Source organism: Chrysochloris asiatica, unplaced genomic scaffold (assembly GCF_000296735.1).
Source record: "Chrysochloris asiatica unplaced genomic scaffold, ChrAsi1.0 scaffold00042, whole genome shotgun sequence".
NCBI lineage: Eukaryota > Metazoa > Chordata > Mammalia > Afrosoricida > Chrysochloridae > Chrysochloris > Chrysochloris asiatica.
This window is the reverse complement of record NW_006408560.1, coordinates 12884300-12944468: the sequence shown is the minus strand read 5'-3', so window position 1 is coordinate 12944468 and position 60169 is coordinate 12884300. Positions and strand designations below refer to the sequence as shown.

Genomic DNA, 60169 nt, shown 5'->3' with positions numbered 1-60169 from the left:
AGTGTATAGACCTAGATAGAGGATATGTCAAGAAACATTAATTTCACAGTTTGATATTTTTGTTTCATAAAGGTTTCTGTGACATTCTAGCAATACTTTCTGATGTACCCTCATAACTCCCACATTTAGAAATAAAACAAAAACTAGGAATACTCTTTGGCAGCATGAATGTATCATGAATTTTCAACTCACTCCTCTTCTTTTGATGGACATTCAAGTGTTTCCAGGTTTTGGTCAAGTGTTGTTGTTAGGTGCCATCAAGTCAGTACCAACTCATAGCAACCCTGTGCACAACAGAATGAAACACTGCCCAGTCCTGGGCCAACCTCACAATCATTGCTATACCTGAGCCCATCGCTGATGCCAGTGTGCCAATCCCTCTCGTTGGGGGTCTTCCACTTTTTCTCCAACCTTCCACTTTACCAAACATGAAATCCTTCTCCATGGACTGGTCTCTCCTGACAATATGTCTGAAGTATGAGAGATAGTGTAGCCATCTTGGCTTCCACGGAACACTCTGGCTATACTTCTTCCAACACAGATTGGTTTGTTCTTTTGGCATTCCATGGTGCTTTTAATATTCTCCGCCAACACCGTAACTCAAATGCATCAGTTCTTCTATGATCTTCCTCATTCAGTATCCAATTTTTGCATGATTTTGAGGTTATTAAAAATACCATGGTTTGGGTTGGACTCACCTTACTCCTCAAAGTGACATCTTTGCTTTTGAACACTTTAAAGAGGTCTTGTGCAGAAGATTTGCCCAGTGCAATACATTGTTTGATACCTTGACTGCTGATTCCATGAGTGTTGTTGATTGATGATCCGAGCAAAATGAAGTCTTGGATAACTTCATTCTTTTCTCCATTTATCTTGGTGTTCTTTACTGGTCCAGTGGTGAGGATTTTTGTTTTCTTTACATTGAGCTGCAACCCATAGCGAAGGTTGTGATCTTTGATCTTTATCAGTAAGTATTTTAAGTTCTCTTTGCTTACAACAAGCAAGGTTATATCATCTGCATATCGCAGATTGTTAATGAATCTTTCTTCAATCCTGACGCCACGTTTTTCTTCATATAATCCAATTTCTCAAATTATTTGCTCAGCATACAGATTGAATAAGTATAGTGAAAGAATACAACCCTGGCACACAGCTTTCCTAATCTTAAAGCATTTGGTGTTCCCATGTTCTGTTTGAACGACTATCTCCTGGTCTATGTACAGGTTCTTCATGAGCATAATGAAATGTTTCGGAATGCTCATTCTTTGCAATATTGCCCATAACTTGTCACGATCCACACAATCGAAGGCCTTTGTGTAGTCAATAAAGCACAGATAAACATCTTTCTGATATTCTTTGCTTTCAGCCAAGATTTATCTGACATCAGCATTGATATCCCTTGTTTTACATCCTCTTCTGAATCTGGCTTAAACCTCTGGAAGTTCTCTGTCAATGTATGGTTGCAGCCGTTTTTGCATTTTCTTCAGGAAAACTTTACTCACATGAGATATCAATGATATTGTCTGATGATTTTCGCATTCCATTGATTCATGTCTCTTTGGAATGGGCACAAATACAGATCTCTTCCAGTCAGTTGGCTAGGTAGTTGTCTTCCAAATATCTTGGCATAGATGAGTGAGTGTCTCCAGCGCTGCATTGGTTTGTTGAAAAATTGCAATTTGTATTCCATCAATACCTGGTGCCTTGTTCTTTGCCAGTGACTTCAGTGTACCTTGGATTTCTTCCTTCCAGATAACTGGCTGTTGATCATATGCTACTTCTTGAAATGGTTGAACATCAACCATTTCTTTTAGGTAAAGTGACTCTGTGTATTTCTTCTATCTTCTTTTGATGCTTTCTGCATCATTATTTTGCCCGCAGAATCCTTCAATACTTCAAGGTTTGAATTTTTTCTTCAGTTCCCTCACAACTCAAAATGAAGAGAAAGAGCTGTAAATATCCATTAATAATTGGAACATGGAATGTACAAAGTATGAATCTAGGAAAATTGGAAATTGTCGAAAATGAAATGAAACGTATAAACATCAATATCCTAGGCGTTAGTGAGCTGAAATGGACAGGAATGGGCCATTTTGAATCTAGCAATCACATGGTTTACTATGCCGGAAATGACAAATTAAAGAGGAATGGCATCACATTCATCATTAAAAGGACAATATCAAGATCTGTCAAAGAAGTACAATACTGTCTGAGGTAGGATAATATCCATATACCTACAAGGAAGACAATTTAATACCACTATTATTTAATTTATGTGCCAACCACTAAAGCCAGTGATGATGAAATTGCAGAATTCTACCAACTTCTTCAGTCTGAAATTTATCAAACATGCAATCAATGTATATTGATAATTACTGGTGATTGGAATACAGAAGTTGGAAAAAAGAGGAAGGATCAGTAGTTGGAAATTATGTCCTTGGTGGTAGAAATGATGCTGGAGATCGCGTAATAGTATTTTGTAAGACCAATAACTTCTTCATTGCAAATACCATTTTTTAAACAACATAAAAGATGACTATACACATGGGCCTCACCACATGGAATACACAAAAGTCAAATTGACTACATCTGTGAAAAGAGATGGTGGAAAAGCTCCATATCATCAGCCAAACCAAGGTCAGGGGCAGACTGTGGAACAGACAGACCATCAATTGCTTATATGCAAAATTCAGGCTGAAGCTGAAGAAAACGAAAACAAGTCCACAAGAGCCTAAATATGACCTTGAATATATCCCACCTGAATTTAGAGATCATCTGAAGGACAGATTTGATGCATTAGACACTAAAGAAGGAAGACCAGAAGAGTTGTGGGGTGACATCAAGAACATTATACAAGAAGGTCATTAAGAAGACAAGAAAGAAGGAAAAGACCAGAATGGATGTCAGAAGAAACTCTGCAAGCTGCTCTCCAGATATAAAGCAAATGGAAGAAGTGAGGAGGTACAACAGCTGAACAGAAATTTTCAAAGATCAGCTCAAGAAGACAAAGTCCAATATAACGAAATGTGCAAAGACCTGCAGTTAGAAAACTAAAAAGCTCAGTATTTCTCAAGCTGAAGGAACTGAAGAAAAATTGGCCAAGTAGTATCAGTTTAAATCCAGGAAGAATTTAACTAGAAACTGGTTTTGTTGTTGGGTCCATTTTCTACTTATAGCGATCCCATGTGTTACAGAGTAGAACGGTCCCACAGAGTTTTCTAGATTGTAATATTCCGCGGAAGAAAAATGAGGCTTTCTGTGTCCGTAAAGATTTACAGCCTCGGAAACCCTGTGCAGGGTCATTATGAGTTGAAACTGACTCCACAGTACTGAACAACAACGTTTATAGTAGCAGATTAGATTGCAGGTGGTTCTCCTGTGTAGCTGCTGGTGGGTTCCAAACACTAACCTATCAGTTCATGGTCATTGTGCCACAAGGGCCTCTCATAAACTGATGATAGACACTTTTGAAACAAAATTATTTTTCCCAAGGTCACTCAAAGAGCTAATCAGAAAACCCCTTCAGCCCCATCAATTCAGCTGTGTGAGCTGGGCACTCTGTGTATGCTCACAGCTCTGACCCTTGCAACATGGAGGCGGGGAGTAAGACAGGAGCAAGGAAAGATGGGATGCCTTCTTCATGCTGTTGCTATTTCAACAAATGTTAGTTCACGATCAACTTTGTGATAGGTGATGGGGATGCAAAGGTGATGGGCTAATTACTGGCGATTGGAATACAGAGGTTGGAAGGGAGTTGACTGTGGAGGCAATTGCCGCCCCCGCCAGTACTGCATGCATTGGAGTGGAGAGCTGAGTATAATTCATCACCTTTCAGATAGACTGCAATCTGTGTGTGTGTACCATAACTTCAAATTTAATGGAGATGATATGCTTTCAGCACTATTGCTTAAGAAGCCTGATTTATACAAGGGAAGTGTATGAAATCAACCTTAGCCTAAACCTTGGGGTCTGACTGTATGGAAGTGGTACAGAAAGTGGCAGAGGCAGACAAAAGTAAAAATAGATAAGACCTTTGGAGCTGTGTCACCATACTCACAAAGAGAGCTTAATCCACAGTGTTCCAGTGAATGTTTATTGGACTGAGTTGATCACCAAATGGTAATGTAGATTCAGGTCAGGTCAAGAAGAGGCATTTGTATGGGCCCTCTTAACATAAATCAGCGTCCTTCTCCAGCACCATGTAGAAATTTGGGGACAAGAAACGAAGATGGTGGGCCTTGGGTGGAAGAAGGAAGCTGACCATGAAATCTAGACTGGGTGAGAAGATGCATAAAGCTAGAGTGGGAAATTAGGAGTGGCTGGCCAGCAGCTACAGTGGGGTCATGTGAAGAGCAGGTTCTACAAGAGTAAGGAGAAGAAGTCGAAACAGGGAAGTTGCAATCAGAAAAGGGTAGGAGTCTGCCAATAATAGCCCACTGGCTAAACCCAGCCTCCCACTTGTTTCTTAGCGTTTTATCAAACAGCCAAGGTTTCTCAGGAGTGGCTTGAATAACTGGCCTCGCAGTTAGCATCCAGTGATTATCCAAGAGCAGATTACTAGATCTTTCTAGCGATCTGCTGAGTGAATTTGAACTGTCAACCTTTTGGTTAGCACCTGAGCATTTAATCATTGCACCACCAGGACTCCCAGTAATGGCCTGTTGTTGTTAAGTGCCGTTGAGTACAACCAATAGTGACCCTGTATAGGGTTTCTGAGGAGCAGCCGGTGAGCTTGTACCATCAACCTTGCAGTTCAAATGACTTTGCAGGCTTCCATATTAACCCACTGCGCCACACCAGGACTCCAGTAATGGCCTGGTGGTGGTGGTGGTTATGTGCTATGGAATCGGTTTCGACTCATAGTGACCCTGTATAGGGTTTCCGAGGCTGTAAATCTTTATGGGAGCAGAAAGCTTCATTCTTCTCCCTGCAGAACAGCTGGTAGTTTCAAACTGCTGACCTTGAGATTAGCAGCCCAATTCGTAACCACTACACTACCAGAGCTCCTTAGTAATGGCCTAGGTTAGGGTAGTATTGAGACTGAAGGAGTAGCTTCACCAGCCAAGTGTGTGGCTAAAGGGCATTGGCATTGAATTTGTTGTTGTTAAGTGCCATCGAGTCATTTCTGACCCATAGCAACTCATAGCAGCCCTGTATAGGGTTTCCAAGGAGCAACTGGTGAGCTTGAACCGCCAATCTTGCAGTTCAAACGGCTTTGCAGTCTGGCGCATTAACTCACAGTGCCAACACCATGCATGACTCCAGCATTTGAGTTTAAGGAACCCTATATTAGAGACCCTATAAAGGCTTGCTGTGGGTTGGAATAGACTCAACAGCACTTAACAACAACAACAGTATTAGAGTTCTGGGCTCCTGGTGTGGCACTATAGGATCAGCACTGAGGTTCAAACCAAGGTCGGCAGTTCAAACCCACCAGCTGCTCCTCAGAAACCCTATACAGGGTCACTATGAGTTAGAACTGGCTCGATGGCACTTAACAACAGCAATATATTGGAGTTCTGGTGTGGTATTGTTGGATAAACACTAGACTGTTAACCATAAGGTTTGCAATTCAAGCTCACCAGCAGCTCCTTGGAAACTCTATACTGTGTCGCTGTGAATCAAAGCCTTCTGGACAGCACTTAACAACAACAACATAGTTGGAATAGCTGTGAAAATCCCTAGTTACCACAGGTGGTAGGGGCAGGGAAGGTTGGGGAGTGATGCTGAAGCCTTTGAAGTTAGGGATACAGTTGCCTGCTGGTCCCTGTAGGTTTCAGGAGAACCAGATGACAAACCAAAAGCAAACTTATTGCTGTTGCTCAGAGCAACCATATAGGACAGAGGAGAAGTCCTTAGGATTTCCAAGACTAAACCTTTACAAGGAGTGACTGGTGGCTTCAAGCTACAGCTTTGCAGTTAGCAGTCCCATGCTTAGCCTACTATGCCACCAGGAATCCTTGAGGGGGCATGTTTGTTGTTAAGTGCCATTGAGTTGGTTCTGACCCATTGCAACCCTGTACTGGGTTTTCTTGGAGCAGCTGGTGTGTTTGAACCACCAACCTTGTTATTAGCAGTCAAGTGGTTATCCTACAGCACCACACCAAGATAAACATGAGGAAATGTTGTTACCCATCTAGATATTACCATCTCCCAAATCTGAAAGCCACAGAGGAAAGGAAGCAAGGTGTTGATTGAATCCCCTACCCCACCTCTGCCACCCTCCATGAATGGCACCTAAGAGAGGGTGAGCACCCATATTTATTTCTATGTGGGGGGAAGGAGAAGAGTCACACGTGTCCAATGATTCAGTCAATGTGAGGCAGCCTGTGAGAATACAGGGTAACTTGGAAGAGCATGTAGTGAAAAAAGAGCAATTTGTTGAAGCTGAGGAGGCCAGGAGTGGACCTTCCCAACTGCACACATCCATGCAAGCCTAGATTGTTTGAGTTTGTAAAAGTACCAGGTGTTTCCCCTCAAACTTGAACATCAAATTGAATAGTGAGGACAAGTGCCTTTTTTATAAGGAACACCACCACCACCACCACCACCCAGCTCCACTAAAACCAAATACTGCTCCTCAAGGGATGGCAGTGGTGAGCCGAGGGATCTGGGACATGCCTTCATCCCTCCCCATGTGGAGATTCTTCCTCTGTCCCAACTTTGGAGGCTGGGGTTTGATTTCTTCAAGTCAAATCCATGTTTTCTTTTTTGTCATAGTCATCCAGGTGATAGATCTTAGAGACAAGGGGATTGTGTGCTGTGAGTCTGACTCACAAAGGGAGGGGGCAGTTTGTCCATTCTGTGATCCCTTAATGTCCGTGGGGTAGCCAGGCTGTCCTGGTTTTGTTGGTTCATTTCAATAAAATACCATTTATTTGTTTGTTTTTCTGGCCTTATAGGGGTAAATGTTTGATGAGTGTAAAGGCTCATTCTCACCTCCCTAAAATTTTGTCGAAGGGATAAGTTTAAGTGGCGGGAGAGGCTGTGCTGAGGTATCAGAACCCCTGTGTCCTGCTGGATTCTCTTTGTTGGGGGAGGCTTTTTCACATGAGTACCTATGTTCCATTTATATTTTTCCCGCCCTTGTCCCCGACTCCACTAGCTGTTTTCCCTTTGGCAGTCCCCCCACGCCAGGCAGTATGGATGTGGGTAAGTGCTCTAGCTTGTCATTCATGCTCCAGCCAGGGAAGGGAGAGGCTCACTATTGTAGGCCTAATTCCCTTTCTTTTCCACTTCTTGTTCTGCAGGGGGGCTCCTTCAATAGATACCGGCCACCTCCAGTTCCAGACTATGAACATAGCAAGCTCAGACACCAGCAGCCAGGCCCAGGATCTTATCCAAACAGTATCCAACACCGGCAAATAGAGTTTCTTAAGGGGCGGCTCTTAGAAGTGCCCCTGGTTGAAACGCAGACGCCATCATTACCACTGTTCTACCCTGGACTCCAGCCAAGGCTTCCAAGACCACCTGTCAGACACAGGCAACTAGAGAACTGGAATATCCACAGGGGCTTTTCGCCTAGAAGTCAGGGGCTCCAGAGAAGGTTCCCGCATCCTTCACCATGGAATCAGCCAGGGAGAGATGTTGATAGTCTTGCCATATATTTCCAGAAACTGAGAATTAGCCAGAATCAGGAACAAACGATCTTAAAGTTCTTGGAGGGACTTGGGGAAGGGAAGGGGATCACAGCGAATAATCTAGCAAAAACACTTAGGACCCCAAAGAAGGAAATCAATCAAGCTTTATACTCGCTGGCAAGGAAAGGTAAGCTACATAAAGAGGGGGCACATACACCCCCTTTGTGGAGGGTACCAGTCTCACTTCAGTCGCAGAACCAGCAGAGCAAAGTCGTGAGACTGAACAAACATAGCCAGGCAGCTCCAAATTCATACTCCCATTGGAAAACTGAAGCTAGAAACCCCACATTTGACTTAGAAGTGGAAGACAGATATCACACATCTGGCTTAGAAGACAGAATTCCCATATCTGGCTTGGAAGTGGAAGACAGAAACCTCACATCTGACTTAAAAGCAGAAGACAGAAACCCCATATTGGTCTTAGAAACTGAAACTAGAAACCCCACATCTGGCTTAGAAACAGAAGATAGTAAGTCCACATCTGACTCAGAAGCAGAAGACAGAAACCCCATATCTTGCTTGGAAGCGGAAAACAGAAACCCCACATCTGGCTTGGAAGCTAAAGACAGAAACCCCACATCTGGCTTAGAAACTGAAGCTAGAAACCCCACATTTGGCTTGGAAACAGATTACAGAAACCCCACATCTGGCTTGGAAACAGATTACAGAAACCCCACATCTGGCTTGGAAACAGAAGACTGTAACTCCACATCTGACTTAGAAGCAGAAGGTAGAAACTCCATATATAACTTGGAATATCTTATTGATCTTTTTAGCATGGCTGAGATCAAGGAGAAAATCTGCGACCACCTATTTACTGTGTTCAACTCCTCTGCCCTTAATCTGGCAAAAAATATCGGCCTCACCAAGGCTCGGGATGTAACTGCCATACTGCTTGACTTAGAAAGGCAGGGGGATGTGTACAGGCATTGGGCAACCCCTCCCATATGGTTTTTGACTGATAAGAAGCGGGAAAGAATGCAAATCAAGAAGAATGTGAATAGCTTTCCTGAACCCACTCCTGCTGCTACCCCTGAGACCAAAAGAAATGTAGAGCTCCCCACCTGTAACTTACCTGCTTCATGTGCCTCAAACAACACGATCACCACAGGAAAAGTGACAAATGGGCAGGAACCTGTCCTAAAGTTAGAAAATCAGCAAGAGGCCACACCGGAACCAATCAGACTGAAACCACCTGCTCATGACAATGGCCCCTCAAAAACAGGGTATGTTGACATTGAAAATGGCCAGTGGGCCACAGATGACATCCCAGATGACTTGAATAGTATCCGTGCAGCACCAGGTGAGTTTCGAGCCATCATGGAGATGCCCTCCTTCTACAGTCATGGCTTACCACGGTGTTCACCCTACAAGAAACTGACTGAGTGCCAGCTGAAGAACCCCATCAGTGGGCTGTTAGAATATGCTCAGTTCGCTAGTCAGACCTGTGAGTTCAACCTGCTAGAACAGAGTGGACCACCCCATGAACCTCGGTAAGAGACCACCCAGGAATTGTCCCTAGGGTTGGGGTCTGGTGCCCTTGCTCCTGACACAGTTTCAGCTGACTGGTGAGCTGTGCTATTTTTTTCCCTCTTCCTTTCTGCCTTTTGGCTAAATCACCCTTGGTTGACCTTTTCTCCAAATATTGAGCCCAGGCTGTAGACCTCAGACCACCTGAAATCTTGGCTGAACCAAGAGGGAGGTTGGCCCTAATGGCTAAAGTGGAGCTTCTTTCAAAATTACTAGCTTTCTGGCCTCAATGTCATACCTGCTTCCTAAGGTCAAAGGTAGTGAAGACTGATTCCTTACTTCTCCTTTCCTATGAGCAATTCTTCCCCAATCCCCAAGGTAAGTACATTCTCCAGAGGTTCAGGAGCAGGTGATTGGGGCAGGCTGTGCATGAGGAATGAGGATGGGTTGTGCTGCTAGGCAGCAGCAGGTCCACAGCCTCCCCACCCCACCTCAGCTCCTGTAGGAAAGATCAGTCGGGTAAAGCGAGCACAGCTGCATGCCTGTTGCAGGTGACGGTTCTAATTTTATACACCTCCTCTGCGCAGATGGGCGGGCGGCATTTACTGCCACTCTTGAGCTGGGGAATCAGATCACCTCTCTCAGACAACTGCACCACAGGGCTTTACAGGCTGGTTGGACAGATTGAGGAAGACAGGTGTGCCCAAAAGGGAGGTCCTGAGTAGAATAGCAGAGAGAGCTGAAAGCACAGAAGCTGTGTGACTGCAAGTAGCTGCTGAAGAGAGAGCCAGGAGGACAGGAGAGAATCCTTCCAACCTCTTATAATACCCTGCGCTGGTTTGGGAGTCCTGGTGTGGTGCTGTGGGTTAGTGTGCTGGACTGCAAAGTCTGTTTGAACTACAAGGTCAGTGGTTCAAGCTCACCAGCTGCTCCTCAGAAACCCTATATAGAGTCGCTATGGGTCAGACTCGACTTAACAGCAGCAATAACAGGCTGGTTTTAGGCTCCCTGGTGGTGCTGTAGGATATGCACAGTCAGTTTGAACCACAAGGTCGGCAGTTCAAGCCCACCAGCTGCTCCTCAGAAACCCTATACTGGGTTGCTATGAGTCAGAACTGACTTGACAGCACTTAACAACAACAACGAAGGCTTGTTTTAGGAGCCTTAGTGGTGCTTCAAGATTAGTACTGGACTGCTAGCTTCAAGATCTTCAGTTCTTGCCCATCGGGTGCTCCCCAGAAGAAAGATGAGGTTTCTGTAAAGATTGACAACCTTGGAAACCTTTACAGGGTCAGAGTCAACTTGATGGCCATGGGCTTGGTTTTTGTTTTTGTTGTTAAGTACTGTCGAGTCGGTTCCGACCCATAGCGACCCTGTACAGGGTTTCCAAGGGTGTAAATCTTTACGGGAGTAGAAAGCCTCATCTGTCTCCTGCGGAGCGGCTGGTAGTTTCAAACCGCTGACCTTAAGGTTCGCAGGTTTGGTTTTAGGGGTAAGGATTTCTAAGGTAAGGATTCCTTATCTTGATCATCTTTGTAACATGAGATGGTGTTGCCATAGAGCTGTTGGCGAGGTGGTGTATCTGTCCAAAAGTTGACCGGGGCCCAACGGACTTGTTTCTGATTGAGCCAGAGAAACTGGTGGGCCATCATTCCTTTTCTTGACCTCCATCTCCCTCCTCAGAACTGGAGGAAAGCATTGGAGTTTGTGGCTAATGGATCCCAGCTGTAAGAAACATTGGTGCCATGCTAAAGTCTTTCAGAAGACGTAGAAAATAAAGGGTTTGCCCTACTTTTCTTAATGAAATCCCAGATTGAGCTAGGAGTTGAACAAATTTGAAAGCTTGAATCAAATCAAGAGACGTTTTCTAAATAATATGAGAAAATTTCTTTCATCTCTAGCATGGGACAGAGAGCGCTATGGAATAACCCAAAACAAACAATGATAGTGTTCTATATCTGAGGGTAGATTGGGGACAAAAACAGATCCCTGATAAGCAGTATCTGAGTATCTGAGCCCTGTAGGTATCTGGGGAATGTGAGACTGGCTGTAGGCACTTCTCCTGAGGTGACTACAATTGCGTAAAGATGAAGGCCTTTTGGTTGCTAGTATTTTTTGTATTTTTTATATGCAAACTTTATTTCTTGCTAAGAGTTCCTGGGTTCCCTGAGCTGCCTTATCACCTCAAATATGTTTGTTCTAATGGAGTCCTGTTGGCACTGTAGGATAAACATTGGGCTGCTAACTGTATGATCGGTGGTTCAAACCTACCAGACACCCTAGGAAACCCTATACAGGATCGATATGAGTGGGAACCAACTCAACAACTCTTAACAACAGTGAACTACAGGGAGAGAGTCACTTGCTTTTTTTCCCAAAAGAAGAGACATGCTGAGCCTCCAAAGAGACAGGAGTTCCTTGACCCTATCCTTCATCTCCTCAGCTAATCAGAAGTCCCTTAGCATAACAAAGGAAAAGTCTAGGGTGGGCCTGTCTTTGGAGAAGAGGAGAGAGGGTTGGCCCAGACTAGTTTGCACACATCTAATCACCTTCCATCAAGATTTAAATTCCAGGTTGTTATCAGTGGCAGAGAGTTCCCCCCAGCTGAAGCTGGCAGCAAGAAAGTGGCCAAACAGGATGCAGCTATGAAGGCCATGGCCATACTGCTTGAGGAAGCTAAAGCCAAGGACAGTGGGAAGTCAGAGGAATCTTACTACTATTCCCCTGAGAAAGGATCCGAGAAGGTAGGTATCCTGCCCTCTGGGAGGTTATCAGTTCATTTTCAATGACTGAAATAATCAGGATTGTTTAACTGGGGTCAGCTTCTTATCTTCTCTTTAGCCCACCTCACCAGCCCACCTTTACTCCTCTCATACCCAGCCTTCCCTTCCTACACCCATCCCCAACCTAGCTGCAATTCAAGAAGGTCAGAGTTAAAAGGAACCTTAAAGCTCAGTCTTCTTTATTAGATAAGAAGTGAGATAGGGAAAATCTAGATAACGTTTCCTGCAATTAGAAAATACTCAGCAGCCCGTCTTCCTTTGGAAAGTCTACTCTTATCGTTTAGTTGGCCAAAAGCATTCTCTCATCATGTTGTCTTCGCTAGAGCTCTGGTATGGCACTGAAGGATAAGCACTGCACTGTTAACCATAAGGTTGACTGTTCAAACCCACCAGTTGCTCCTCTGAAACCCTACGCAGGGTCGCTGTAAGTCAGAACTGACTCTACAGCATTTGACAACAACAGTCCTCTCTGTGGTGGACTAACCCATGTTTTCTAAGGGTTTATTTTTGTTTTTTGGTTTCTCATTTTCTCCAGACTGCTGAGTCCCAGCTTACCACCCCTTCAGCAACATCCTTTTTTTCTGGGAAAAACCCTGTCACTACATTGCTTGAGTGCGTGCACAAATTGGGAAGTTCCTGTGAATTCCGCCTCCTGTCCAGAGAGGGCCCTGCCCATGATCCCAAGTATGTCTCCTGTTTCATCTTTCTCTGTTGTGGTTTTCTCAAAAGAGAGAGACAGAGAAGCACACTTTCGTCCCTGCTTCCTCAGAGATGGCAGATTACTTTGCTGTTTTCAATTTGGGAAAAGCAGGGCCCCGTGAGGCAGAGAATCTGGAACTGGGAATTTAAAGGGTGAATCAGGGACTAGAGGGAGACATATTGTGTGGAGAGTACAAAGACCTGGGCGTACCTGAGCAACTCTGCTGTGAGGCTCTGCAGACTTACATGTTTGAGGGAAGAAAGGGTTCTGGAGGGGGTGAAGCGAGGCTGATACTTACATGCTGAATTGGGGTTAGCCCGGCTAAGAAGATGGGGGCTGGGCTAGAGGTGGGTGGAGGGTGCCATTCAACTCACAGAAGTGAGTTCATGAAGCAGGGCACGGAGGTGAGGTGTGCAAGGAAATGACAAGCAGGGAAGCGGGACATGCTGACTAAGGCTGTATTAACCTCTTATCAAACCATTGCTCTTCACCTCCTGTTAGGTTTCAGTACTGTGTTGCCATGGGACCACATACTTTCCCCACTGCAAGTGCCCCCAGCAAGAAAGTGGCAAAGCAGATGGCAGCAGAAGAAGCCATGAAGGCCCTTCATGGAGAGGCAACCAATTCGACATCTTCTGATGACCAGGTGGGGTGATTTTCCTACTCAGAAGATGCAGGTTGTTTTTAGCAACTGAGAGGCTTAGGTTTTGTCATGAATGCCAAGGTTGAATCCCCTCAGAGTTTCCTTGAGTATTTATGGTTCCTCTTTGTTTGGTTAATTCTCCTTCAGCCTGGAAGTACGAACACAGACTCTTTTGACAACTTGGAATCTCTAATGCCCAACAAGGTCAGGAGGATTGGCGAGCTCGTCAGATACCTGAACACCAACCCTGTGGGCGGCCTGTTAGAGTACGCCCGCTCCCACGGCTTTGCTGCTGAGTTCAAGTTGGTTGACCAGTCTGGACCTCCTCATGAGCCCAAGTGAGTGCACTGGCTACAGCCCTATGTCATAGGGTGGGCATGTCTTTTTCACCCAGGGAAAGAACAGATGTGCCTTATCTGTGAGTTCAAGGAAACAAGCTTATCCCTTTCTCTGTGGCCGCCCTGAAGACATGAGATCAGTCATTTTGATAATATAGTCTGTCTTCAGTGCCCCAGGATCCTGTGTACTTTAAAAAATTTTTTTTATTTAAAAGGAATATATACAAGGGAGTTTCAAAACATTCACAGGAAATAGAATTAAAGGAATTTTCCCATAAACTTTATAAAGCCCTTTCTTATATGTAGAAAATCATTCAAATTGATTGAAAAGGTACACAATGAAAAGTCTCATTTCTACCCCAGACTTCTATTTTCCCTCTCTAGACCTGTCTGTATTACCAGCTTCTTGAGTCCTTCTAGAAATTTCCATGCATATACTCGTACATTTTCATTTCTTTGTTGTCTTTTGTTGTTTGTTTTTAACAAAAATAAGTATATGCGAGGGGACTTCAAAAGTTCTTGGGAAAATGAAATTGAAAGATAATGGAAATGTTTTGTGAACATATTGAAGTCCCTCATGTCTCTAGTTTATACCTTGACTCCTGTGTGTACCAATGTGTCTTAAAGATCATTACACATAAGCACATCGGTATTGACTAGATTCTTTGGCACAGCTGCATTTTACATTGAGTACTTGCTTACAATTTTAGAATTGTTTTTATTAAACAAGATATAAAAGATCTATGCTAAAATGGGGACATTCATATACCCACCACCCAGTTTAAGAAATAGAATGTTACCATTTCCTTTTAAGGTCCCCACTTGGCCTAATGTATTAAAGTACTTGCAATTCCATGGAGGCTGTTTTTGGTCCTTCAGTGACTCTCCTTGTATTGTACATCTTTGCTTACACGTGCAACATAGTCTACAGCATACATTTTCAGAGTGAAATTTCGGGGCTATTGGTTATGTACTTTTCCAAAGGTTTTAAGTTTTTTTCATATAGGTAATAGACTAGCAGTTTTAAATATAAAAAATATAAACAGGTCATATTTAATCTTCCTTTTACCTGGCTCTCAGCTACACAGACATACGCACACACACACAAACTAGCTTGTAAATAGCAGTACATCATTTATTATATATCCTTCCAGAGTATCTTTATATAAATAACAACCAAGTGTATCCCCCCCCCTTTTTTTTACACAGACAGTACATAATAAATACACTTATCAATAGCTTGTGTTTTTTACTTAGCAGTATTATCTTAGAGAGCATTCTCTATCACTTTATATTCTTTTTGTATAGCTGTATAATACAAGGGGGTTTCAGAAAGTTTGTGGAACTTTTCTATTATCTCTTAATTCCATTTTTCCACAAACTTTTGCTATTATGAACAGTGTCGCAATGAATAAGACATTTAAAATTATGGTAAATTTTGCCTAGTTTCTGCCACTGGAATTACAGAAGTTTATGTTTCCACAAGAATGATTGTTACCCTACACCCTATCAAAGTGTTTATCTTTACCATTCTCAACAGTGCAGTGCAAAAATACTTACCTATATTTGTTATTTACCATATTAAAAGGTCAAAGGGGGAAATCACGTGATCATGTCTAGAAATCCCAGAATGCCATTTAGTAAAATTTGATATCCATTCAGACTACAAAACCAAACTGTTAATAAAATAAAAATCGTTGACTGCCTCTTACCCACTCAAACACCAAAGCCACTACTGCCCAGTCAATTCTAACTCACAGCAAGTCTTTCTAGGCTTCCTAAGACTGCATACCATACTAGGAGCACACAGCCATCTACACTGATGCAGCCTTGTTAACACAGCAAAGAAATTGTATTCCCAAATGGGATTGTATCCATAGATATAGGGGTTAGGATGCACAACATTTTGGGGTGTCACAAAGTCATAACAGTCATAAAAGAGAAAAACTGGGAAGTTTGACCATGTGAAAAAGTTTGACTATGTGGTAAAATGACTACCGGAGGGAGGAAAAAATTGTAATTTAAACAGCCCAAGGGCTAATTTCTTTAATATAAAAAGAGTTATTTACTAATTAAAGAAAAGTTCTCAAACTCACTTTGTAAGTTAAATTTGCAGTCTGGCAATGTATTTAGAACAACAGTGATATAATTTATCATCTACAGTATAGCCAAGGGTAGAGAGCAATGCCCTCAACCTAACAACAACCTCTAGAAATTCACACACATCCCATGGGCATGACACATGTTCTCAGATGTTACTGCTGCATTGTTTAGAATAGCATAAGCCTGGAATGACCAAAAACGTCATCCTTCGCAGACTAATTAATAAATTGTACATCCACATGAAGGAACACTATGTAGATATTAGAAAAAAGTAAGCTACATCTGTATGAAATGAAGTCTAAGAGACACGGCGAAGTAGAGTGAAGTGAAAAGTGGAAGGAGGGGCAGTGGTGGCTCAGGGGGAACGCGTTCCCTCCATGCAGGAGACCTGGGTTCAATTTTTGACCCGTGCATCTCAGGAGCAACCACCACTTGTCTGTTAATGGAGACTTGCTTGTTGCTGTGTTGCTGAACAGGTTTCAGCAGTGCTGTAGATGAAGGCAAACTGAGAAAACTGGCCAAGGAAAACTCTCTGGGTCATAAATGTCTGATCCACAGTAGGCCACCGGAATGGTTGGGCAGCATTTCACTATGTTAGGTATGAGGTCGCCACGAGTCAGTGACTGGCTCAACTGCAGCTAATAACAAAGACCGGGGAGAGAGTCTAAGTAATATGCTCATGTATGCACAGAATATTTTCTTAAAGGTAAAAAAGAAATATACAGTGTTTGCTTCTGAGGGAGGGGGCACGCATTTAAAACAATAACCATGTGTATGCAGAATGAACACTCTACTCAGCTGCACTTGGTAATCCACACAGGACTCAGACACCACACTCACAGTCATGGACCAGAAAATGCTCAGGGCAACAGCTGTTTCAGTCACGGCAGCCTGTCAGCCCAGGCAGAGCCCTTTCAGGGCTACTGATAAAAATGCTCACAGGACACACCACTCCACCATAAGCCTCAGCCAAAAAGGTGACTGGCTGTAGTTCCATGGGTCCCCCCCAGTTAAGTACCTGGAGGCACTCCACTCTGTAAGTGAGCCTCCTGCCCAAAGTTCTTCACCTTTCTTGCTCCAAGGGCTAGGAGGGTCACTGCTCCGGCTCATGCTCTGGCTCTTGGTTCTGCTTCTGTTCGTCTGGCACTCCTCTAGTGTCACAGATTTCTGTCCCTGGGTTGAGGAGGTCCAAAGGACTTGTTCCACTCCTGCCTCTTCTTTGATGGTGATAAGATTCCCTCCACCTGCTTCTGAGATGGCTCATTTTATACACGTTACAGAGTCCCAATACGGTGCTGTGGGTTAATGCACTGGACTGCAAACTTGGTTTGAACCCCAAGGTTGGTGATTCAAACTCACCAGCTGCTCCTCAGAAATCCTATACAGGGTCACTATAGGTCGGAACCGAGTCAACAGTACTTAAAAATAACAGCATACACACATTAGAGTTCCAAGTTTTTACAGCCATAATTAACTGTTAACTACTCAATACCGAATCATATAAGCCTATCAGCATCTTTCCCCACATGCTCTTACCCAAATCCAGCAGGAAAGTCTTTTGGTGGCAGTTACAAAGACTATGGCTAAAAGAGACACAGGAAGTAGTTCACTGTACAGAATTGTGTTGTCAATGAAGGTTTGCTCAGCAGTTTAGGTTCACATGCAACAATTTCTACACAAGTGTGGACATTTGCATTACTTCTATTCTGGTTGCTCCATTTCCAGTAATTTAGTGTCCCTGTCCCCTTAGATTCTCATTTTTGTTTTTAAGTAATTGTTCATTGTTTGGTTTCATATATGTGTGTGTTTTTTTTTGTTTTGTTTTTTAAGAAGTACAGTATTTACAGGTGATATTATAAATTTGTTATGTAGCTAGAAGATGAACTCAGGTTAATTTTTGTTCAAGGTTTGAAACTTATGTCAGGGCAGTGTCTCAGGGGGAGTCTAGGGGAGTCTTCCTGTTTCAACCACTCCAGTTGTTGTTGTTAAGTGCCATCAAGTTGATTCCTACCCATAGCGACCCTGTATCGGGTTTCCAATGAGCAGCTGAGTGAGCTTGAACCACCAACTCTTCAGTTCAAGTGACTTTACTGTCTGACGCATTAGCCCACAGTGCCACACCAGGACTCCAGCCAGTCCAGCAGTCCTTGCGTTTTGTTTTGTTTTCTTATGAATCTGAAGTTGGTTCTGTTCCATATCTGTCTCCTGTTGTGTCAGGGTCCATCTCTTGTGGTCCTGATTAGACTGGTGGGCAGTGGTAGCCAGGCATCATTTTTTTCTGTTCTCAGGGTAGATGAGGCCAGGATTTGTGTAGACTTATTTGTCCTTCTTTCTCTTTTGCTTCAGACACGTAGAGTACAATAGTTGTTTGTACCTTAGAATGACTGCTTGCAAGCTCTTAAGACCCCAAACACTACTCACCAAACAAACTAAGCTGTAGAACATAACTTTATAGTTATGTTGACTGAGATGACCCACGAAACTATGATCTTAATCCTTCAAAGTCAGAAATCCAGTCCCACAAGGTGTTTGGTTATGTCTAAGAAGTGTCCGTAACTGTGCCCCCTTATACTTTATTTGTTGTTGTCATTAAGTGCCATCGAATCTGTTCCAACTGATAGCGACCTTGTATAGTGTTTCCGAGGAGTGGCTGGTGAGCTTAACCCACAGGGCCATACCAGGACTCCTACCTACTGTATTACTCATGTATGTAAATGAATATATGTGCATCATGTTACATAGGTGCATGTACATATATTATATATTCATTTACATACATGAATAATAAAGATACCCTTTGTGTATCTGCACATATATTTCTTGTTTTGGTGGGATGCTTACCTTTTTTTTTCTTTTTTGATTAAAAGAGTAAACGTTTATTATTTCACAGTTTCTGTGATTCAAGAATCTGACCTCACTAGGTACCTCTGGCTCATGGTCCCTCATGAGGCTACATTCAAGCTGCCAGGGTACAGTCATCGAGGCTTGACTAGCCCGAGGGATCTGCTTCCAGGCTCACTCACATATGGTTTCTTTCTGGCTGCCTCAGTTGCTTATGATGTGGGCCTACCAATAGGCTGTCTGAGTAGGACATTTGCTTTCCATTGTATATTCTTAACTATTAGGATTTTACTTGTATGTATCCATCTAACTTTCCATTTTAAAAAGTCATTAAGGAAGAAAGTGTATTAAAAATGGTGTCTCCTTATTTTAAATTGCCTTTCTTTATTAGTAAGTAATGTTATTCATTAATGTTAGTCCTGGTGTGGTGCTGTTGGATAAGCACTGGACTGCTAACCACAAGGTCGGTGGTTCAAACCACTCCATGGAAACCCTATATAGGGTTGCTATGAGTCAGAATCAACTCAATGGCACTTAACAACAACAACTTTATTCATAGGCTCCCTGGTGATTCTGTGATTAAATACTCAATTGCTAGCCAATCGATAAGCAGTTCTAACCTATCTGCTGCTCCTCAAAAGAAAGCTGTGGCAGTCTGCTTGTAAAGATTTATAGCCTTGGAAACTTGGGCAGGTCTCCTCTATCTTAGAGGGTCGCTATTAGTCAATAAGGACTGGATAATTTGCATTTCCTTTCTTGGCCTTATAGATTCTATTTTTCTTTTGGATCCTTATTCTTTATTGATATCCATGAACTTTTAATATATTTAAAAATTAGCCCTTTCACTAGCATGATCCCATTTTAAACACTCAGAGTAGAGGGCTCCAGAAAAGACCTTCACATCCTCTCCCATTTGACAGGATACATTTAGAAAATGTTGGGCCACTAGGTATTTGCCCCTTGTTTAAGTTCCTCTAAGAAAGGAGTCCAAGTACAGCCCTGTAGGCTAAACATTGGACTTCTAATCTTCAAGGTTGGTGCTTCAAACCCATAGCCTCTCTTTGGAAACTCTGTATACAGTTGCTATGAGTTGGAACTGACTCAATGGCACTTAAAAAAGGAGAGGCACAATCTCCCCCTAGCTGCTCTCCTACTAGTCCATATCTTCCACTTTCTCCCCTTCCTTTTCTCTATCCTCAGTCTTTCATGTGGTAGGTTCAGTTCATTTCCTCTTTCTCTTCTATAAAATCCTTTCTAGGACTTCAAGCCAGTCATTCATTCAGAATGTGAACTTAACAGTGAACTAGTTTGGAGATATGAAAGAGTCTAAGACATAATTCCTATAAAGTTATAATGTAGTACCTGACATACCATAATGGAGGTCACTGCAGTGAGTAGGGACCAGTGTGACCAGTGTCTCTGGGGGCTTGAATAAGGCTTGATAGAGGCGGGAAATACAGATTTAGTAGCTACATTTATTGACCATCTATACAATAATATAAAGTATTGCCTCCTTCATGTGAATTAAACTGGGTCCTATCTTATCTCTACTCTTGTAAGTGATACTGATCTTAACTAATTTCATAACTTCTAATATCATCTGAGGAGCCCTGGTATGGCACTGTGGGCTAACGCGTCGGACTATAAAGTTGTTTGAACAGCAGGCTCACCAGCTGCTCCTTGGAAACCCGATACAGGGTCACTTTGGGTCAGAATTGGCTCAATGGCACTTAACAACAACAACATCTGAATGCTGGAGAGTAACAAATTTATGCCTCTAGAGCAGCCCTTTTGAGAGCTCCAGATTCCTCTTTCCGGCTGCCTACATGTCATGTCTACTTGGCTAGAGCTCTCTAACATGATGTATTCAAAGCAGAAAGAACTTGTGAGTTTTGCCCCCTACACCTCTTCTTTCCCATCCTAGTAAATGCCCAACACCTGGGAATTTTCTTCTCCTCCATCCCCTTCAACTCCTTCACCGTAACCATCCGTAAGTTCTTCTGCCTATACCTACATTTTCCTTCTCAAATCCCTCTTTCTTCTTTCTACCTTCAGTGTCTGAGCCACCATCTTCTCATGTAGTACCTTCTCTATGTGCTAGTGTAGGAGCCATATGTTAATCAGTAATCACATGAATTAATGTGTAATACAAATTTGATAAGTCTTATAAAGTATTTGAGGTACATGGTGCAATGAGAATCTATTGTAGCATACCTTGACTTAGAATGGAGAAGAGGAGAGGCTTCCCTTAGACGTGATGCCTCAGCTGATACCTTAAGGTTGGTGAAGAGAGAGGGGCAGAGGGTACTAGACAAAGTGGACAGTGCTCCACAAGTCCTGTGGTAGGAGGAGAGCAGAGTTGGTAAAGGGGCTGAAAGAAGGCCAGTGTGGATGGAACAGAGAGCACAGGGAAGTCTGATGAAACTGCAGAGGCGATGGGACTAATCCATACGGCCCTTAGAGGCCTTGGATCCTGTTTCCTCTCATCTACTCTAGGCTCTGTTTTCTGCATTTATCTCCCCTCTCCTTCATCGTCAGTTCCTCACTCTGTGACTCCTTTCCATTGACCCACAAAGATATCCAGGTCCAGCTTTTAAAAACCTTCCCTCAGACTCACATTCCCTTCCAGGTATCATCTATCTCATTTCTCTGCTCCCTTCATAGCCAAGCCTCTCAAAAGAATTTACTTAGACTTTTTGTCTTCACTTGCTGAATTCATTCAAGTTGGGCTTTTTGTCTTGAATATTCTACTAAGAAATTTTTTATCAAGGTAAACAGAAACCTCCTCTTTGTCATTTTTCCATCTTCAGTGCGGTATCATTTGACACAGTTGAAGACTGTCCCCTTAACATTTTCTCTCATGACCACTGCAACCCTATATTCTTCAGGTTTCCATACAACCTTACTGGCCACTCATCTTCCTCCAGACCTCTAAATGTTGACCTATTCAGCGTTCCTCTACCCTCACCCTTCCTAAAGAGGCTCATGACTTTAGGTACTTAGTAATCTACATGCAGAAGTTTCCCAAATGTTTTACCCACAGCCCCAGATCCTATTTTCCACTGCCAACTCAGCATTTCTACATGGCTGTCTTGTAGTTATCTGAAACCTAACATGTTCAAACCACAGCTCTTCAATTGTCTTTGCAGACCTCCTCGTCCCCCAGCGTGTCATCTCACTCACCCACTGCCCAAGTCACAGCCTCCCTTGTTCTCACCCCTCACATCCAACCTTTATGCTGTGTTGTTGTGTGCTGTCGAGTCAGTTCTAACTCAGAGCCACTCTGGTTAGGGTTTCCAAGGAGTAGCTGGTGAGTTTTGAACCACCGACTTTACAGTTCAGACTGACCTTGTAGTCCAGTGCTTACCCTACAGCGCTACACCAGAAGCTTACTGTCCGCTTAAATCTTTGGAAGATTTCAACTCAAATATTACCACTTCAGAGAGGCCTTTCCTGATCACTCAGTCTCATATTGACCATTCCCAGTCTCCCTTTTCTTAACCTGCTTTATTTTTTACTGCCTTTACTGCTAGCTAACATGAGTTTACTTATGCAATTATGGTCTTATGTGTTTCTTCATCTCCCCCCATGTGAACGCCCCAGACCTCATCTGTCTTATTTACTGCTGTGTTCCCAGTGCCTAGAACAGAGAATGTAGTTATTACTCAATAAACGTTTGTTGGATGAAAACCCTAAGAAACTACTTAGAAGCTTTGGGTAAGAAAACGATGGAGATGTAGAGAAGGAATAATAAATCCCAGGCTATTAGAATAGGTTATAACATACTTCTCAGAAGTCAGCAAACTAAGTACATTTTAAAATGGAGCTGTAGGTGTTATAGGATAGAGCGATGGCTCTCAAATGGGGCAGTTTTACCTTCCACATTGACAATGTCTAGAGCTATGTTTGGTTGTCACAGCTGAGGAGTGTTAACTGACATCTAATGCATTAGAGAGGCCAAGGACATTGCTAAACATCCTGCAATGCACAAGATAGTCCCTCACAACAAAGAATTTTCTGACTCAAAATGTCAATAGACTAAGACCGCCTTGTATAGAGTATAGATTCTGAAGTGTAGAGCAGTTTGTGCCACTTGTTGTGATGTTGGAAGTGTTCTCCATCTGCTCTGCCCAGTACAGTAATTTGGTTATTGAGCACTTCAGATGTGGCTGGTGCAGCTGAGGAACGGAATTAATTATTTAATGTTTAATTATTTTCAATTTCATAGCCTTATGTGGCTAGTGGAGTCCTGGTAAGGCACCATAGGATAAACCTTGACCACTAGGTCTGTTTAAACTACAAGGTTGCTGTAAGTCGGATCTGACTCAGCGGCACTTAACAACAACAATGTGGCTACTATACTAGACAGCATGGTAGAATCTAAAGGACTTTAATTGTATAACTAACATTTTATTGTGTGTTCACATATATATGTGTATGAATGTGTATGTATATATGAGGAGACTTCAAAAAATTCCTGGGAAAATAGAATGAAAAGATAATGGAATTTTTCCACAAACTTTTTGAAACCCCCTTATATATATTCATACTTTGTACACAAGAGTTCATAGTCTTTTCAGATACTGTCCTGGATCCCCCTAACAAAGGTCTCATAGCCTTTCTGTGCTTCTTTTAACAACCCCTCCCTGTCCCGGTGTGATGCACTTGGACTGAAAAGTCAGTTTGAGCCACAGTGTCAGTGGTTCAAATGCATCAGCCACTCCTTGGGAACCCTGTACAGAGTCAGAACCAACTTGACGCCATTTAACAATAACAGCAACATGCCCCTCATTCAGAGAACCTCAGCCACTGGCCAGCACAACCTGGTAGATTGGGCAGAGAAAGGAGCTTCCGGATAGTCAAGGAACAGTGAGAAGCTTGCTGTGATTGGATATACAGTAATTGGATTTCTAGTTTTGCCAGCACCATTTGGTGAAGAGACTCTCTTCCCCAATTGATGTGTTTTGGCCCTTTGTCAGATATCAACTGACCATGTTGTTGTTGTTATGTGCTGAGGAATTGGTTCCGACTCCTAGTGATCCTTGCACAAGATTTCCAAGGAGCTCTGGTAGCGTAGTGGTTACGAATCGGGCTGCGAACCTTAAGGTCAGCCGTTCGAAACTACCAGCTGCTCCGCGGGAGAAAGATGAGGCTTTCTACTCCCGTAAAGATTTACACCCTTGGAAACCCTGTTCAGGGTCGCTATGGGTCGGAACCGACTCGACGGCACTTAACAACAACAACAAAATCTTTACGAGAGCAGAAAGTTTCATCTTTCTTCCCTGGAACAGCTGGTTTGTGAACTGCTGACCCTGAGGTTAGCAGCCCAATTCGTAACCAGATAGATTTACTTCTCGATTCTCTATTCTGTTTCATTGACCTATGTGTCTTTCAGTGTTCCAGGACCAGGTTGTTTTGACTACTGTGGCTGAGTACTAGGTTTTGAGATCAGAAAGCAACAGACCTCCTAATTTGTTCTTCTTTTTCAAGTCATGCTTTGCTTCTTTAGGGTCTCTTTCCTTTCCAGATAAAGTTAATGATTCATCTTTCCATCTCTTTAAAAAAATGCTGCTGGAATCTGTATTGGGACTGATTACTTTGGATTGTTGTGGTTATTGTTGTTGTTAAAGTGCCATCTAGTCAGTTCCAACTCATGGCGACCTTGTATAGGGTTTCTGAGGAACAGCTAGTGGGTTTGAACTGCTGACCTTGCTATTCTTAGTTCATTGCTGATTGTACAGTGCCATACCAGGAGTCTTAGATTGCTTTGGGTACTGTTGACATTTTCACAATGTTAAGTCTTCCTATCCATAAGCATGTTATATTTATTCCTCCATTTCTATAGGTCTCTTTTGGTTTCTTATAGTAGTGTTTTGTATTCTTTGTATAGATTTTCTGTTTCTCTGGTTAGAATGACTCTTAAATATTTCAAGTTTTGGGTCACAAATCAGGTTGCGAACTGCAAGGTCAGCAGTTCGAAACTACCAGCTGTTCCGCAGGAGAAAGATGAGGCTTTCTGCTCCCGTAAAGATTTACAACCTCAGAAACCCTGTACCGGGGTTGCTATGAGTCGGAACCAACTCCACGGCACATAACCACCACCACCTGGTAAATAGTACTGTTTTCTTGACTTCACATTGCTAAAGCTCTCAATGAATTCCAATAATTTTCTTACTGACTCTTGAGATTGTCTATGTATAGGATCGTATCATCTGCAAATAGACTTTTACTTCTTCTTTCCCAGTTTGAATGCCTTTAGTTTCCTTTTCTTACATTATAACTCTGGTTAAGACTTCTAACACAGTATTTTAATAGGAATGGTGATAAAGAATCCTTGTCTGATTCCTGTTCACAAGGGGAATGTCTTTATTTTCTCTCCATTGAGAGTGATGTTGGTTGTTGATTTTGTATATCTGTCCTTAATTATGTTGGGAAATTTCCTTTCTATTATTTTGTGGAGTGTTTTTATCAGGAATGGGTGTTGGATTTTGCCAAATGCCTTTTCTCCATTAGATGATCATGTGATTTTTTTTTTTTCTTTGTTTTACTTATGTGGTGGATTACATTGATTGTTTTTTCTAATATTCAATCATACCTGCATACATGGCATGAATACCACCTGGTCATGAAGTAGGGTTTTTGTTTTGTTTTAGGTTATTGTTGGATTCTATTGGCTAGGATTTTGCTGTGAATTTTTGCATCTGTGTTCATAAAGGACATCAGTGTATAATTTTCAGTATTAACGGTTTTGGTATCAGGATTATGTTTCATAAAATGAACTTGGAACTTTTCCATCCTTTTCTATATTCTGGAATAGCTTTGAGTAGAATTTATGTCAGCTTCTTTCAGAATGTTTGGTACAATCCATCAGTAAAGCCATCTGGGCCCAGACTTTTTAGTTGGAAGTTTTTAATGACTTGATAAATTTCTTCTTTTGTTATAAATCTGTTCAAGTTTTCTACTTCAGTCTGTGTGAGTTTAGGTAGGTCATGTATATCTAGAAATTAATCCGTTGCATCTAGATTTTCAAATTTGTTGGAGTAAAATTCTTCATAATATTCTGTTGTTATCCTTTTTTTCTGTTGATTCTGTTGTGACATATCGTTTCTTATTTGTGTTATTTGCAGCTTCTCCTTTTGTTAGTTATACCAGTGGTTTGTCCATTTTATTAATGTTTTCAAAGAATTAACCTTTAGTCTTGTTGATTCTTTCTACTGTTGTTCTGTTTCATTGATTCCTGCATTAACTTTCAGTATTTCTTTTATTCTGGTAGTTGAAGACTTGCTTTGCTGCTCTTTTTCTAATTGTTAGAGATGAGAAGTTGGATTCAGGTGTTGATTTTGATGCTTCTTTTTTAGTGTGTGCATTTATAACTATAAATTGCCCTCCAAGCACTGCTTTTGCTGTGTCCCAAAGGTTTTGGTATGTTGTATTTTCATTTTCATTTGATTCAAGGAATTATTTTTAATTTGTTCTATTACCAGTAGCTTTTAAGCAGAGTGTTATTGAATTTGATATTTTTTCCCTTGATCCTCTTATTGTTAATTTCTAATTTTACAGCACTGATGCTTTTTAATTTATTGAAGTTTGCCTGTGGCCTAACATATAAGGTCTGTTCTGGAGACTGTTCCATATGCACTGGAGAAGAATATATATTGTGCTGTTGTTGGGTTAAATGCTCTGTATAAGTCTACGGGGTCAAGTTGGTTGATTGTAAGCCATTTTGCTCCATCATGCTTTTTCTTGGTTTATGGAAATCCCCAACCAGGAAAGCAGGGCCCACTGCCTGTGCCACTAGGCGTTTCCCCAACAGTAGCAGAGCCCATGTCCGTGTGTCCTGAAGTGCATTCACAACCTCCACCTCTCAGAGGCCTTCCAGAAATTGAAAAATACCTCCTCATAAAAACTCAGTCCCTGATCTGAGGCCAACCTTGTCATTTAGATCTCTCCAAGTTAAGTTATTTTACCAAACCAGTAAGTAACTGATAAAACGGAATCAGGAACTTGAAAAATCAGGCTGGATATTAAGTAGCCTTGTCTCACCTGGGGAGAAACTATTCCCTTCTCATTTCTGTTTAAGAAGGAAGACCTAGTTTGGTGCTGGTATTTTTTTAATCTTCTAGTATTTGTGAATCTTCCTTAATGACAAACGTAGACCTCAGCACCTTTGTAGGCAACAGTATCTAGTTAGAATTCAATAACATGATTGCATCATACTCAGTTTTCATGTCACCTTCAATTTATATTTTCCGTTTGCATTTACTCCATAAATAGTGATTTAAAGTTTCTTTTTTAGATGTATTTACATTTTAAAATAATCCATTTTGAGAAAAACCGTTAGTGAGTAGTACAGACACTATCTGGGTCTAGCACAAAGATTCATGAATGACCTGAGAAACAGGGCTGTGGGAAGCGATGGGTCCTTTTGTTTGCAAGACTTAAGCGAACTTAGCCTTTTCCTGGGATAGCTATCTAGTTCTGGTGCATGTCTTTATCCTCTGCTTCTCCTCCCAAAGGTTTGTTTATCAAGCAAAAGTTGGGGGTCGCTGGTTCCCAGCCGTCTGTGCCCACAGCAAGAAGCAAGGCAAGCAGGAAGCAGCAGATGCGGCTCTCCGCGTCTTGATTGGGGAGAACGAGAAGGCAGAACGCATGGGTTTCACAGAGGTAACCCCAGTGACAGGGGCCAGTCTCAGAAGAACTATGCTTCTCCTCTCCAGGTCCCCAGAAGCACAGCCAAAGACAGTTAAGACGTCTACTTTTGGTGCTTTTTTTTGGGGGTCCTGCTTACTCCCCTCTGGGTGAAGTCAGCTTTTGCTATCATGTGAATCTCTCCCAGGCTTTAATTAATGTTAGCCTCTAGAGAGCATAAAATGGGAGTAGATGTAAGAGGGACAAAGATGGCTCATAGTCAAGTAGACCATGAGCTCTGTGCCCACTCTGAAGTACAATGTTAGCCTCTAATTAATGTTAACTTCTAGAGAACGTAAAATTGGATGTGAGAGGGATCACAGTCAAGTGGACTGTAAACCCTATGCCCACTCTGAAGTACAGTGTTTGTTGTTGTTGTTAGTGCCGTCGAGTTGGTTCCAACCCATAGTGACCTTGTATAGGGTTTCCAAGGAGCCGCTGGTGAGCTTGAACCGCTGACCTTGCAGTTCAAACAACTTTACAGTCTGGCACATTAGCCGACAGCATGTTAGCCTCTAGTTAACTTTAGCCTCTAGAGAATGTAAAATGGGAGTAGATGTGAGATGGCTCACAGTCATGTGGACCATGAGCTCTATGCCCACTCTGAAGTACAATGGGCATAGATCTGACTCATTCCTGACATCACCTCCTGTCCCCACAGCTTCCTCTCACTGGCAGTACCTTCCATGACCAGATAGCTATGCTGAGCCACCGGTGTTTTAATGCGCTCACTAACAGTTTCCAGCCCTCCTTGCTTGGCCGCAAGATCCTGGCTGCCATCATCATGAAGAAAGACCCAGAAGACCTGGGTGTCGTGGTCAGCTTGGGCACGGGTAAGTAAGGCTTTGAGACTTACTCCCCATGCAGCAGCTCCCACAGTGCACTTCTCCTTCTCCCAGGAGGTAGCAAGAAAAAGATACTCATTTAAAAAAAAAATCTTCTTGATGTGAATTGAATGAAGGTTTACAAAGCAGATCATCAGTGTTACCTTCAACAAGCATATACTTTGCTTCATTATAATGACTGCAATCCCCTCTATGTATCCAACAGTTGACCATATTTACCTCTATTCACTTTGACTCTTGCATTCCCCCATGTGTTCCACTACCTTCGTCTTTCCTCTGCTAACCTCCATCTTGTTGGAGATTGTCTGCCCCATCACCCATGTTAACATGGATCTACCCTCTAGCACATGAATAATTTTCCTCTCACCTGTCACCAGTAACCATCGTAGAAATTTTCTGTGATCAAGAAAACCTTTTGACCTTTTATGATTGACAAATTTCATTATCAAAAAAACTTTTCAAGATGCATCCTGAAGTATAATGCTGCCTGTGATAGAATAATATCCATATGCCTTAGAGGGAAGACTGGTTAATACCATTATTATTCAAATTTACACACCGACCACTAAAGATAGTAATGATGAAATTGAAGAATTCTACCAATTTCTGTAGTCTGCAGTCTGAAATTGATCAAACATGCAATCATGATGTATCAATAATTACTGTGATTGTAGTGCAGAGGTTGGAAACAAAGAGGAAGGATCAATAGTTGGAAAATACAGCCAAAACTAAGTCAGGGGTAGACGGTGGAACAGACCATTAATTGCTCATATGGAAGCTCAGGCTGAAGCTGAAGAAGTCAACTTTAACAAGTCCTCGAGAGCCAAATTTTGACCTTGAGCATATTCCACCTGAATTTAGAAATCATCTCAAGAACCGATTTGATACATTAGATACCACTGACCAAAGCCCAGAAGAGTTGTGGGATGACATCAAGAACACTGAACAGGTAAAAAACAAATGGTCCATTAAAAAGAAATGAAAGAAGGAAAAGACCAAGTGGATGTCAGTAGAAACTCTGAAACTTGCTCTCCAGTGTAGGGATGCTAAAGCAGATGAAAGAAATGAGGAAGTAAAGAGTTGAATAGAAATTTCAAAGGCAGCTCAAGAAGACAAGAGTCCAGTATTATAATGAAATGCAAAGACCTAGAGTTAGAAAACCAAAAGGGAAGAACACACTCAGCATTTCTGAACCTGCAGAAACTGAAGAAGAAAAAAAAAATTCAAGCCTCAACTTGCAATATTGAATGATGTAGATAGCATTAAAAGAAGATGGAATCAATATACAGAGTTCTTGTTCCAAAAAGAAATGGACGATGTTCCACCATTTCAAGAAATAGCACATGATCAAGAGCCAGAGGTATTAAAGGAAGAAGTCCAAGGTACACTTAAGGCATTGGCAAAAGCAATGCAAATTGATGCCGCACTGGAGACACTGACTCATCTAATCAAGAAATTTATAAGACAGCTGCCTAGCCAACGGATTGGAAGAGATCCATATTTGTGTCCATTCCAAAAAAAGGTGACCCAGTGGAATGCGGAAATCATCGGATAATACCATTAATATTGCATGCAAGTAAAATTTTGCTAAAGATAATGCAAAAATGGCTGCAACAGTACATTTACAGGAAATTGTCAGAGGTTTAAGCCACATTCAGACGAGGGTGTGGAGCCAGTGATATTATTGGTGACGTCAGATGGATATTGGCTAAAAGCAGAGAACATCAGAAACATGTTTACCTGTGCTTTATTGACTATGCAAAGGCTTTCGACTTTGTGAATGATAAGCTATGGACAAAATTGCAGAGAATGCGTATTGTGGAACACTTAATTATGCTCATGAGGAACCTGTACATAGACCAAGAGGCAGTCGTTTGAATAGAACAAGGGAACATCAAATGGTTTTAAATTAGGGAAGATGTATGCCAGGGTTGTATTCTTTCACCATACTTTGTATGCCAAGCACATAATCTGAGAAACTGGATTGTATGAAGGAGAACATGGCATCAGGCAAACTCATTAACAATCTGCCCATAGGCAGATGGTACAAACTTGCTTGCTGAAACTGAAGAGAAATTAAAATACTTACTGAAGAAAATCAAAAAGCACGGTTTTCATTATAGGTCGTGCCTCAATTTAAAGAAAACAAAAATCCTCACAACTGGGCCAATAAATAATATGATAAATGGCAAAAAGATTGAAATTGTCAAAGACTTTATTTTGCTTGGGTTCACTACTCATGGAAGCAGCAGAATTGCCTAATGCAATAAGTCATTTGATTTCTCGACTCATTGAAGCTGCATTCAAGAAATCAAATGACTTACTGCATTAGGCAAATCTGTTGCACAAAACCCCTTTAAAGTGTTCAAGAGCAAAGATATGGTTTCTTTGTTTTAATAATTCTCTGCATAGAGTTCATTATGTTTGTGGGGTTTCTTTTTACTTTCATTTCTGTTGTGTTCATGTTTACTAAGTCCTGATTTTCCTTTTCTATTTTGATGTGAAGTTATCCCATAATTAATTAACTTTTTCCATGTTTAAAGCAGTGTTTTATCTTGAAATCTATTTGACTTTCTTGCCATTTGGAAATTTTGTGTCTGCACTATTCCTTGTTTTTTTTTGCTTTGTAATTGACTACATTATAAATTGATATCTCTGACTCCCTATTTTCAGTCTTATAGGTTTGTTTTACTTTAAATACCCCTATAAACACTTGACCTCAAGGTCAGTGTGAACTGCAAGGTTGGTGGTTCAGACTCACCAGCAACTCAGAAACTATACAGGGTCATTATGAGTTGGAACCTACTTGACGACACTTACCAACAGTAACATATTTTGATTGAGTTCTGGGTGGTTTGTCATATATGGTAATCTCAGGTTGTTGTCTGCTGTTGCAGCCCAAAGAATACCTTGTAGCATTTTTTTTTGTAAAGTTAGTCTAGTTATTACAGTTTCCTTTGATTTCTATTTATCTGAAAATGTGCTAATTTCACCGTTGTATTTGAAGAACAGCGTTTCTGAGCAGTATATGATGCTTCTTTGACAATTTTCTCCTTCAGAATTTTGTATATATCGCCCCATTACCTTGTAACCTCCATGGTTTCAGCTGAGAAATCAGAGTTTAGTTTTTTGTTTATCCTTTATAGGTAACTTTTCATTTTTCCCAAGCTGCTCTCAGGATTCTTTCCTTGTCTTTCATTTTGGAAAGTTTGATTATGATATGTCTTGGTGGTTTTCTTTTGGGATCTATCCTTTTAGGGTTCATTAAGCTTCTTGTATGCTTATCTTCTCTTTCATGATGTTAGAGAAGTTTTCTTCTAACAACTTGTCAACAATTTTCTCTGTACTTTTTGTTGTCTCTTCCTATTCTAGAATTCCAGTCACCTATAAGTTATTCCTCTTCATGGTGTCCCACGTAACTCTTAGATTTTTGCATTCTTTTTTCTGATTCTTCTCCTAGCATACTAGTATTGAGACATTTATTTTCAAGCTCACTAATTCCAGCTTCCACTCCTTCAATTCTAGTCAATATACTGTTCATTTCTGAAATCTTAGTCTTAACTGTCTGGATTTCTAATTGCAAGTTTTCTATTGTTTCAAAATTTGCATTTATTTTGTCTGTTGGTTCTTAACAGTGTTTCTCTGAATTTTTCTAAAGATTTTTTTCTGTGTTCTACTTGCTTTCCTCCATCATTCTGTCAATATTTTAAAGGAACCTAAATATCATTCTTTTGAATTCTTTTTCAGTTAGTTCCATTACCTTTTCTTCCTCAGAAATGTCTGGCTCTGCATCTTGGTCATTTGTTTGAGCCATTTTCTCTTGTTTCTTCATATGAGCTAAATTTGTCTGTTGTCTCCAAGACATTGGGGCATTGTCATATCTGTATTTAATTGATTATACATTGATGTGTTCTTGGGCTCTCACCAACTATCTCCTGTGGGTTTAATTAGAAAATAAAAGTGTATACACCATTCTCTGTGTGCTGTTCACGCACCTCAGTTTAGGGTGGGTTTGGCTGGTGTTGGATGCTGTCTGTCGTTGATCAGGTGGTAGAGGGGCTGGTTTTGGCTCTTGCTCAATGGATGGAGCTGCAGAGGGTACGGTTGTGACAGGGCTGCATGTTCACAGTTGCTGTCTCCTGTTGGATGGGAAAAGGGAGAAAACCACTCCCTCATCCCCAACACACACACACAGAATAAACAAGCAAGGGGCCAACAATGAAAAGAGAAAATAATATAGAAAAATAAAAACAGATAGCAACCAGGAAAAAAAAGACTGTAATAACTAAAAAGAGAGGAAAGGGACAGGAAAATGCAATTATAGAAGGGAAAAATAAGAGAGAAATAAAAGGAAGAAATAAAATAAAACACTTAGAAAAACCAGGGTAGGAAAGAAAGATGAAAATGAAAAAAAAAGAGAGAGATGAAAGGAAAAACAAAAGCAAAGAGAAAGAATAAATTCAAGGGATTGGAACGAGAAGAAGGAATAAGCAAACAAAAACAAGAAAACAATGAAAGGGGAAAAGCCAGTACAGTTGTTGGACCCAGTGAGAAAACTCTGGGGGTCTCTGCCAGCCATGTAGCTCATGGGGAAGGTGTAGGAGGGGTGTGACAGTGAGGTTCCTGTTGACCTCAGTGTTCTCTATGTCCAGAGCACTGAATCTGGAAGCAGTTGGAGGCCCTTGATGAAGCTCGTTCCCAGTGTCTGTTAGGACTACAGGGCAGATGGGGACAGGGAGGCTGGATATGAGGGTTTCTGCTAGATAATGCTGATCTGGTGACTACAGGTTCTGTAGCCGAACCCTCCTGAATCCAGGCACCAAAGCAGCATAGATGGCTCCCTCCTCACACTGGCGTGGCCCACAACCATGTGGCTCCAAACACCTGGAGAGCAGGTTGTTCTGTGTTGGGGATAGATGAGGGTGGGAGCTGGCTACACCTCTGGTGTCCAGAGGAGATTTACCTGTGAGAATCTCCTCTGACTGGTCACCTTCTGTTTCCAAAGCTGCTCCTAAAAGTTCAAGATGGTCGCACTACATCTGGCCGGCCGTTCACCAGTCTCCCTCTCTCACCGTCCCTGCCCAGCTTCTCCTCGTAGCAAGCACTCACTCCACTCCTCTAACCTTTCTTCTGAAGTTCAGCGTTCCAGAATTTTCATCTGTGCCCGTTTCATTTGGTCTCTTGTATCTTCATTGTAGAGAGTCCATGCACCTGCCTCATCCACTGTCTTGCTAGAAATCCCATGGGATATGCTTTATAGTTCATTTGAGCATTGGTTCATTCAGAGTACGGAATGAATTCTTATTTCCTAGGGAAGAGAACGTGGGAATCAAAGAGCCGAAACACTGAAACTGTTCCTGGTTTCGAATCTTAAGAATAAACAGCCTTCTTACCTTAGTCATCAAATTCCCTTTGGAAATTTCACATTGGCTTTTACCTCTTTCCCAGGGAATCGCTGTGTGAAAGGAGATTCTCTGAGCCTAAGGGGAGAAACTGTCAATGACTGCCATGCGGAAATCATCTCCCGGAGAGGCTTCATCAGGTGAGCCAGCAGCCTCGCTCCTTCTCTCCTGCTGCCCGGGACCCCACAGTCACCACCAGCCTCTCGGAAGATCCACTGGAATCAGCAGGCCATTGACCCCAAGGGCTAGCCTTTGCTTTTAGCCAGTCCATTTGAACCTGCCGAATGCAATCGATCCCCTCTGTGACCCAGACTGCCTCCCGCCTGCACAGCTTGTTTTTAAGTGTGCTCCCTTTTCCAGCAAGTTCTGCTTCATTCCCTCTTCTAAAAACTCCAAACAACCTCTGGGTCCCCAGGGCCCTGGGTATGAGGCAGCCTTCCATCTCCCACTGCTCCTGCCATCTCTCTCCTTCACTTCACCTTTTCTTTAATTTATGAAAGGAGAGCCTGGGGAGAAGCAGATGCCTCCTAGAGTCCTGGAGTCCATTGGTTCTGCCCTGGGATCCCTGTAGCCACCAGAGCAAGGACCCTGGATTTTGTCAGCTATGAGACTGACCTGAAAGGCTAGCTTCCTTTTGTGAAATGCGAGGTCTCCCGTGGAGAATGTCTCACCACCCTGTACTTCTTTCAGCCTGAGAAACTTTTCCTCTCACACAACCTCAGATAGAGATCAGTTATAGAAGACATTGCTGCTTTTAGAAATGAACCTTCTTTCTTAACCAGACTTTGTTTTTATAGGTTTCTCTATAGTGAATTAATGAAATACAACTGCCAGACTGCAAAGGACAGTATTTTTGAGATTGCTAAGGGAGGAGGAAAGCTCCAAATAAAAAAGACAGTGTCGTTCCATCTCTACATCAGGTTTGTACTGTCTAACAATGCCAGAGCCAGCCTCCTGGCCTCCAGGGTTAAGCATATGAATACTGTCCTCACCCTAAAACCCGGCCTTACTTCACAGGCCCCACTCAGCTCTGCGTTTGTGGTCTAAACCCTGGTGTGGGGTGGCTCTCACATGCACTCCTACCTACCTCCAACACCCCATGGCAGGTGTCAGAAAGTCTCTTGCATCCTCCATATGCAGTTGTTTCTGTGCCCCAGGAAAGTGGCAGGAAATGTCTGCACAGGTGAGTGCTGATGGACACCCCTCTCTTGCAGCACAGCCCCGTGTGGGGATGGTGCTCTCTTTGACAAGTCCTGCAGCGACCGTGCTGTGGAAAGCACAGATTCCCGCCACTACCCGGTCTTTGAGAATCCCAAACAAGGCAAGCTTCGCACCAAGGTGGAGAACGGTGAGTGGTACGGGTCCTGTCTTCTCTCCTGCAAGGCCCCAAGCCAGGCACAGGGACCTGGGCACGACTGCTGCGCTTTTGCCATTAGTTGCTGGGAAACAAGAGTTTTTTACAGGCAGAGGGAACATCTGGTTAAGGGGAAGAACTGTGAAGACTGAGATTCCATTATGAATACATTCATTTGTAAGACCTAGGAGAACTTCAAGGAGCCCTGGTGGCACAGTAGTTAATCAGAGTTAGACAGTTGGACTCCTCTAGCTGCTCCTCAGGAGAAAGCTGTTGCAGTCTGCTTCCATAAAGATGTACACCTTAGAATGCTATGGAGCAGTTCTGCTCTGTCCTATAGCATCACTGTGAGTCAGAATTGACGTGCCATCATGTTTGGGGTTTTGTTGGGAGATCTTTAAATCAGACAAAGGTAGAGAGAGGTCCCTTCTGGAGCTCAGAGGAGAGATGATGGCTGGAAATAAAAATTGGAGAGCCATCCTCCCATAGCTGGGCTACACTATACAGCTATACAGGAGAAAGAGAGAAAATTCAAAGAAAGTGATGGAGAACTAAGCCCTGAGGAATGGGCAGGTAAAAATGCTAAGTATTCCATTCCCTTCCTGTCTGGCTGGCTACTAATTCTACTCCTTGTCCACTAGCTCTCTCCCTTCCAATGCTTCCTTCCTGTGTCCTCACTTCCTCTCCTGTTCCCTTCAGGCCATTCTTCAACAGTCATTAGCAGCATCCTCCAACACAAATCAGATCTTGTCACTTCCCTGCTCAAAACCCTATAGTAGAAAAGAGTTAGCCTATGACCTAGAGCATTTCACGTCCAAGAGAACTGAAGAGATACATCCATATAAGAACTAGTACACACGTGTTCACAGCAACCTTGTTCCTAATAGCCAGAAAGCGTAGCAACCTCTATATCCATTAACTTATGAATGGATAAATGAACTGCAGCATATCCATCCACTAGTCATAAAAAGGATCAAGGTGTCTGGTACATGCTACTGTATAGATGAACCTTGAAAACAGGACACTAAGTGAGAGAAGCCAGACACAAATATGAAGTGTCCAGAGTAGGCAAATACACAGAGACTAAAAAGTAGATTAGTGGTTGCCAGGGGTTAGGGGCTGGAGGAGTTAGAGGAAATGGGGAGTTACTGCTAATAAATACAAGTTTTCCTTTGGGGGTGATGACATGCTCTAAATTACGATGGTCACACACCCTGAATATTCTAAAAATCATTCAGTTGTACACTTTCAATGATGAATTATATACAACGTATATCTTACTAAAGATTTCATTTTTTAAAAAAACAAACAAAACACCCTATAGTGGCTTCCTCCTGCATTCCGCATGAAAGCAAGACCTGCCATGAGCACGCAGGCCCAGTGTCAGCCCTGTCTGGCCCTTTTGTTATTGCCCCTTGCTGCCCCAGGGCCTTTGCCTTTGCTGTTTCTCTCTCTGTAACACTCTTACTCCAACTGCTCCTGGTCCTCATTCATGTGTCAACACCCCTGTCTGCCCTGTCTGAGGTGCTGCCCTCCATCATAGCTCCCTCGAAGCTGTCAGAACACTATTATAATCTCAAATTCCTGCATCTCTTGTGGTGTACTTGTTTATTGTTAGCTTCTTTCCTTTTTTATCCCTTCACCCCATGAGACATTCCTTGAGGACAAGAATCTTGGTTTTGCTCACTGTTATTACCCAGCACCAAGAATATGCCTGGCACATAGTAGGTACTCTGGAATCTATGCCCAGTGAGTAGCCTGTGGCCCAAGTCTGAGGAGTTTAAACACTAAACACTACACCAAGACATAGTCTGGTCCTGTGGATCTGACCCAAGTCTCTAACACAGGGGAAGGTACAATCCCAGTGGAGTCCAGTGATATCGTGCCTACGTGGGACGGCATTCGGCTTGGGGAGAGACTCCGTACCATGTCCTGTAGCGACAAAATCCTCCGCTGGAACGTGCTCGGCCTACAGGGGGCGCTGCTGACCCACTTTCTGCATCCTGTGTATCTCAAATCTGTCACCCTGGGTAAGGGACATGGAATGCCTTGGGAGCTGGAACCAGTCTGTCCTCCTAGTGCCCAAAGCCCCGCAAATGGTACGCTTCATTGTCAGGCATTAACATGATGTGTCCCCTTTTCTAAGAGTATTTGACTCTGTGGCCAGTGCTTGGTGCTGACTGCCCAGTCGGCTGTGGTGGGAAGATCAGTTTAGACAGCGAGCTAAGAAAAGACATGGCAGGCAAGTCTTTTCAAGGCGGGCAAAAGAAAGCCAGCAGCTTAAAACTTCAGTGTCTTTGTTCTCCGTAGTTCTTGGCCCGACCTGGACCTTTGCATATACTGTTTTGGTATTTGATGCCCCCATCCACATCCTGGGAGCCACTGTCAGAAGGTGCTTCCTAGCCAGGGAGCCATTTCTTGGTCCTGATAACCTTATGAGCCTCAAACTACTCCCCACCCCACTGCCCCTGCCTGTTAGCCGCACAGAATGCAATCACAGGCATATGCATTTTTGTACTCAGGTTACCTTTTCAGCCAAGGTCATCTGACTCGTGCTATTTGCTGTCGTGTGACAAGAGATGGGAAGTCATTTGAGGACGGACTACGACATCCCTTTATTGTCAACCACCCCAAGGTACTATAATCCCATCTGTTTTCCCCTTGACCTTTTTCTCCCCATTTCAAGCAATCCTGTCAGTAGAGTAAAAATGGTGTCCTGAGAACACGGGTTTACCCTTTCCTCTTTTTGGATGGCAAGGGCTTTCCTTTTCTGAGCCTGGAATTTATTTGAATAGAGGTGGGGTTAGAATATCCAGACTCTGCTTCTTGTTAAGTGCCATCGAGTTGGTTCCAATTCATAGCTACTTTATATAGGGTTTCCAAGGAGTGACTGGTGAATTTGAACCACCAATCTTGTAGTTCAAACTGACCTTGCAGTCCAGTGCTTTATCTCACATGTCAATCCTAACTCATAGCGACCCTGTATAGGGTTTGGGGGACTGTAAATCTTTATCAGAGTAGGCAGCCTCATCTTTCTCCTGCAGAGCAGCTGGTGGTTTTGAACTGCCAACCTTGGGGTTAGCAGCCTAATGCTAACCCTACAGCTGCTAAGTGAAGGGGAAAGATGGAGATCCCACAATTTCTGTTTCCTAAGAGTCTTGAGTCCTGCTTCTGAAAGGTTTCCATCTTCCTCTCATTGCTCCTGGGATCTCTAGGTGGGCCGAGTCAGTGTATATGATTCCAAAAGGCAATCTGGGAAGACTAAGGAGACAAGCGTCAACTGGTGTTTGGCTGACGGCTATGACCTGGAGATCCTGGATGGGACCAGAGGCACCGTGGACGGGTAAGGAGAAACACAAAGCCATCCTTCTGCCCTGACTCACAGGTTCTCCAGGGCTAACCAACTCTTTACCCTACCATGGGCACCCTTCTTTCCTGGTGTCAGGTGAATAATGAGTGTTTTTATGTCTCTAGGCCACGGAATGAATTATCCCGGGTCTCCAAAAAGAACATTTTTCTTCTATTTAAGAAGCTCTGCTCCTTCCGTTACCGCAGGGACCTACTTAGACTCTCCTATGGTGAGGCCAAGAAAGCTGCCCGTGACTATGAGACAGCCAAAAACTACTTCAAAAAAAGCTTGAAGGACATGGGCTATGGGAATTGGATAAGCAAACCCCAGGAGGAAAAGAACTTTTATCTCTGCCCAGTATAGTAGGATCTGGGACTGAGTGGTTGGGGGTGTTCACACTGGGATGAAAGAGACGTATTTGTAGTATTCCTCATCACACTGGTCAAAGGTTTTGAGGATTTTCTTTTGGTTTTTTAATTTTTTAAAAAGACGGAACAAAGACTGCTGACACTGAGAATTTTGGGTTCCTGTTTATCCTGTTTTCTTTGGAATTGCTAGGCAGGGTCTGGCCAGGCCCCCTTCTGCTTTCTCAAGTGAAGAAACAGAGACCTAACAGGAGAGAAAAATGGGTTATCTTTTCACCCAGAGCATAAGTATCTGCAGCCATTTCCTCTTAAATTTTGTTCTGTTTTGTTTTCCAGTTCTTTTAAGTTTGTCTTTGCTACACTGACCTCTTGTGGTCTTGATGAGGTTCCAGTCGAGTCTTTGCAAATCATGTTAGGGACGACGGATGGTTTCATTGGTGGGTTGCACGGCCCCTCTACTTCCTTCCACCCCTTCTGAGATTCCTTCCTTGTGATCATTAAGTTTCTCTTTTGCCACCTGAGAGAGTCAAGAGATGAACTTTAAAATATTTGATGAAACATTTACAAGGGCAGGAGTTGAAAACTGCAGTCAGTTAATTCCTGGTGCCATTGGGTTGGGAGTCTGCAGATAACTGCTCTGTGATCTTTGGATCTTGCACTTTAGCCAGTTGGGAGGGGCCAAGAAGCAAGAAAACCTGATGCTCAGGAAGGGCACCCTCTCCCCAGGCAGCAGGGATGCCTAGAACTAGCCGGACTAGGCCAAAGGAGCTGTCCAAGCAACAACCACTTCCCAGGGAGCACAGACCTGGACTAGCGCCAGCCCAGCTCCCAGCTGCTCCTCCGAAAGTATTCCTAGGAACTTGGCCTGCCAACTGAGGGAGCAGGGCCACAGACCCAACCATCTGGCAGAAAAAAACCAGGACAGACCCTCGAGGGCAAATCCCCTCTGCTCAGATAATCAGAACTTAGCAAGAATGAGAGAAAAATCATGTTGGTCAGACACTGTGCCACCCGGCATCTTTCTCCTGACAGTGACCCAAGGGAAATCAACTGATAGGTCACAGGGAAATTAGAAGTTTTTTAAAAGAATGAGTAGATGCTGATTCTTGCCTGCTACAGATAACCTGGAATTGCACAGATTTTAAATTCAGATGTACTTTTCCATTTATCCAAGTGCTTTGGTTTACTAATGGATTCTGAAGTTTGGCACATGCGTAAGGCAGACTGTGGATCTTGAGTCCCGCTTGCTGAGGAATCTTTGTCTGTCATATGTCAAGGTAGTAGCTGTAGTGAAAGGGCAGGTTGTCCTCAAACTCTGTGAGGTGAAGCCATTTGTCTGCACCTCAACCTGATGTTGACTCCCGGTCAGAGCCCTTGGCCTCTCTGTGGAGTCTGGCTCTGCTACCTCCAGGGCCTGACCTGCCTCTGTCCTCTAGATGCGTACCTTCACCTGTGAACATGCTGAGTCACTGCTCGCCCTCAAATGCTCCCCTCTACCACCCCCACCCTGCTGACCCTCGGCAAACTACTGACTAGTTCAGCCCTCTGTCACACCTCTTCAACAGTAGATGTGTCCACATGTGCACTTTTATTCTTTGTGGCTATATACCCTCCATTTCTTTTGACCAAAAATTGACCAAATTAAGACCCAATTTTTTTTAGAATATATTGGGGATGTCCTTGTAGAACACCAAAGTGTACCAAGGAGCTGGTCGGGAAACTGTGCCTGTCTTCTGGTTGGAAGGGGCCTGTTCCCATTGGTCTGCCTCTGCTAAAGTTTAGGCCCCCTGAATCTGGAGCAGTGAGGTCGTGTGGTTCCCACGCACCGGAAGGAAGCTCATCCCTTCAGGCTGCAGACTGCAGGATCTTCCCAAGGGCTGGTTCCGCTGATTGTCTTGAGCATTAGTATTGTCTGCAGAGCTCTGACTGGCCAGCACCTCTTTAACCAGGAGCACAGGAGCTCTCAAAAGATCAGAGCCCCACTTGCCCCCCAGACTTCCAGTATTGTGTCTGCTGTAGGAAAAGACAAGGCATCCCTGAGCTCTACATGTCTGTTGGAAGTAAGCCTGGGCCAGGCCCTGCCCCACCACATCCTCTCTCCCCACTGTCATACAAGATGGGGGAGGTGAAGCTCCTCCCAGAGGGGTCTGTCACTCTTCTGTCAAATCTATTTTTAAAAATTGGGACCCCCCCCCTTTTTTTTAAATGAGTTTTGTAGTTGATTTGTCTGAACTGTGGCTATTGTGCATTCTTTGAATAATCACTTGTAAGACTTGTTGCCGCTTGAAGCTATTTCCTTTACTCTTGTTGAAGGGACTTGGTTGGTTTTTGGGGTCTTGGTAGTGACTCCAAGAGCAGAGTAGGGAAGAACCCAAGTGTAGACTTGGGCACCATGATGGCTGCAGTCCAGTTTTATAATTCTGCTTTTATGTGTCTCTTGATATCAGTAACAATATACATTCCTCATAAATAAAACACTGAATTGTTAGAAAGCCTCAAACCTTGATTTCTTAGGGGAAGAGGGTACATGGAAACCAGCTGCAATTGACTGGAGAGCAGTAGAGAGGCCCCTACACCCATACTAAGCCCAGTCCATGGACCTTCTTGGGCAGCCAAGCTCAAGCGGTGCTGGGCGTGTGTCAGCCACACCAGAATACCTTCCCAGGCCCCCTCAGAGTCCACCACTAAATATTTTGTCCTGGGGACTAGGTTTATAAGATTTCAAGGCCCAGAATAAGGAAACATCCCTTGAAACAACATCACAGACTATATAAACAGATCTAGGTCTCCCTGAAGTGGCCTAGTGGTGCAGTGATTAAGTACTTGACAATGAACTGAAACACACCAGCTGCCCTGCAGGAGAAAGATGTGGCATCTGCTTCTATGAAGATTGTTAGATTGTTGTTTTTAAGTGCCACTGAGTCGGTTCCAACTAATAGCAACCCTGTATAGGGTTTCTGAGGAGCAACTGGTAAGTGAACCACTGACCTTGCGGTCCAGTACTTATCCTACAGCACCACACCAGGATTCCTCCATAAGGATAACAGCCTTGGAAACCCTATGGGACAGTTGTACTCTGTCACTATGCATCAGAATCCACTTGATGGCAGTGGGCTTGGGGGTCGTTCTCCTGAGGGGTACTTTTCTGTCGCACTTGCTTGCTGCTTTACCTACGGGATTTGCATGTTTCCTGGACTAAGACTAGCTTGGCTGCAGTCTTAAGTGGACAGGCCATGTGCATTCTGCTTCATTCATGGCATCTGATTCTCTCTCCATCCTGAATTTCAATGAGAACGCACCACTTTTCTGTAAGGCTCATCCTTGACCTTAGAAAAATACCAACTGGCATGAAGTACCTTAAGTCAAAATGAAAGCTCCTGCACCTAGAATCCTCTTGTCAGACAAAAACTCTGAGTGTGACAGCATGTTTGGGGCTCATCAAGTCAGGCCTAGAACTCTGCATGGGTGTCTTTCTTAGTTTGTTAAGAAATACAGTGCTGGATGAACTGAGTATGCCAAGATGTACCAGAGGCCTCAGCATCTCTGCTTTCTGTTTTCAGGCAGTTCCTGTGTCCACCTAGAGAGGAACTGAGAATGCAAGTCTTTTTGGAAGTGGCCAGTTCCTTTATTAATACCTAAGGCAGATGCCCAGACTGTCCTTCCCACCACCCTATGTGCTGCAAGGCAGGACTGCCCTATGGGTCACAGGGTTTGTCATCAGCATACACTTACATTGTTGGTCTCTCTTCCTTTCATCCAGGGGGCCTACAGTTTAATACTGTTTCCAGAATTTGGGCCCACGTCAAACCAGTGTTCTGAGGGTGGGCCTGGTCTCCATGCAGGCTGCAGCCTTGACTTCTGTGCCATCTTTGCCTCCCATGCTCTTTCCACAACAGGAAGCCCAGCCATTTGGCCATTTCATTTTCATCTGGTAGATGTGTAAGTCAACAAATCACAATAACTCAACAGCAGACTGTTACCACTCACCATTTCTTTAGATTCCTATAATATCTAACCTTTCCTGAATCTAATTTTGCCTGCCCTCTCCCTTTCCCTCTATTTGCTAACTCTGGCCTGGGAGGTTCCCCCTTATCCCCACAAACAACAGAGCAACAAGACATCTTTGGAAACATCCTTATTTACAAGAATCTTGCATTCCTAACGAGTCTGGCCTGAGCTGGCCTAGATCATTACAAATATTCCAGATGTACAGACAGAGGGGTCAAGGCCAAGGTGGGGGAAGTGGGTATCCCAAGGGTAGATGAGTAAGGTGTCCTAATGGTTCCTAGACCTACAGTCCTTCAGGAACCATGTGATTATCACATTGGTCTCTTGGGCCTATTGGGATGAATATTAAAAGGTGGTCCCCATTCTCTATCCACTCCAGGTCATGACCAGGGGTTGAGTAGCTGGAACCCAGTCCACTCTGCTTTAGGAGAAAAGTCTCTGGATGTCTCTCACTTTCTTCCCAAGGAGCTCTCTTCCTACAGTCCACAAAGGCCCCAGAAAAAGCATGGACTTTGGGGTTACCAGCTATATCACTTGGATCCTCTGAGCACCATTTTCTGTAAACCTGAGATCCCTTCCCCATGGGATTGCTTTGAGGACTAAAGATAGTGAAGAAACTGGCTCAGAGCAGACCTGGTAAACACGAGTTAGAACTGATAGGAGGAGAAAGCAGGAGCTGGGCCAAAACCCTCAAGGCTTCCAAAGAGCCTTCTCTATTTCCTGAGAGGGAAATGATCTTGCCCTACCTCTACAGATAGCCTTCTTCCTCTGCAGAAAACTCCATCTGGGGTAACCCAGGCCTTGTTTGCTTTTAAATTTTCAATAACTTGGTACAGCTGTTTCAGTCCTGGATACCTCACAGCCAGGTAGCTGCTGCCTTCCCGCTGCTCTGCCAACTGTCAGGAACAGAGCCTGATTTCCTCACTGCCCTCCTAAAGCTGCCTCAGCCTGGGGTTTCAGTTCGCCTCTCACTCTCCAGATCTGGAGTCTCGGGACCACAGCCAGCACTAAGCTGGGTGCCTGATTCTGTCCAGTGGCAGTCCAGCCATGGGAAGGAGGCCAAGAACTGCCCTGACAGCACCAAAGAAAGGACACAGGACCCAGAGTGGGAGACACCCTGGTTTCCCAGAGTCCTCGAGTGCCCTTGAGGGGGAGAACAATGAGCCCTCCCTCACATCTGCCATGCTGGGATCCCTTCCTGTACTCTTAGCCTGTGCTGTGTGTCTGCTCCCACCGTCAGCACCAGCTCCCCACCTCCACCAGGCTTAGAGAAACAAGTGGCCCAGCTGGGCCCCAGAGTACAGAATGGCCTGTTTCAGAACCAAGCCCCTGCTGTGCTCCTGGCAGACTGACCCCTCTCTGACCCACCATCTGCTGCCCTGCACTGAACACAGGCGGGAACCACAAACTGGGGGGGAGAGGTCTGTTTCCTGGAGTAACCAGCCTGGTGGCCTCCAGCTGTCTCCTGGGAGCAGTGTCAGGATACACCCTCCAGGGATTCCCAGGACAGGGAACGCTGTGCTTTCTGGGGAGTTCTTGGCAGCCACAGGCCTGTTCATCTGTCCTTCCAAATTTCTGCTTCAGTGCTGCACAGATTTGGTCAGGAGAGACAAATGGAGCCGGAGCAGGAAGGATGGAACCTCAAATCAAAGGAACGAGAGAGGCAGTGCTGATGGGGCAGCCTCAGCCTCCGCGGCCCTCCACAGCCACTTCCTCCTGCCCAGCTCTGCTGCCAGCACAGAGGCTGGGTCTGCTTAAAAATGGAACTCTTGCTTTACTTCCTTCATACAAGCAGTCTATCCACAGTGGACAGAAAAGCAGGGCACTCACTCCAGAGGGATGTCAGAACAAGGGAGGAAGATCAGGAAAGTCTAGGGGGTACAGAGACTTCACTGGACCAGAAGGGGGCCTGGGGCTTGGGCACTGGGCCTCTTAGAAGGAAGAATTATGGGGTTGTGGTGGACGTCTCCCAAGAGCCTGTGCCCTCAATGCCAGGCAAAGCCCTCTGCCCCCTGAGGTACATCCAACCCCACTGCTCTCCATTCAAGCAGAGTGGATGCCTGGTCCCATGCAGGACTCTCCTCACTTCACCCTTCTAAGCCACCACCGTATGAGGTCAGCCCAGTCCTACCCGTAGTACAGTTTGCCTTCCTGGAGGCAGCACATGAATTTCCTCCCTTCTGGGCTCCTCTCAATCTCTGGCATCCTTGCTATCACCACTTCTTAGCTTTCTTCCTGCGCCTTCACCGCTATTGCCTGACTTGGTATATGAGGCAAAGGACCAGAACACGATGCAGCTGGTCTAGCCTCCAGGGTGGAGCTGGCTGTGTGGGTGGGGATGGCTCCAGGTGGATGGATCTCTGAGGGCAACACCCCTCTTCCTGGTAGTTTATGCATCTCTCCTTCACCCGACACTTCTGTTCCAGAGGGCAAAGGGGTGAAGGAGCGGGGAGCAGGCGGGGACCTCACTTGGAGCTGGGAGCTGAGTGGAGGAAGGTGGTGGTGGTATAGTTTTGGAAGAGAGGCTGCAGGAACATGCCGATGGTGCCAAAGACACAGACGAAGACAAAGATCCAGAGGAACAGGCGATCAATCACCATGGCAACGTACTTCCAGTCCTCGCTCACCTGGATGGAGGAGATGGAGGAGGCCTGGGTATCAATCACATGGTTCAGCAGGGCATGGAATGGGTATATACCCCCCTCACTCTTCCCTTAGGGGACTTAATTAAGGCATGATTCTGATTTTGCCTAGTAGCCCCACTAAGGAGCCCTGGTGTGCTGTAGGATAACTACTGGACTGCTAATTGCAAGGTCTGCAGTTGAAATCCAACAGGTACTCTGGGAGAAAGATGAGACTTTCCACTCTCGTTTATGTCTCAGAAACCCTTTCCAGGGAAACTAGGAGTCAGAACTGACTCAGAGGGTTTATTTTGGGGTTTGAGTAGTGGCTCCACTATCTTCAGGGCCTATCCAAACTCCAAATTTTGGAATAAAGACCTACTCATAGCAAATACGACCTTAAAGAAGTTACTGGACCTGGAGGCTCAGAATCATGGTCTCAGGGGACACCATGGTCATGGTCAATTGGCATAACAGTCCACAAAGACAATGTTCTATATACTACTTCGGTGAATAGCAGCTGGAATATAAAAAGCTCATGAGTGGTTATCTAAGGTACAAATATCGGTCTGTCAGAGGAAAGAAGAGTGAAGAAATTCAAATACACATGGAAACAGTCCAACGGACTAATGTATCAGTTCGAATCTATCAGCCTTTCCAAGAGAGAAACATGAGGCTTTCTTCCATAAAGATTTACATCCTCAAAAACCCTATACAGGGTCAGTATGAGTCAGAACTGACGCCATGGCACGTAACCTCCACTACCATAAGGGGAACAGTAACACTAGGAAGAAACACACACCTTAGAATAATCAACCAATTGAGATCAAAAGGGCAGCTTTTACCAAAGCAAGGGGTGAGAAGGAGGAGGAAAACAGGGGAAGTGAGTTAAGTGATACTACACTGTGGGGTTGTAATCAATGACGTGAAACAACACACGTGTATGAGTTGTTAAATGGAAAATTGACCTGCTCTATAGACTTCATCCAATTCACAATTTTTAAAAAAATCATTTATATAGAGAGTTCTAGTATGGCACTGGACTGCAAAGTCTGAACCACAAGGTCAGCGGTTCAAGCTCACCAGCCACTCCTTGGAAACCCTATACAGGGTGGCTATGTTTTTAAGTGTTGTCAAATAGGTTCTGATTCAATGACCCTGTATATGCTTTCTGAGAAGTGACTAGTGGGTTTGAACTGCTTAGCTTGCAGTTCGAACCAATTTTGCAGTCCAGCGCATTAACCCATAGTGCCACACCAAGACTCCATATATACACATAATGTTGGGAATTCCCATCCTCCCTTTCGCTACCTATGAACTCATGAACATTCTTCAAAGTCCAAAGTCTTCACTTCCTCTATGAAGACTTCCCTGACCTCTGATCAGAATGAGTCTGTCCCCTCTGGATTTCCTCAATACTGTGTAGACATCTCCATTACAGTATTTTTACTGTACTGTGTTTTCATTTCAATTTGCATGTCTGTCCCTGGACTAAGCTATGAGCTCCTGAACCACAGGAATCCTGTCTGATTATCTCTGTAATCCTGGTGCATAGGGAACACAGGGTGCTGAGTTAGTGACTAAATGGCTGCCTCTGCAGACCTTGCTGTTTATATAACTGCTCAGGAAGCCCCATGCAACAGCACCTCCTTGGGCATGGAGGCCCAGAGGATAATGACTGAGTTCTGTTGTTGTCGTTAGGGGCCATCGAGTCCGTACCGACTCAGCGACCTTATGCACAGCAGAACAAAATCCTGGGCCAACCTCATTATTGTTGAGGCCAGGATGGCCAAACTTCATCTCTCTTACTTTGGACATATTGTCAGGAGGGACCAGTCGCTGAAGATCATGTTTGGTAAGGTGGAGGGTCAGAGGAAAAGAGGAAGACCCCCAACGAGACGGATTGGCAAAGTGGCAGCATCAATGGGCTCAAGCATGACAAGTGTGACTGAGTCCTAGATGTAAGCAAATCTGTGGGGTTTAGAGCCAACCATTGGGTCTGCAGGAACGTCCAGCCTCTCAGAGCTGCTCCACTCCTGCCTGAGTCTGGAGCATTCAGTCAGGTCCGACCAGCTCAAGGGTGCAGGAGAGGCAACTACACACCTTCATGTAGTCATCAGCCAAATGCATTCATGTCGCAAGTGTGCCTACTGTATACCTGACACGATGTTAGGCACGGGGCATATGACTAGAGCAAGACAGCTGGGACTCCTGGTGAGGCTGTAGGATCAGCACTGGACTGTGAATCACAAGATTAGCAGTTTAAACCCACCAGCTGCTCCTCAAAAACTGCACAATCATTTGAGTCAGAACTGACTTGACAGCACTTAACAAGGGAGTGTGATGGCTCCACAGGATAAACACTAGACTGAACCACAAGGCTGGCGGTTCAAGCCCACTAGTTGTTCCATGGAGGAAGATGAGGCTTTCTGCTCTCGAAAAAAATGTAAAGCCTTGGAAACCCTACACCAGGCCGCTATGAGTTGAAACCAACTCCACAGCACTTAACAACAAGAAGGGAGATGGATGCAAAAATAAAAACTAAAATAGTTACACAATGGTGGTTGTTTATTGTTAAGTGCAGTGGAGTCGGTTCTGACTCATAGCAACCCTGCATAAGGTTTCCAAGGAGCAGCTGGTGGGTTTGAACCACTGACCTTGTGACTAGCAGGAGTCCTACACAATGGTAGGTGCTTACAAAGAAACAAATGACAGAGATGAAGAAATGGAAGGAAGACATACTTTAGAGTGTGGTCTAGAAAGGCCTCTTGGAGGAAATGACATTTAGGGTCAACTGTGAGGAGTGAGAAGGAGACAGCTATGTATGTCAGGAGAAAGGAACCCAAACTGAGGGGCATTCAATTGCTTACACCCTTCAAAACTGTTCATACCATGAAAGACAAAGCTGAGGAACCTGTGCAGAGGCTGAAAATCTTTACCAGAGCAGAGAGCCTCCTTTTTCTTCTGTGGAGCAACTGGTGGATTTGAACTGTTAATCTTGTGGTTAGCAACCCAATAGGTGACCCACTACACCACCAGGGCTCCAAAGAGACATGACAACTAAATGCGATTTGAGAACGTGGAGGACTGCAGGAGGGAAAGGCTGTGAAAAACAACACTAGCACAACTGGCAAAATTTAATTATGGACTGTATATTAGATAAAGGTATTGAAGCTAAATTTCCTGAATTTGATCATTAAACCAGGGTTATGCAAGAGGATGTCCTATACTTAGGAGACAGATGCTGAAGTATTTGGGATAGAGGGTCACAATGTCTGCAACTTCTCAACAGAGTAAAAAATAATAGTAAAGAAACATTTAAGAGAAGAAAAACACTTCACAGACAGGGACCCATATGTACAAAGGCTGTGAGTGGAGCAGATGAGAAGGGACATACATAGTCACATGAAGAGGTGGGAGGACATTGTGTATATCTGGATGGAGGCCCACAGGGACTCTGCCCTGGTGGCCTGGAACCAGCGGGGGAGAGGGGGAGATGAGGATGAACCACTAAGTGGATGGTGATACTATTTACTCAAAGATGGAGGGACTGGGGAAGAGCAGGATGGTAGGGGAGGACTAGTGATCTGTTAAGGAACTGTTACCTCTGAGATGCCTGTGCAGCATCCAAGTATATAACTGCAACCTCAGCACTTAGCTCACTCAGTGCACATAATGCATGAGTGGACTGCAATGGGGCTAGAGATGGCGACACAAAGGTGAGCCCCTCTACCTTTGCACCCCAGAACCTCAGATGTGGCCTGAGTGCACTGGGGGGCGGTTCCTGCCTTCTTCTCCTCCAGCCTCAGGACCATAAAGAACTTTTCCTCTCTCAGGACCATAAAGAGTCTAATCTTGTGCCCTACTAGAGATCAGAAATGGAGGGGCTGTCAAGCCATGGTCCACAAACAATAGCGCAGGAAGGAGACTGACCTTCCTCGTGCCTAAACTGGAAACCTAGTCAGTCACCATGACAACAGCTGACCATTGGCCTGGAATCAGCCAGGTATATGAACACTGACCACCAGAGGGGTTGCTGCAGCCTAAAGAAAGGGGCTTGTAACTCATTACACAAACCCCTCATCCCTAGGGCCCAAGAGCCAAAGCACTAGCCTCCACCGACCCCACCTTCATAAATATTTCATTAGACCGGCCAGTCCCCAGGGCCCACTAGAGCAGAAAAGGGATATTGTTTTGAGACTCAGCAGGCTCGTGGAACCTTTAAATGACCACACACACACTCCACTGCCCTCAATTTTGCCCCCTTGGGGTAAACAAAGGATTCATCTCCGTTTGTGCTGGGAGCTGCAAGCCTAAGAACATGTGAATGCAAGCGGCGGGGAGAGGCTCTAGGGGTCAAGGCCATCGCAGAAGAGCCTCCTCCAGTGTTCCCACCCTCCCTACACTCACAGGCCACCAGCTGAGGCTAGTCCTAGATAGTAGGCCTCAAGAAACCACAAGGTCGGCTGGTGTTGACTCCTACTTAGGCGGTGGCATCTCCTGGAAGCCAACTGAGAAGAACCCAAGCCAAGGCCCCCGCCCCGCGGCCTCAGCTGGACTCTCCCTCCCGAGTCCTGGACTCCTAATAAAGAAAGGAGACTGCTATCCAGATAGCGGAACGCTGGCAGTCCGGGCCCTGAACGCCCCCCACCACCAGTGTCCCTGCGATGGCACTCACGCTCTGGTCTTCGTCCTCGCTGCGCATGTGGTCCGCAATGAAGCGCACTCCATCGACCGCCTCTCGGAGGCCGCAGCCACATGATGCCCCTGAGCCAGCTACCAGAGCAGGCTCAGTCCCTAAGGCACCGGCCAAGCCCTGGACAGACGCTTGGTTGACGAAGCAAGTGCAAGAGCCAGCCCCCGGGGCTTCGCGGAAGAAGACTGAGGCGCCTGCGCCCTCGCGCTCACGCTGGCGCCGCCGTAGGCGCAGGCGCTGACGGGCGCAATGGTGGCGCGGCTGCTGCATAAAGAGCAGTGCCGGCAGCTTCTCCAGGAAGACAACCTTGACCCAGGGCGCCATGGTATGCGTGGTGGGGGAGCGATGGTGCACATTGAGCACGCACACGCTGGTGACGATGGAGAAGGTGACGAGTACCATGGTGAACATGAGGTACTTGCCAACGAGGGGCACGTCCAGGGAAGTGGGCGGCACGATCTTGGAGATGAGCAACAGGAAGACAGTGAGCGCCAGCAACACTGAGATGCACAGAGTCATCTTCTCGCCGCAGTCCGATGGCAGATAGAAAACAAGGATGGCCAGTGAGGTGATGAGCACGCAGGGGATGATGAGGTTGATGGTGTAGAAGAGTGGCTTGCGGCGGATGATGAAATCATAAGTGATGTCCACATAGGTAGAGTCGTCAGGGTTCTCATTGCGCCTGCCTGGCAGTGCCACGATGTCCCACTCACCACTGGGTGTAAAGTCATCCAGGCTGGCTACGTCACTCTTGAGAACCAAGTCGATCTCAGTGCGGTCGTAGGTCCATGAGCGAAACTTCATGGTGCAGTTTTGCTGGTCAAATGGGAAGTGCTTGACTTCGATCTTGCATGCACTCTTGTAGATTGCCGGCGGAAGCCAGAAAATGCTACCGTCATAGGAGACCACAGCATTGGAATAGAAGGACACCTCGTACATGCCGTCAGCACTGCCAGGGGATAGGCACAGTCATCACTGGCCTGAGCGTTCTTTCACCCCTACTCATCAACCCAGCCCTGAGTGGGAGGGGAGGAAAGGCACAGGGAGACAGGAGTAGACCCAGATGGTAACCATCCAGCAGTGTGGAGAAGGTGCTGGAACTGAGCAAAATGGGGATAGAAGTGGGTTGCTGGGGATAAAAAGATGTCTCGTCAGGAGGCCTGTGTGGCCTCTCGGAGGTAGAATAGGGTGGACAGAGGGTGGGGCAGGATACTTCTTATTCATTGTGTAATTTGATTGCTTCACATGAAGGTGGAGGGATTGGGGAAACCAAGGAGGCCAGAATGAGAGACCCCAAGCAGTGTGTGTGTGGGCGAGGGGGGGGGCGGGGGGAGTATACAGAGCTGGATGGGAACAAGGGATGGCCCCATCAGTGAAGGGAGGTAGTTTTGTATCTTGGAGATGAGAAGGATTGTTACAGGAGATGGGATCGAACTGGAATGGGATGGAGTAGAAAACTGGGATCTGAAGGTTCTTTGATCCTCCCAGCCTTCCAGGAAAGCCTTCTCTTGAATCAGTTTAGGCACTGGGGGCTGTCAATCCTTGTTTGTACCCCTATAACTGCAACAATGGGAGCCCTAATTGGCTAGGTGGGGGCTAGCCGTGGCTCTGTCTTTTTGTTGGGTAATGACTGTCCGTGTACCTGCCAATAAAAAGTTCCTTTCCTTCCTCACCATGTGCTAATTTCTTTGACTTTCTCCATGTCCCCTTCCCTGCCTAAGCACTCTCACAGTCTCCTCCATCCTTCCTATTGACTTAGGGTCACCTACTTGTTGTACAGGACCACATCTGGGAGCCAGATGTGCTTAGATGGGAGCCGAACTTTCTTCATGTTGTCAAACTCTTCAGGCTTCCAGGTAAGGCGGTAATCCTCCCACTCCTGGAGAAGGGAGAAAGAGAAACAGCATCCAACTCTGTCCTGGGAGGTGCTCAAGATCAAGGACAGGGACAAAAAGGACTACAATTGGCTTGAGGAAGCTTTTAAAAGCCACTTTCCCCACAGTGACTTCTCTACCCAGTAAGTGGGGTTCATAAAACACTTTCTCATTTAATTTGCACAGCTAAGCCAAGATATTAGAATCTACATTTTACAAAGAAGAAAATGGGTCTTGGAGAGTTTAACGTGTTCAAAGTCACGGAGCTGGTAAGTGGCAGAACTAAGATTCAAATCCAGTAATTTATGATTGCAAAATGTATCCCTTTTGACTGCTTTTGAGGATATTTAAAGGAAACGCACAGGCAAGAAGGGATTCGGACGAGATAGCCAAGGGTGTGGCTGGGAGAACTAACCTGAGTCAGCCAGACATTGGTGGTCATGATCTGCTCCCGCTCATGCTGTGAAGAAGAGAAGCTGCTGAGCAGACCTGCAACCTGTTACCCACTGCTCCCTACACCCCTCCTAAACCTCCCCAAGCCCAAGGAGCTTCAGAGGCATCAGCACAAACATGCACACATTCCAGCTACGCTGACTTTAGAAGCTGGGCAGAGTTTGGGACCCGCCACTCACCACACTGATGAGCTGGGCCAGTGACACCATGAGCTGTACCGTCACCAGCTCAGAGCCATTAGTGGCTGGGCGGATGAGCTTGTTGTAACGAGAAGGATCCAACAGATGCTCCACCAGTCTCTCCTCTGTATCTGTACCCCAGGCCCCTGGGCAGGAAAGGGCAGGAGATAAGTAGGCTAAAAGGGAATCCTCCTCTACCCAAGAAAGTGGGACAATCCAGGCTTAACCAGTAAGCTATAGCTTTCCACTGTTTCATCCCTAAGAAAATCAAAACCAAACCAACTGTCAAGTTGATTCCAACTCACTGTAACCCTTTTTCATTACGTTTCTGAGGTTGTAAATCTTTACAGAAGCAGAAAGCCTCATCTTTCTCCTGCAGAGCAACTAGCTGGTGTAGTTGAACCACCAACTTAACCCACTGCACCACCTTACTCCATCACCACGGGTACTGTAAAATGCTTACATTACACCATAAAGGTCCAAGATCAAGACCCTCACAGAGAAGCCACTCTCTGAGATCACTAAGAAGCCCAGAGGTCCATAAAGATACTTTCAGACAAAAACCCACTCTATAGTGATTAGCAGACACCTACAAGAAAGTGGAAGAGCCCACCACCACCACCACCACCACCACCACTGATTGATACAGTAGCAATAGCAATGGCTCAAACATAAGGATTGTGAGGATGGAGCAAGATGGAGCAGTGTTTCATTCTGTTATGCATAAAGTTGCTATGAGTTGGAACTGACTCCATGTGGCACCTAACAACTGCTCCCATAAAATCTCAAAGGTTGGGTTTGAAGCCTTGAGATTTCTGCTTCTGCGAATTCCCTCCAGTAGATGCCAATGACATAAAGGGAAGTTTTAGAGTCATGAAAGAAAAAACAGTTATTAATGTCCCATAGCACTTTTTCTCCTTAGTGGCCCTTTATATGTACAGGTAACTTCCTGTGTTTCCCCATGTGACTGTAGACATAATCCTCACCCACATCCAAAAAAAACCATTGGGTTGAAGCAGACTATTTGGGTTGCCTGAGCTCTGTGTCAGGGCATACAAGTTCCACGTATACAGGAACCCAGCACCCATGAGATGACATGGGAGTGTGGAAAGTCATTCAGCTGTACCTTCCCTCTTTATACCTGCCTCTCCACACATCCTTCTGCAACTCTTCACTCACAATCCTACCCTCCCCACCCCATCTCCCCACCTCTTTGAGCACTGCTTTCTTGCCATCAGCTTTGCAGAGTTTTTTCTTTTCTTTTCAAGGTCTCCCATCCCACCCTACAAGAGGGTTGAGAAGTCAGTTGTGGGGTGACCAGACTTGGAAGCGCACAGTTGTTGTTAAGTGCTATGGAGTGGGTTTCAACTCATAGCGGCCCTGTATAGGGTTTCCAAGGAGCAGCTGGTGGGTTCGAACCACCAGCCTTGCAGTTACCAGTCGGAGTGTGGTGGTGGTGGTGGTGGGGGAACCAGGTAAATTTCTTGAGAAAATGTTTCACAAAAAACCAAATAGCATCTCAGCTGCAGTCCGCGCTTGTCCTCTGTCACTCCAGAAAGCCTAGGGTAGGTTCCTCTCTGTGCCCACACCATCCTTCCACCACTGCCCAGGTTTCCATATCTCTGTTGTATCACTTACTCCTTCGGATATCTTCTACCCCCCATTTCAATCTCCTAGGTGCTCCCTTCAGTCCCCTGGGGCCTCTCCCCTAACCCCACAGAGATCACCTTCCATCCCACCTTCTGCTCTGGTAGTGATGAGACAGAACGCAACGAACCTTGAGCCACTGGCCGGTGGACCTGGCCGGTGTTCGTCCTTACCTGGGCACAGTCCGAGGAGGCCGAAACTGAGAAGCAGTGCCATGGGGCCGGAGCGCCGGGCCATTCTTCGGGCATAGCTCGCTGTCTCACCCAAATCACTCGAGCGCGCCTCGGGCTGGAGGGCCGCGGGCGGGGCGCTGTCCGTGGTGCTGAAGCCGCACCCGCGCCGCCAGAGGTTGGCTAGAGTTGGGCCCAGATTGATGCTCACGGCCTCAGGTGGACGCCCCAACGATTCCGGGGCGGGGGTCAAGAGTCAAGAAGTGGGATGCGGGAAGGAACCAGCTTCTCGCTAACGCCGGTCTGAGCGGGCGAAGCGTTTGCCTGTTCTTCTTGGGACGGTGAGGGGGAGGAGTCTCCGCCCCGGAGGCGGAAATGCCGGGTCTTAGAAAAAAGGGATTCTCCGGGTAACGTGTCCTTTGACTGGTCCTGCCCAGTTAGGGTGGGTGTGAGACGAAAAAGAATGGTGCACTGGAACGTGGAATTCTAAGACCTGGTAGTCGGCGGGTGGGGGTGGGAATCCGTGTGTGTGTGTGCGTGTGCGTGTGTGTGTCTAGAGGGGAGGCGGCAGTTGTTGGGAAGGGACACAAGGTCGGTGGGAAGAAGCAGCCCTAATAATCAACTGAGTAAGGCCCACTTAGGGGGACAGGCAGAATAATGGGCCGCACTCAGGAGGACCAGGAGCTTATAGGGTTTCCTGTCTTTTTTCCACACCAAATTCCAAATGATCCTGCCCTCTGTGAGGGTTGATGATACTGCAAGTTATTTCTTTGCTTAAAGCCCTTGACTGTTCCTTGCAAGATCCTACTAGGCCAGAGTAGCCAACCTGTTCACCTTGGCCTCTACTGTCACTTCTCAAGTTCCCCAGCTTCTTTTTTATTGTTTTTGTTAAGTGCTTTCGAGTCTCTTCAGACTTACTGCAAGTTTAATTCTCCAATTCCAGGTTGACAGGGAGTGAGTGTTCTGAACACAACCATCCAGTAGCCAAGGAGAGCTGAAACATCCTCCCTCCTCATCTCTCCCTTGCCCCCTCAGCTTCAAGGCAAAATGGTGACTGGGCAAAGTTTTGGTAGAACACACACATTGCTTCTGATGGCAAGGATTGTTCTCTCTTGAAAAACATGATAATCAATGTTGTTTTCCTTTATTTAAGATGTTTTCATTAGTTTTTATTATATCAAAGCTCTACATGGTCATGAAGACCAATTGGAAAATACAAATTAACAAAACAAAGTAAGTAACAAATAGATTCATAAGTCCACTTCCTAGAAAAATGCAAAATATTGTTAGAACTTTATACTTACATATCCAAATTTATCTATTTATGTTTACTTTGATACAACAAAGAAAAGTATATCTACATATGAGTTATATATATATATATGTATTTTTATCCACAAATAAATGTAAAACTAGACAAACATTCATAGCACATGGTTGTTAGGTGATGTCAAGTCAGCTTTAACACAAAACAACCCTAGGTACAACAGAATGAAATGTTGCCCGATCCTGTACATCCTCACAATCAGTGCTATGTTTAAGCCCATTGTTGTAGCCACTGTGTCAATATAAACACATTTGTATACTCGTGCCCAAATTTTTTAAATAAGATATAACCAGTTATTTCAAAAGTTCTCATCTTTCTCCCTGCCATTCATTATTCCCTTCTCTTCAAAAGTAATCTCATAAGGGGAAGGGGATGGGAGAGTAGGGAGAGTGAGTGCTTAGTGGGGCTAGGGTTTGTTTGGGATGAGGAGCAAGTGCAGGAATAGTGGTGATGGTAGCACAACATTGTGAGTATACATCATGACACTGAATTGGACACCTAAAAATGCAAAATGATAAATTTAATGTTATGTGTATTTTACCACAATAAAAAATATATAATGAAACCAACTAAAGATAAAATATAAAAAAATTACCAAAGACTAATGGACTACATGAAACACAACCTCCACTACCCTGAAATCAGAAGAACTAGATGGTGCCCAGCTGCCACTACCAATTGCTCTGATTGGGACCACAGATGGCCCTGAACAGAATGAGAAAAAAAGTAGAACAAATTCAAAATCATAAATAAGACCAGACTTGCCAGTCTAATAGCTACTGATGGAACACCCGAGACTAGGTCCATAGACACTCTTCAAACTTGGAACTGATCCCACACTGAGGGATCGTCATGCAACCAAACAATATTCAAGCTTACAAAGTGAACAATAACATTTGTGAGGAATGTACTTCTTAGAATAATCAATCCAACAAGACCAAAGGAGCAACATCTGCCCCAAAACAAAGCTCGAAATGTAAGAATTGACAGGAAAGGATGAATGGAAACAGGCAACCCAGAGAGGAAGCGGGAAGAGTCCTGTTACATCAAAGGAATTGCAACCAAAACTAATGTTACCAAACAAAATGTGTACAAATTGTTGAATGGAAAACTAATTTGTTCAGTAAACTTTCACCCAACCACAATTTTTAAAAAAGAAGAAGAAGAACCACTATTCTCATTCTGTTTCTGTAGGTTCAGCACTGGACTGCAAACCACAAGGCCAGCAGTTAAAACCCAATAACTACTCCTCAGAAATCATATACTGAATCGCTATGAGTTGGAACTGATCCAATAGCACTTAACAGCAACATTCTCACTTCTAACAACATAGATTGATTTTGCCTGCTTTTTAATTTTATGTAGATAAAATCATAAACTTTTGTCATATATATATATAGTTACTTAGTTAGTTAGTTAGTTAGTTAGTTAGTTAGTTAGTTAGTTAGTTAGTTAGTTAGTTAGTGAGAATCATGGATGTTGTATAATGTAGTTGTAATTCACTTAATTTCATTGCTGTAGAGAGAGTATTCCATTGTATGAATATACCAGTTTATCCATTCCACTACTGATGGGTATTTGGGTTGTTTATTATTTTGGACTACCATTTTAAGAGATTATTATTGCTTATAGTATTAGTTTTAAAATATGACCTTGAACACTGTTGCTGTTGTTTAGTGCCATCAAGTTGATTCTGACTCACAGCGATCCTATATAGGGATTTTGAGGAGTGGCTGGTGAGTCTGAACCACCAACCTTGTAGTTCACTCTGACCTTGTGGTCCAGTGCTTATCCTACAGTACCACACAAGGACTCTGACCTTGAACATATCCTACCTGAATTTAGAGATCATCTCAAGAACAGATTTGATTCATTAGATACTAATGACCAAAGACCAGAAGAGTTGTGGAATGACATCAAAAACATAATACAGGAAGAAAGCAAAATCTCATTAAGAAGAAAAGAAAGAAGGAAAAGATCAAAATGAATGTTGAAAAAGATTCTGAAATTTCCTTTCCAGCACAGAGATACTAAAGTAAATGGAAGACATGAGGAAGTAAAAGAACTGAACAGAAATTTCAAAGGCTAGCTCAAGAAGACAAAGTCAAGTATTATAAAGAAACGTATAAACACCCAGAAATGTATAGACAACCAAAAGGGAAGAACATGCTCAGCATTTCTCAGCCTGAAAGAAGTGAAGAAAACAATCAAGCTTTTACCTGCAATATTGAATGACTCTATGGATAAAATATTGAATGAGGCAGGAAACATCAAAAGAAGATAAAAGGAATACACAGAGTCATTGTACCAAAAGAAATGGTCAATGTTCAACCATTTCAAGAGATAGCATATAATCAAGAGCCAATGGTACTGAAGGAAGAAGTCCAAGGTGCACTGAAGGCATTGACAAAGAGCAAGCCTCCAGGAATTAATGGAGTACAAATTGAAATCTTTCAACAAACTCTTTCCTCTCTATATAAATAAAGTTTGTGATCATTTTTTTTTCATCTCTTTAAAGAATTATGTTGGAATCTGGATTGGGATTGTGTTTTATCTATAGATTTCTTTGGGTAGTGACATTTTCACAATGATAAGCCTACCTTCCATAAGCCTGGTATGTACTTCCATTTTTGTAAATCTCTTTTGGTTTCTTGTAGTAGTATTTAGTAGCTTGTTAGTATAGGTCTTTTGTTTCTCTGGTTAGATTTATTACTAAGTATCTTATCCTTTGAGTGACTATTGTAAATGGTGTTGTTTTCCTAATTTTCTTTTCAGATCTGTCTTTATTAATATAGAGGAACCTAACTGATTTTTGTATATTGATCTTGTACCCTATCACTTTGCTGAATCTTTCAATGAGTTCCAATTTTCTTGCTGAATCTTTGGGAATTTCTATGTATAAGATCTCATCATCTGCAAATAGAAAAAATTTTACTTCTTTGCCAACTTGGATGCCTTTAATGTCCCTTTCTTGCCATATAGCCCTGGCTAAGACTTCCAACATAATATTAAATAGGAGTGGTCATAAAGGGCATCCTTGTCTGGATTCTGCTCTTAATGATAATGCTTTCAATTTCTCTCCATTAAGAGTAAAACTGGCTGTTGGTTTTGTATATATGCTCCCAATTATGCTGAGGAATTTCCCTTCAATTCCTACTTTGCTGAGTGTTTTTATCAAGAATGGATGTTGGATTTTGTCAAATGTCTTTCCTGCATCAATCGATATGATCATGTGGTTCTTGCCCCTTTTTTATTTATGTATTGGATTATGTTGTTTGATTATGATCCATCTTGCATCCCTGGTATGAATCCCACTTGGTTATGATGTATTATGTTTTGATATGTTGTTAAATTCTATTGGCTAGGATTTTGTTGAAAAGTTCTGCATCTATGTTCATTAGGGATATTGGTCTATAATTTTCTTTTTTAGTGACGTCCTTCCCTAGTTTTGTTATAAGGGTTATGCTCACTTCATAAAACATATTTGAGAGTTTCCCATAATTTCCTATGTTCTGAAATAATTTGAATAAAACTGGTGTCAACTTTTCTCTGAGTGTTGGGTAAAATTCACCACTAAAGACATCTGGACCTGGACTTTGGGGAAGGGGATAGACCTTTATTCACCTGATCAACTTCTTCATTTGTTGTAGGTCTAGTCAAATTTTCTACTTTACTCTGTGTCAGCTTAGGGAGGTCATGTTTTTCAAGGAACATATCTGTTTCTTCTAGATTATCAAATTTATTGGAGTACAATTCTTCATATTATTTTATTATCCTTTCTGCTTCTGTTTGTTCTGTTGTGATGTCATTCATATTGTTTCTTATGTGTGTTATTTGCATCTTCTCCCTCTTTTGCTAGATTTACCAGTGGTTCGTCTATTTTATTAATCCTATCAATGAACCAGATTGTCTTGTTGATTCTTTCTATTATTTTTCTGTTTTCTATTTATTTCTTCTCTAATCTTTATTATTTCTTTTCTTCTGGTGATTGTATGCTTACTTTGCTGGTCTTCTTCTAATTGTTGGAGATGTTGTGTTAATGTGTTGATTTTGGTTCTTTCTTCTTTTTGTATGTGTGCATTTATTGCTATAAAATGCACTCTGAGCACTGCTTTTGCTATGTCCCAAAGTAAATTAGGATATTGTGTTTTCATTGTCATTTGCTTCAAGAAATTTTTTATTTCATTTTTTATTTGTTCAATTACCCAGTAGCTTTTATGCAGGACATTATTCAATTTCCATGTATTTGTTTTTGTTTCTTTGATCTTCATATTGCTGATTTCTAATTTTGTAGCATTATGATCTGAGAAGATGGATTGTAGTATTTTGATATTTTTTAGTTTATCGAGATTTGCTTTGTGGCTTAACATATGGTCTATTCTGGAGAATGTCCAATGTGCACTGGAAAAGAATGTGTATCATGCAATTTTTGGGTTCAGTACTCTGCATAAAATCTATGAGGTCAAGTTGATAGAATGTGTTGTTTAGTTCCTCAGTCTTTGTTGAGTTTCTTTCCGGTTCTTCTGTCCTTCTTCATAAGTGGTGCATTGATATTCATACTACAACTATTGTAGAGTTATTTCTTTCTTTCTTTAAATCTATTAGGATTTTTTAAAGCTTTTATTGTGAATTGAGTGATAATTTACATGGGGGAACATCAGTTTTACATTAAT

At 43.8% G+C, this 60169-nt stretch overlaps 2 protein-coding genes across 2 annotated transcripts; one reads left to right on the top strand and one right to left on the bottom strand.

Moving 5' to 3' along the window:
- The first annotated feature begins 8417 nt into the window (after positions 1–8417).
- Positions 8418–38519, top strand: ADAR (adenosine deaminase, RNA-specific). The gene is made up of 14 exons (XM_006861508.1): positions 8418–9133; positions 11671–11854; positions 12429–12577; positions 13095–13239; positions 13384–13574; positions 27035–27260; positions 27868–28039; positions 33500–33593; positions 34251–34373; positions 34668–34801; positions 36655–36837; positions 37330–37442; positions 38023–38150; positions 38282–38519. Exons 1-14 carry the CDS (start codon positions 8418–8420, stop codon positions 38517–38519), a joined length of 2796 nt encoding a protein of 931 aa, XP_006861570.1.
- Positions 38520–44901: 6382 nt separating this feature from the next.
- Positions 44902–54331, bottom strand: CHRNB2 (cholinergic receptor, nicotinic, beta 2 (neuronal)). The gene is made up of 6 exons (XM_006861507.1): positions 54173–54331; positions 52353–52498; positions 52136–52180; positions 51616–51725; positions 49829–50795; positions 44902–45156 (listed from the first exon to the last, which is right to left on the bottom strand). Exons 1-6 carry the CDS (start codon positions 54234–54236, stop codon positions 44995–44997), a joined length of 1494 nt encoding a protein of 497 aa, XP_006861569.1. The 5' UTR covers positions 54237–54331; the 3' UTR covers positions 44902–44994.
- Between the last annotated feature and the right edge of the window lie 5838 nt (positions 54332–60169).

Bases quoted from the DNA above. Each gene is read 5' to 3' on its own strand.
- ADAR (XM_006861508.1), top strand. From the start codon at position 8,418: ATGGCTGAGATCAAGGAGAAAATCTGCGACCACCTATTTACTGTGTTC. The intron at 12,578-13,094 runs GTATGTCTCCTG...ACCTCCTGTTAG, and splicing joins GGCCCTGCCCATGATCCCAA to GTTTCAGTACTGTGTTGCCA. The intron at 34,802-36,654 runs GTGAGTGGTACG...TCTCTAACACAG, and splicing joins TCGCACCAAGGTGGAGAACG to GGGAAGGTACAATCCCAGTG.
- CHRNB2 (XM_006861507.1), bottom strand. From the start codon at position 54,236: ATGGCCCGGCGCTCCGGCCCCATGGCACTGCTTCTCAGTTTCGGCCTC. The intron at 52,499-54,172 runs GTAAGGACGAAC...TTTCCTGCCCAG, and splicing joins CCTCCTCGGACTGTGCCCAG to GGGCCTGGGGTACAGATACA. The intron at 50,796-51,615 runs GTAGGTGACCCT...ATCCCCTGGCAG, and splicing joins GATGTGGTCCTGTACAACAA to TGCTGACGGCATGTACGAGG.